General features: G+C 48.0%; 1 long non-coding RNA gene across 3 annotated transcripts; it reads right to left on the bottom strand.

The window, feature by feature from the left end:
• Nucleotides 1-14,773: 14,773 nt before the first annotated feature.
• Nucleotides 14,774-57,126, bottom strand: LOC144127843 (uncharacterized). 3 transcript variants are annotated; one of them, XR_013313583.1, is made up of 4 exons: nt 57,026-57,126; nt 33,689-33,852; nt 24,644-24,713; nt 14,774-15,177 (listed from the first exon to the last, which is right to left on the bottom strand). It is a non-coding gene; the product is annotated as an uncharacterized LOC144127843 (long non-coding RNA). The 3 variants fall into 3 exon arrangements; XR_013313582.1 differs by lacking the exons at nt 33,689-33,852; nt 57,026-57,126 and adding an exon at nt 26,840-27,849 and having other exon boundaries at nt 24,652-24,713; XR_013313584.1 differs by lacking the exons at nt 33,689-33,852; nt 57,026-57,126 and adding an exon at nt 26,840-27,849.
• Between the last annotated feature and the right edge of the window lie 14,963 nt (nt 57,127-72,089).

A 72,089-nucleotide genomic window follows, 5' to 3' on the forward strand; every position in this document is an offset into this window, starting at 1 on the left:
TGCGCTTTCGCTTAGTGAGTGTGTCATTTTTTCCACTTGTTTGTAACTACAACTCCAGTATTCTCATGGATGGTACCTCTTTGACGGATCGTCCATTGACATAGACGCTTTTTTGCCGGATGTGGGGGGGGGGGGGGTTGTAGTTCTCCTACCTATTTGTTCATGGCGGATCACGAAGAGCTGAATTTTTTCTCTGAACATGTAGTGCCTCAGTGTTGTCCACTGCTTCTTGGAGTGTGTCTTCTATGTAACGTTCGCATCCTTTGGTTTCCCAAAGCGTGATGTCATCTGCATAGAACGTGAAATGTAGGTCTGGTGTTTGTGCATGTTTGGGGGAATTTTTAAGAGGGGCAGGTTATAAAGAAAAGGACAGGACGGAGCCCTCTGGTGTTACTTTGGTTCCTAGTGTGACTGGGGCGGACTCTATTGTTCTGACCGTTATCACAGCTCTTCTGTTAGTGAGGAAGGATCGGATGTAGTTGTGTGTCCTTTTTCCGGGGTATATTTCTGACAAGTTTGTCAAAAAGGATTTGTGGCTCACGTTGTCGATAGCTCTAATAAGGTCTAAACCCAATATTGCTTTCGTTCCTGTTCCTTCGTCAGCTTCAATTATGACCTTGTTGAGCTTGAAGAGTATGTCCTGGATGGATAGTTGGGCCCTGAATCCTAACATTGTTTCAGGTTGGAGGTTCATGTCCTCCGCATAATTTTGGACCCTGCTGAGGACGACATGCTACATTAGTTTGCCTAGGCATGATGTAAATGAAATTGGGTGTAGATTATCAGTGCTGGGTTCCTTACCCGCATTAGGAATAAAATTGATTTTAGTGTGATTCCACTCTTGTGGTATGTTGCCTGCATGCCAGTATGTTGCCTGCTCATAAGGCCTGTAACCACCGCGATTGACGTTTTGTCTAGGTTCCTGAGAGTCTTATTTGTTACTTTGTTTGGTCCTCCCGCAGATATCGTCCGCCGTTTTCCAATTCCGTGCCAGACCTCTGCGTCTGTGATGTCCACGTCTAAATTTCGATTAGGAGACCCCCGGTAGTCTGGTAGTATGGTACCCTCATCCGTGTTTAGATAGCGTTCTGTTAGCTCTTTGATTAGAAATTTACTTGTGCCCTTACATTTACGTATGAGTCTGTACAGTTGACTTTGTTGCATGGGACGTGTTTGTACTGGGTCAAGCAGATGTCTCAGAAGATGGTATATCTTCTTATTTCCGAGCTCTCCGTTGATGCTTTCACATACTTGGTTGCATTGCTTTGTTTGGAGTGCAAGTGTATATTCCTCGATTCGCCTCTCGATTGCAGCGATCTATTTTTTAAAGGCGAAATTTATTGCTCCAGGGCATCAATTATGGGTGAAGGTGTGATGAATGAACTTAATGAATGGAAAAAGGTTAGCTGATTTGATGAGGTCCAGTAGAGAACGATGGTACGGTCCCTGCGTCCAGGCAATGTATGAAGAAGGGTTTCTTGGTGAAAGACCTGCTGCCATCAGGTGCCGGATCCTTGTAGGCTTGAGAGCTGGGCAGTCCCACAGTCAGTGATGAATGTCCGCCTCAATGTCCTCGTGTTTACATACCGCACACCCTGGCCGAGGAAACAATTCTCGGTACTGAGGCCACTTCCGAGTGATAGCTGGTGTGAGGGCAGCCTTGATCCGGATCCTCCTAAGCGCAACCTCCGCTGCACGGGTAAGACCGCGGGGGAGGGTTACCGCACACGGAGGGATGAGAGCACGTGTTCGGCGCCAGAGGAGTTCCTATCTTGATGAAAGGAGTGTAAAATTGTCCAAATGAAGGAGCCGAGGCGGTGATGAGTATGGATTCGCAAGGTGGGTCGCTAAATCTGCCTGCCTTTGATAGGTCAGAATCCCGTGGAACCCACTCAATACGTACTGGCTGCGGGATGCGTGCCGCGAGCCGGTGGATGTCCTGACATATCGTGGGACAGCGGCTAACACGTCGTAGCAACCGGACAACTTGAAGGGCGTCAGTGCGGATGACAGCGCGGGCCGCAGGGAGCATAGTTAAGTCGGCCACAGAGCAGAGTGCTTCTTGAACTGCAACGAGCTCAGCACGAAAGGACGAAGGGGGTTCCGTAAGCTGAAATCAAGAGGTTTGATTCAGGGCAGGTCTGCACGGGCAGTAGATAGCTGTTGTTGCTTTGTAGTCTTGTATGCTTGCGTCTACGTAGACAACAATAGATCCTTCAGGCAGGCAAGCATCTTGTTACTCAAATTTCTGGCGAAACAATGATGCCGAAGGAGCAGATGTTGGCCGGCGATTATCTGTTGGCTTGTTGTCGCTGAGCTGTACAAACTTCCATGGGGGAAGAACTGGCGTTGGCGGCTGAAGAATGGAGTGTGACGTTGCATAAGTCCTCAGTGCATGCGTGGAGTGCGATAGACTGGACTTAAGGCTGCGCGCTTCACGGCGCTGCTGCACCAGCTCATCAATGGTATTGAGCTGCGCATTCTCTTGCAAAGCTATGACCGGTGTGATGCGTGGAAGGCACGTAATGGTCCTCATAGCCTCTCGAATCACGGCTTCAAGGCGATCTCATTGGGCTCTTGTAAGATGTTGAAACGTGGCTGCAGAATTGCAGAAATACGTGGCTGCAGAATTGCCCTCACCAATTGCCGTGCAACGAACGAGCCTGCTCCACCAGTTTTACGGGCAATACTTCTAATCAAACCCAAAGTCTGAATAGCTTGCCTTTTTGCCTGAGAAAGCCATGCAGTCGCTGATCCTGATTGGTGAATCATTAAGCCAAGAATTTTTACACTCAGACTTTCCTGTAGTGGGGTTCCTGATAGACAAAGACGGATTGGACTTGCAGCAAGTTTACGGCGTCCCCAGCGGTTGGCGACTGACGTGTATGTTGTTTTATGCATGGATAGCAGAAGTCCGATGGATGATGCGTAATTACAGGTAACATCCAAGGCAGATTGAAGGGCAGCCTCCTGAGTACGGAGATCTTGGTGAGTACTCCACACCGTGATGTCGTCAGCGTAGTGAAGAAAGTTCATGTCACGGATGTCATGTAAGCGCCAAGACAGCGGCAAGAAAGCAAAATTAAATAACGTCGGCGACAATACTGATCCCTGGGGCACGCCGCAGAGAGGAACAAATGATCCTACCGCTTCGTCGCTGAGGCGTATTGCAAATTTTCTGCCTTCCAAAAATGATTGTACAAAACTACGCACTCTCAGAGGGAGATGAAGCATGTCATTGGAGTTCAGAATGGCTGCATGACTGATGTTATCATATGCCTTTTCAACGTCCATTGCTAAAACAGTACGCACATTGCGGCTGCGGGTAGATGACAAAACTGCAAATGCTAAGACAGCCAACCCGTCCTCTGGACCAATATATGGACGAAAACCTAATTGTGCTGGGTCATAAAGACCGTGCTGCTCTAGCCACCATGACAGTCATGTGGCTAGAATTTTCTCCGCCAGCTTTCACAGCGTAGGAGTTAAGGAGATAGGTCGCAAGTTGGCGAGGTCCGTCGGAGGCTTTCCTGGTTTCGGGATAGGAATCACGACAGCGGATTTCCAGCTCTCGGGCACTACGCCATCCAACCATACTTTGTTTATGGTGTCAAGTAGTTGAGGGAGTGCATCGCTACTCTGGTTCTTGTACGCCTCGTACTGAATATTATCCGGGCCAGGCGCTGTTTTCCGTTTCGCATCATCTATCGCAGCCAGCAACTCAGGCATAGAGAATGGACACGCAATTCCATCTACGTCGACATCAGACGGCATTTGATATATATGCGCTGGGATGCCTGCCATATTTAAACTAGCGGATGAAGAAGGCGCAGCATCGTATTTCGGGAAAAGCTTTCGCGCTGCTTCTTTGGCGAAATCATTTGGCGACAAGTTAGCCGCGAAGCATGCGGTTGCCGCTGCGTCAGTCGTACGGCGACCGCGTTCCATTGTACGGAATGTTCGCCAGAGAAAGGCATTCGAGAATTTTGCAGAAAATTGTTCGCACCACGCATGCCACTGCCGCCGAAAGAGGACGCGTTCATATTTGCGTGCCTTAGCTGTAAGATACTGCAATCTCATACGTGCCTGCGACGAAGTATGGTCTCTCGTAGCAGCCAGCTCGGCTTGACGGCGTGCCGCCCACAAGTTAAGAACGCCGAGGTCTGGTGCCGGTCGACCAACATCAGTCCAGGTGGTAGTAGTAGCACTGTTGAGCGCTGTTTGTATGCGCTCAGCAAGGATTGGCGAAGAATCTGAGGAGAGATTGTCCATACAGGAGCGGAAACTGTCCCCGTTGATCACAGAACATTTGTAGCGTAAAGGTCGGAAATGTGAGGTGTGAAGACCGATGATGATAGGGTGATGATCACTTCCCCAGCAGTCTGGCTCCATGTGCCAGGAGGGAGTACCCGGTCCCGACCACCACGTCAAGTCTGGAGCATAGGAAGCACTGCGAGTTTGACGCACTGGCCGTGTTGCTGTCCCAGGATGGTTGAACAGCACAAATTGGGCATCCGTGAAGGCGTCCCACACACGCCTGCCACGAGGGCTTGAAGTGGGGTACCGCCAATCCTGGTGAGGGACGTTAAAGTCGCCTCCGACTAAATTCGGACACCCGGGATACTGTCGACGAACACTTGTTAACCAGCCAAGATTAATACGGGAGGAAGCACTATCGGCTGGTCTAACGTAAAATGAAACGACCACAACGGTTCCCTTCTTAAGTTTCGCAGCCACTGCCACTACCTCTTGATACGGCGTGCACCAGTTTTCGAGAGCAAGACGTACATGCGGAAAACGTGAGTCCACATACACCGCCGCCTTTCCCGGGGTAGCAGCAGTTTTTACACGACGGTCTATCATTGAAGGAGACATGTAGGCACTGAAGCCTGCAATCGATGGCAAGGCGTTTGTTTCCTGTAGCAGCATGACCCATACCTGGAGCTTGTGAATTTGTAGTCGGGTCTTGAGCTCTGCAGTTCCACTGCAGCACACCAGCACGACTGGAACTTGCCATTTCTAGTTACTAGCCCAAGCGCTGTAGAATCACGGACGGCAGGTTGGACAACTGGTTGACCATAAACCGGAGCAAAGAAGTCGCAGAGTTGTCCAGTGGCTTTGCGGTAATCTGGGAAGAGGCAGCAGGAAATGACACTGGTGGGCGGCAGGAAGACAATGTTGTGCGCCATTGATAGATGCGGCAGATGATTCCGCTGCCCGTCTACACCGAGCGAGCAGTTCACGGTGTTGCCGGAGCTTGGTGACCTCCGCTAAAAGACGAGCGATTTGTTCCTCTACTGCGGCCACATCGTCCTGCGGGAGTTCAGACACACTGCGCTGCTTTGATGGCTGTTTTCGGATGCGTTCTTTTCGCACAGTACCGTTAGAAGACTGCTGAGCTGTAGGATAATGCGAGGTGTGCTCAGGGAGCTCCGGTCACTCGTCGTCATCCCACTGGAGAGCTGCGAACCGATTGGATGTCTGCAAGGAAGTTATACAGTCTTGTATTGGCCATTAGTCATTCGACGACGAGCCTGTTGTGTTGCCTTTTGCTTTGTCGGACAGCTTGGAGATGTTATCTCGTGGTCGTCGGATTTACAAAGGCCGCATCGATAAGCCACTTTCCCTTCCGATGTACTTTCACCGGCAGCAGTGAAGGGGCAGGATTTGCGCATACGTTCAGCACGGAAGCAGTTATAGCAATATATCGCAGTCGGTTTACATGGCCGAGGCCGTAAAATACAGCCATAATAGTACAGACGTGCTGGTAGTGTCAGAGGGCCTTGCAAGGTGACTATGCAAGAGCGCCCCTTTCCCATGCGTCGGGCCTGGATGACACGGTACGTGGGACAGTACAGCTCACGCTGGAGGGCAGTTTGATCCTCAGTGATATCGACGTTGTAGATGACGCAGCGCTGCAAGCCGGAGCCTTCAACTAAATACACTTGTACTGGCACTGAGATTTCTCTTGTCAGTGAAATACTGGTGAGCGTTTGCAGCCGTTCTACGGTAGTCAGAGTCGGAAGCCACACTGCAATGGTGTTTGTCCTGGCTGTGAAGCCCCGAAAACCTTTGGTACCGAGGCACGCGTCCAATTTAGCTTGTAAAATCTTGTTCTATATATCCGTGAGGCTTTTGTTGGCCAGTGATTTAATGGTCACTTTGTAAGAAGACGATCCGGGTGTAGGCTCCACCGAGTTCTCGATCGTAAGACAAGTGCGCCTACCTTGGCAGCCATCACTTGCTGAAGGTGGAATCGGTTGGCTGTCGTTCGAGGGATGCTTGTGATTTGCGCGAGGGCACTTTTGCACGGGTAGAGGTGCCGATAAGTCCATTGGAATGCCCTGTTCATTATGCCGTGTGGTTTGAGGCCCATCCGGTGGTGCAGAGTTGATGGCCATGTGCTCTGGTGGCAGATCACTCACGAGCAGTCCGGCATTTCGGGAAGGCAGGAGGGGTGCATCTGCCGATGAACCGGGAGCACAAAGCTGGACCTGGCGCCGCGGATCAGGTGTCGACTGCGTGGCAGGTCATGCCACGAGAGACGCCGGCATAGCTACCTCCGCCAGCGTGGCAGCGGAGGCACTAAGCCTAGCGTCAGTGCCCAGCTCCGTTGCACTCATGCATGGTTCCCAGCGATCTTTTTGCGGAGTCGCTTGTTGTATTTTTGCTTCTTCTAGCGTTTGTGGAGGCCTTTTTGTGCCTGCCACAGGTGCAACAGCTTTGAGTTTACAATATGCTCCGCTTTCTCAACTGGCACCACAACGGTGTGGTGCTGACATCCTCATTCAGCGAGATAACCTAGTCGCTAAGGTTAGGGATCACCTTTGCAGCTGTTTTGTAGCGAAGTTGCTTGAACTTATCCGCATCCGTCGTTCGTATTTCTTTAGCTTTGTTTTTGAGTTTTGTCGTGGGGAAGGTGATGCAAAGGATGAAGTGATCACTACCAAAATTTTTCCCGGTGTTGACCCACTTTGCGTCCTTGACGTTTTTCCACCAACAGGGGAATCCCCTAAACATTTCGGGTGTTCAAACTTGGCGCCACGCGTTGGCTCCGCCCACACTTACAGGTACGAGGTCCCACACTTCAAGCGTTTTAAAATTTGGCGCCGCTTGTGCTCTGTCCCCGCTCACTTTTTGGACACTTTTAGCTCTCATTAATTTACTATTCATCCGATTTCAAAAATCATTCTTTGCGCAGCATCCTCACATCATCCTCTTTCGATCCTTTCACATTCTCCTCTTCACATCTCCTTTCACAGCATTCTTTCACATCATCCTCTTATCATCCTAGTAATTCCTGCTTCTGTTCCTGTAAATATCTGCCTGGTCTATAGAAATAACATAATTCCTCAAGTTCTGACGGTGAAGTATCTCGCGGCAATATACGGCTCTACTCTATCCTGGCGGCCACACATTGAACAAGTTTCTGCAGAAGGAGTTCGGGCCATTGACCTCCTGCGCAGGCTTTGCAGTGCTATGTCAGGCATGAGAAGGCATACACTTCTGATAATTTTTAAAATGTACGTCCTCTCAATTTTGGAGTTCTGCTCCGTTTAATTCTCAGGAGCTCCTGCCTATAAACTTCGTCCTTTTGTGCTCCTGGAGCGTGATGCGCTGCGCCTCTGTCTGGGGCTTCCAAAATATGTCGCCAATGCTTTTCTGCACCTTGAGGCACGAACCCCATCGTTATCAGCTAGGTTTCGCCTTTTAACAGTTCAAACATTTTTAAAATTGTGCGAGTCACCTCTCCACGCCTCCAGTATAATATTTCTTAGTCAACCTTCCGCCTTTTTTAGTGCCGCCTGGTCTCGTTTTCATACTCGCAGATATGTTCCGTGCAGTCTTTTCTTGATCCCATAACCATTCATTTCACAGATGTTCGCCAAGTGTATAACTGCTCACATTCTGTCCAGATTTAATTCGGTGACATTTTCCCATCGAATGCAAAGCGGCAGCCCTTTCCTCTTCTTAACGGTTTGTTGCAGGACCACCTAGGGTCCTTTCCCTCTCATGTTCTTATTGCTACGGATGCCTCGCAGGATCGCGAAAAGGCAGGTGTGGAATTTTTTTCGCCTTCACTGGGCTGGTCTTTTTCTCTCTGTATTCCTGACCTCACTCCAATTTATCTGTCTGAATTATTAGCAGTAATCTTTGCCTTACGAAAATTAGAAACTACCGTTTCCCAGGTCGTGATTATGATGAACTCTCTGTCCATTTGCTCTTCGTTATCCTCACCCACTGAGTCTTGAGCATTACGCCTCTTTAATTTCCTGATACCGCTGCACCTAAATTAGGTAAGTTTGCTGTGGGTACCAGGTTACATGGGCTTTCACTTAAACGAGGTTGAAGATTCCTTAGCATGCGCCTCTGTCTGCAGCCCAATTATTGCTGTCCTGCCAACCGGTGCATATACAGCTGCGGTGAGGTTTCGCAGCTACACAATATTTGGGAATTTGCTGCTTCGGCTCTTACATCATCTCCCGAATATCAGCATCTTCTGCATCCTTGGAGTAGCAAAGACTGGCGCTCATGCAGACTAGAGGTCTCTTTCACGCGTTTGCGTTGCCGGGTTCCCCTTCTAAATTTCTACCTTCACAGATCTGGCCTGGCGGTTTACCCATTGTGCCCTTTTTGTGCCGAACCTGAGACAATAGATCAGTTCCTGCTGTTCTGCCATCGCTTCTCTCATTTGACGAAACGTCTTTTGCGAATTCCATTTCATCAACTGGGTTTGCCTGTGTCCTCTGCGGTTGTTTTTTCCATTGGCGCTTCCTTGCTTGGACGAAGCGACAGGAGTGTTCACTCTGCTGTGCAAAATTTCTTTCAAGAAACGCAGTGACTTCCATTCTAATTGTTTTTCGCTCTCGGTCAGAACGACACTGAAACATTACAGGCATTGTATACTATTATGCACATTAAGCCATTGTCCCGTCTTCGGTCTCCGAGTTAACAGGACCCCTGTCCTTGCGTCGTCCAATCTATCAGCCTACATGCTATTACCACTCATTTTCCCGTAAAAGCTTTCCTGTATTCAGCAATTAACCGCCTGTGTCTTGGCCACTCCCACGCAGTGGGTCTGTGCCAGCATTGTTTGAGGCCTACCTACCTACCAACCTACCTACCTTTCGAACCACTCGTTTGACGCCACCGCTACTGAGTTCCCTGCAACTGCTGCGGACACGTGTTTGCGGACACGACCTTGTCAACATAACTATAGCCATCGCGTCCAGGTGCCCAGCGTGAGTCAGTGGGTTAGATTCCTGCCGCGGTGGCAAGATTGGAGCTGAGATGAAATGCAAAATAGTAAGTGTTTGAAAACCTCGTGTGTGCTTCTCTTCGTTGCACGCTTCCCGAAAGCTGCTGTCGGCAGCGATGAAAAGATATTTTTGTACGAGAAGACTGATGGTACAATGTGACATTCATTGGAGGTCGTAAAGTGAAAACTGCATGGAACATCAGAATAATAGACAGGCGCATCAGTTGAACTTTCACCTATTCTACTCTGCCTGCTCACTTCAGTGGGATTGTTGCGGGACAAAAAATAAAACGGAAACAATCGCAGCTGCTCCTGGACGGGGTTTAACAGTCAACACTGGCGCGAGCATGACGGACGGCGGGTCGTAGTCGAGGAAATTCGGCGCTGGCGTCACCTAGCCGGTTTTCACGCTATGCCCGTCTCCTCAGCAGCGACAATGCAATCGTCGATAACTTGGCTCTTGAGAAAAATCGACACGAATCGCACAGAATCTTAAGCTTCGGCTGCAGGCACGTATTAACATCGCTTCTTGACTACTTGTGCGACCCCAGATGCTTCCAGATGGAATATATGTATGATGGTCCATCTACAACAGCCATTTATGTTTATTGTTATCAGCACAGTAGCCTCTCATGCAGGGCACATCATTTATCCAGGGGAGTGTAACGACATGCGTCACAAAGCCCAGAGCTGCAGGGAAGGAAGATACAAACTAGAGGCAATATTTCTATGAGAGTCAATTCTTAAATACAACCGCCCATAGCACAATGACCACGAGACCTTGGTATTGGCTCGCTTACTGCAGGAGTTTTACTGCAGGAGTCCTATTTATTTATCGAAAGTTAGGAGCGGCCTACACAGCAGTTTAACTAAAATCATGGTATTGCAGATAAGGAAAGTTAAAACGAGGCACGCGCTCGCATGTATTTCTTGAGGAAGTGCGTGCTGGAATAGACGACACTATGTATTTTTTGTTGGCAAAGTGTGAAGCTCCACTGAAGGCGTGAAATGTGGAAATGTGTTGAAGGCCATTCGCTGAAGCCGTTACTCTCGTTGGTGCAATGCCAGCCGACCCAAAAATACGTGTGTTTTGCGCGCGTCTCGCTCTCTGCCCTGTTACGTCACAGCAGTCTGCCGCTGGCACAGCCCGCTCAGACGGCGACGGAGATTGATCGCGAAACGACGGCGCACTGCCGTCTGCTGCCCGCCTCCAGCAGCCGGCCCAGGGAGAGGCCCCTAGGGGAGAGAAGGAAGCGAGTGCACTTCCCGACAGCTTTTTCACCCGCGACCACGGGCAGGCCACTATCTGTCAGAGTGACCACTGTACGCCTCGGACCAAGCTTGAGTACAAGCGCAATTATAAGTAGAGCACTGCAGTTGACTAAAAGTAAAGTGCGGTCAAGTATATGGCAAAGGCAACCGAAAATTTACGGACGCGTAGTTTCGAAGATGTCAATTCGTGGAAAAAAAACATTCAGTGGAACGAACGTTGGAAGAGAGCTCTGATGATATAAACACTGGAGTATACTGTGATCCCTTACGATAAGCAGTCGATTGGATGGAATTGGATAGGAGATAAATCTTTCCCCTTCATAACAGGTGGACGTTGCTGATTCTGCAGTTTTAAGGAAATGAATCACAACGAAACGACAGCACACGCTAAAAGGAACGGCGAGACATGCGGTAATTGCAATTCTTTGTTTCGTATGCGGTTGATTATCCCAGGTGTTTCAGGGAAGACTTAAAATTTTCAAAAATAGACTTTTTTGTGTAAACATGCGGGTTTCGCGGCAAAGTATTGCGGACACCGGAAAACCGGTGAACTGTCTTAAGTAGTAAGTTGGTTGACTAATTTCTGATGCCTAACTTTTTTACTATCACAGATAGGCAACTGGTTGCAATGATATGCTTGTAGCCGCTCGTTAGTACTAGTAATATCAGTTTCTATAATTTTGAACACGCTATTACCCTCGCCGCTGTGGCTCGACAAAATTTGGCTGAATCGTGCGCAAGTGCATACATGCGCTTTCGAAAGTACTCAGGCAAACTAACTCCTCCAGTGCACGTAACTAGTCGAAAATGGATGGTTGGAATAAACTTTAATGGACAACGAATAAGGTGCTCTACCCACCCCCCAACACTCAGGTCAGGAGGCGGGTGCGGCCGCCTCAGATGCAGGCTGGGAGGTCTTGGGTCCCAGCAGGCTCTTCAGCCAGCTGGACGAGCAGGAGCTGGAGCTCAGGGTCCGAGCTGCGCAGCAGTGTTTCCCGGGTGTCTCTGCTGTCTATATTGTGCGTCCCCACGGGAGAGTACGGGCATTCCCATATTATGTCGTCGAGGGTCCCTATCGCGGCACAAAGATTGCATTTATCGCTCCTGGCCTCGGGGAACATGTGGTTCTCAATAACCGGGTGCGGGTAGGTATAAGTTCGCAGTCGCCTCCACGTGACTGCTTGTCTGTTGTCTAATTTCGGGTCTGGCGGGGGTACCAGTCTAAGCTCCAATCTATAATGCTGCGTGATCTCCCCATATTTTAACGTGCGCTCTCCGCTCCCTCGGTCATCGAGTGGCCCTGTAGCGGCTCGCCGGTAGAGATCTCGAGCCAGCTCGTGGGCCGCCTCATTAATTGCCGGGGAGGGCTTCGTGCGCCGGAGTCCAAATTATTTGAATTTGCCTATCCAACTTTCTCTGGCCTAAAATTCTGGCCGCTAAGGGAGAGACCCTTCCCTTGCTAAAATTTTGTATGGCAGTTTTGCTGTCACTGATTGCAAACTTCGCTTCCACCAAACTTCTATGCAAACTTCTATGCTCCACCCGCGCAAAGTGGCAGCTGTCACGGGAATGCCCCGGCCGCTGACGACCATTGCCACCGTAAAACCACCACCAACTCCCGCCGCGTCTACATAGGCCACCTTATGTTCCGAAATTTTGCTGAATCTAATTTCTAATGCCTCCGCTCGTTGTTACCTCATGTGTTTGTTATATTCCGGGTGCATGTTTTTTTAGCAGGGGGGAATCATCAGATTTTGTCTGACTTCCCTATTTACGTCCACCTTTTGCGTGAGACCCCTATCCGGTTTTATTCCAACTTTTGTCAGAATGGCTCTTCCTGTCCACGTGGTAGAACTGGCAGAGGCGGTGCGAACCTCTAAAATTGAGACTTAACTAGTCGAAAAGCCAAATTTTGTCGAACCACAGCGCAAAGGGTAATCGAGTTTTCGAAATTCTAAAAACATATATTGCTGTTACTAACTACCGGCAACAAATTTCTATTTGCAACTGGGCGCCTAACTCTTGTAGTTAAAAAGTTAATTATCAAAAATTAGTTAACCAGCCTACTACCAAGACGAATCACCATTTTTCTGGTGTCCGCCAACACTGGTAACAATGCGCCGCAAAAGCCATATTTGAAGCCCAAAAAGCTTGTTTTTGAAAATATTTGAAACTGTTCGCTGAAACACCCGCTATAGCCATGGCGCTAGTGGAGGGGAGAGGGGAGGAGAAAAACAACCATATGAGTAAGCCCACGAAGAACACGAAAAATGCATAGCAAGTTATACATGTGAGTAAACAATTTCTAGAACTGATCAAGGAATGCACTTTAATTTCTATGAACTATCAGTGATGGGATGCTAGCACAAGCACTTCCATTTTTTTTCTAATGTGGCACGCCTCTCACCTCACTCAGTTTAACCGCAAGCGTGTCTTTGCTTCTCATCAGAATGCCAGTTTTTTTCAAGCCTGGCTAAAGATAGTTTTTTCATTTCATTTCAGACGTATCTTATAGGCGACCCCCGTTCTACAGAGGCACGAAGCAGGTATCGTGCTTCTTCTTGCAAGTGACAATTAATGCTAGCCTTTTGCCCGTTTACCTTAAGGCATAGCCGCAAAAACTTTTCAGGAGCAGAGAACACGACTGGGACGTCGCACTTCCCTGCAACAATGCAGGAAACCCCTCTGTTGCGCTGGTCAATCTTTTTGCCAGCACCTCATTTCGTGCGAAGGTGTGCTCGTTCGCCCTAAACAACCGACTGGTTACGCTCAAAGTTCAAGTGGTCTTTACCCCGTTCCTTACTTCCGCAACAGATGCCAGGACAGTGGCGAAGATCCTCCAGTCTGAGCTGTGGCGCCGTGCCTACGTGTGTTTGCTTCTCTGCAAGCGGAGTGCCAGCCTACCAAGAAGAATGTGTATCGCATGTTCACTCGTGAAGCCGCCAACATGACGGAAGTTCTCTGGATGAAGGGTTTTCATTTAATCTCACTTTATTCGTTTCACTCTGGTGAAACGGCAAGAAGCCTGACAAAGGCCTGTGGACTCTGCGCAGTTCGTCACAGGAATTACGCCCTGCAGTGGGCGTAATGAAAACCACGGCTGTGAACACAGAACACTTGTGCTCACACAATGTCAAACGCCGATGCTGCGCATTTGAAAAGTCCTTTGCTTCAAGGCATCTAGATTGAAAACCCTGAAAGAATGCATATCCAGAAACATTCTCAGAGAACCGAAACATGAAAAAGTGCCTCACATAAACCATAATTTTCACTGGTTACGCCATTGTAAATCTGCACGGTCATGCATCGAAGGTATTATACAGGTGACAAGTTCTGTTCTATTTTTTGTAACGATAAACGGGCTAAAAGAAGCAACAAAAAGACGCTATATATGCAAGCAAAACAATAAAAAAAGAAATCACACCAACTCAGCATTTACTTCCAATACTATATTCTTCAGAAAACTTCGTGAATTGGCGTGTTGAAATCTAGTAGTTTCTCAGTGCGATTTAGTACAGACCGCATTTTAAACTGTACGCGTTGCTTTCCGTAACTTGCGCTAATTATAGATTTTTTTGCTTTAATGCACGGAAGCAATATTCGGCGAGGAGTTTGCTATGCTGTAGTTAGTTGTTTTGGACATGTTGCAAGAGCTTATAGCAGTTATAGTTGGTTACGCTTCAGCAATGAATATTTTTTGAAGAGTGGATCTGCCGGTAAATGTTGTGGATGCCGATGACTGTTCTGAAATATATGCAATACTAGCGTCTGTAAGTTATCAGCTCATAAAAATTGTTATGCGTACACTGTAAAAAATAACACACCTTTAAAGGAGTATTCAGGTGTCTATAACTCGCATCCAGCCCTGAAGGGACTCTTGGTATTTTCATACACCTTGCACGCAGAATGTTTCGCGAATTAACCAGCCTGACAATGAAAAAAGTGGCCTAAAGGTGTTGGGGCGACTTGCGCGCTATTGCTGCTTAGCCATTCGCGTTTTACTGCCTCTTACACCCCTACACCCTTCAGGAAAAATACAGGCAATGGGTTCATATTTGGTACCCACTTTTATTGCTTTTCTTAAAAGTTCTTTAAATTTACCATTATAATCCTTTCATAATGTAATATACCTGTATTACTGGAGCTCTTCATAGCAGTGCACAGGCTGTGCGCCAACAAAAATACATTTATTGACTCGGAAAACATAATACTGTAGAAATGTGGAAAATTTTTATTGTCAGAACGAAGACATCCATAAAGTGCAAGAAGCTTCGGCAATGAATTCCATACTGCTATGCAAGGAACGACTGCACCATGCCTGATTTATTGGTTTTGTGGTGCTGCAAAAACAAGATTCAAGTGCAGTTACATCGACCTCCTAATTTTTTTAGAGGAAACAATCAAAAATCCATGCCCGTGCCTCATTATAAAACAACTTGAGGAAGGCTTGGACAGTGACACTAACTCCAAGGAATAGCTTGTACACAAACATAAGGCAGCTTATGCTGAACATCCATAATCTTGACAGTATGGCAGTAGTAGAGTGAACCACAGTGGTGAGCCTGCTGAGTAGTCATCCTCCCTCGACGAACAGGTTCTCAGCCACCTCAGGATTTCCTTCTCAGAACGGCATGCATGGTGCGAGTCTGCATTTTACACGAAAAAAGTACATTTCACTCCCTTCCTTATCCCTTCCCTTACGGCGCGGTTCAGGTGTCCAAAGATATATGAGACAGATACTGCGCCATTTCCTTTTCCCAAAAAACCAATTATTATTGTTATTATTATTATTATCAGTTTACAGTGCTGAATGGTCCTTATAAAATGCCAACATACTTCTCATTAATGATGTGTGACACTATGCATGCTAACGTTAACAGAGAGAATAAAATCTGCCCATATGGCGAGCAAGCTTCACCTCTTATTCCCTGAACCATTCCAATGAGGCCATTGTGGTTTCAGAGAAAATAGCTCTATACGGCATTATAAAAACAATGTTTGAGCTATAAAGCTACCTGTTAGGAAATGGAGTGAAAGTGGTCAGGCGATGAAATTAATTCTGCATGAATTGCTACAAGCTAGTGCAAACCAATGGCCATGCTAGAGAGTAAACTGGCTGTAAAAGTCCCAAAACACAACGACAACAAACGAAAATATAGCGCACTTCCTAATGCTTTAAAATCACACCAAAGTCAAGTCAGGTGCATCATTCACTGTGACAGAAGAAAATATAGAATCTGTGTCAAAGTCAGTGATGCAACCCCTTCCATAACAGTGTCCGCTTCAACTTAACACAAAGCATGCATTCATTATTATACCAAGTACGTGACATCTTGAAAGGCCGGCAACAGTGTAAAGTTAGCATATCTACTGTGTCTGCAGCCAGTAAACTCAAAAGCCATTAAGAAAAAATTGCACGAGGTCACTAAACTGCTTCACAGAAAGCCGCCAGACCAGTTGGTGTATGATTCTTAGAAAAACCGCGCAAGGTAACATGACACCGACAAGATGACACAGATACAGTGCTGACTAAGAACTAAGAAATTTATTGATTTGCTCGCAATAAATACACTAAGCATCATCAAAAATACCGAGAACGAAGGTCATAGAATCAATATTTTGCGGATATAATCACGAATTATATCCGTGATTGGATTATATATCCAGTAAATTTCTTTTTTCATTAACATTCGGGGTGATGTGCTTACGCAGGTTGAACAATTCGCATATATGATGAACACCTCATATACCTTGCACATGAGCTATCGATTATATTTCCTCGAAGTTTTAAAACATCGAAAGTGCGGAATGCATCCACTGTACCACACGTGTATTGCTTTCTTGCTGCCATATCCTGTCTGTGTTGGGGAAATGCTCCATTAGACTAATGTTGACACGCCGGCCTTTTTTCCCAACATATTATTCTCTGCACGACAAAGGAATTTTGTAAATCAAGTCACTGTCGCATGCTGTGAATTTGCCTCTTTCCTTCGTCTTACACGGGTGTCTTTGAAGCACCTTAGCTGGATGCGTTGCATACTAAATTCACAGCAGCCCGCCCGACCACTTTCTTTGGTGCGTGCCTGATGGCGTGCAAATGTGGCATGACAGCTAACTTCTGTCTTCTTTTTAAAGCCTGGTTGGGGTAGATCGGCAAATTTCTTTCATTACCTTGAAGCCAATGCTGCAGATGAGGTCAAGTGCGAAATTAGATTTACGTAACCGTGCCAGTTGGGCCTCGACACATTCCTGCTGACAGTCAATACACAATCTGTTTCCGGCATTTTTCAGCGCGTCTGTAGCCACAGCAATGTTCTCGACTGCGGAATACAACACAAGCAGATATGGGCCTCTCCGATATACAGTCATAGATCTAGAAACTAAAACCGTACCTCTACTGGCATTTCTTTGGTCAGCTCCAAGTTGGCAAGAACTTCGGAGGTCTGAAAGATGTCAACAATGTCCTTGTGTTACTCTTGGTTTGCTTAAATGGACACTGAGGAGAACTCTATCGGATTTTTTTCGTTAGCAAACTCTTATAGTTCAGCATTTCATGGTTTCATTGCCGCTTGTCTAGGAGCGAAAGATGCATTTATTTCAAAGAAATTTGGATTCGAAGTTGAAAAAGTTTTTCCCGTCGCGCCGATTCAAACTCGAGAACTCTTATGACGTCAAGGAGAACTCTTATGACGTCGTAGGACGGAGTGACGTGAAAGTGACGTAAACGCAGACTCCGTGATTTCTGGTGGCTAGCGGTGCGGTCTACCAGCTGCCGAAATGAAAGCTACCGCTGCTGCACGTTGAATGCATCTATCGGTGGTTGCTGCCGTCACTTCGTTTACGTTTGCACCGGCGTCTTGCCAGCGTTACGATGGATCCCGTTCCCGAACACGACGACGTAGTTCTCGCAAAAACTCCGGCCTGCATTTAAGCCACCTCAGCCCCACAAAGCGTGCGATGCTTTTGAGGGAGCACGGTTAGGCTAGGCGCCGGTGGTCGTTGCTCCCTTCCTCAGTGAACAGCCGCTGCAAACTGAATATCATAGCCCCAGTTCGGGGAGTCGCGAGGGGCCAGGACAAGGTCGGCGCGTTGCACCCATCGGAGGCTCGCCGAGACTTTGAGGCCAACGGTTTGTGATTCCTTGTACGTCGCGGAAGGGCCAAGTTATTTAGTTTTTGCGACAAAAAACTGGTGGGTGCTCAAGTACGGTCGCGTTTGAAGTTGACGGCTTGAAACTAAAGCCGGCGCACGAAGCTTCAACGGCTTCCGCTAGATCCAATGGGTCCATTGTATCGGTCTCTCTCGTCCACTTGCATGTGCCTTCAGATGTGTACTGTGAGTGGATTAAATTAGCCTAGAGCTCGAAAAGAACAGCTCCGCCCAACTGTCGAAGCTATTGAATTACGTCACAACGCGCACCTCGCCGCGGAGCCGAATCAGTCTGGCCGGGCCGGCAGCGGTTGGCGAACTCGGCGCGAAATAGACATGCTCCAATCTCCGTGAGTGCGGTCCGAGAGCGCTGAAGCCGCCGAACGCGTCGGCGGTCAAGCGCAGTTGTAGTATAGAGGGTCTCGCTTTGGCTGACGTGACGTCGCCGTGCAGCGCGCACGCGCGCGTTACGCCGGAGCATAAACGCGCCTTAACAGAGCATGCGCTTAACCGCTAACCAACGTATTCGGAGGCGGCATCTATGGGAGCCACTGAAACCCCCCGTCCACTCACTGAATAAAAAAAAACCCTGCGCCGAGGCTCGGAATCGAACCAGAACTTTGCCTGTTTAAGTCGGATACACTACCACTCCGCCACGACGTGTCAGGGTAAAATGATCAATAAATACGCATCTAGTGAATGCACTCTCCCGATGCAGAAATCTCCGCGCTTTCGCAACGTATATCCTGGCCTAACAGAGCTAGGTCATCAGCAATTTTTCTTAACTGCCTTGTACCCTGGCTCCCGTCCCTAATAAAGGATTTCCGTTAAGTAATTTGAAGTTGACTGGCACAGCCGAGAATGTTTCGCCGGGTGAGCGTGCGAAAACACAAGTGCTCTTTATACTGCGAACTGCCTTGTACAATTGCCCACCGCCGTGCCATCATAGTTTTTCATTGACCGTGGCGATCATCTGACCAGCCTTAACAGGCTCCTTCAAATGTTAACTAGCACTTGAAACGGCACTTGGAGTTTCTCTGCTGTTCGGCGCTTGTAAATCGAGGCGCGTCAAAAACAATACCACGGGGCACCCAAAGCTGACAGACGCAAAGCGCCATAACAAATCGAAACTCTCCTGGCCGCCTGTGGCGCCGCCAAGCATCGGTTTTCTTTTCTTCCAACATTCAGGTTGTCTTTTGTCGGTCTTTCTTGTGTGATAAAAGTGCACAATAGGTTTTAAAAGAAAACTTACTTCAATATTGAACCGCGCAACCTTTCTTTGTCAGCCTCAGAGATTCGCGAAATTTATGTAGAAAGGAAAATTCCTCCAAGGTGGCCTCTCTTGTCGTATGACGTTGCCACGCTTGTACTTGCGAGATTGGCCTGTGGTGACGATACCTGTATTTTGGTTCTTCCTATTTTCTACCTTACAGGAGCTTATTTTTCAGTAAGAGCGATGTTTTTGTGATCAGAAGCTGGTATTCTAGCGATGCAAGCCAACTTCAATTTCGCCTTAGTGTCCCTACGAAGTTGTACACAAATCGGAAGGCCGTTGTCATATTTGTGCCACGAACAGTTTCTATTAGTTGACGATCTTGACAGGCTGGTCAGCAGAAGGTCACTGAGAATTGGTGAAACACAGGAACCGGTGCATACTCCTTTCCACTGAATGTACAGATTATCATTAAACATTCCATAGGTAGAAGACAAATAGATGGTTAACAACTCCAGGAATCCATCCGCTTTAGTTCTCGAATCGTACTGCTCACAAGGAATCAATGCCTTTTCTTACCATCTCAAACAAGGCGGTATGTGGCAGCGTGTAATGCACCTAAGTTCTTTATTACAATGGAGTAGAACCTTCTTCTGGACAGCTGTTCGAGAGGAATGCAGACATTTCTGGCTTCTTTGCCATGAAGAGGTCTTCCACGGTGAGCAAGGAGAGCAGTTCTTGCAGATACCACCCTTAGGGTTGCTCCCACGATCCTTGTTCAGAGACAATTATACCAAAAGGCCAGTTATCCTTTTGTATTTCTGCCGTAAAGAAGCCACAGGTCCTCACCCTTCTTCACAGCAGGCCCTAGTTTGGTCAAGTTGATGCCTTCACAAAAGTTTTTGGGCTTTGTTCTTCAATGTTTGGCACTTGAGTTTCTTTGCAGCGTGTAGAATTTCTTTGCAATGGCTTCAATTGTTTTCACAGAAGGTGGCCACAATTAGTATGAAACACGCCCAGCAAAGGTGATTGATTCAAAGACAGCCCCGTGTAAGACGAAGCACAGAGACAATTTAACAGTATGCGGCAGTGGCGTAGTGTACAAATCCCTCTGTCGTGAGGAGCGTCATATGTTGGGAAATAAGGTCGGTGTGTCAACAAACATCTAATGGAACATGTCCGCAACACAAACAGGATATGGCAGCATGGTAGCATGACACTTATCGGACTATAGGTGCATTCCACAATTTAGAGAATGTAAAATTCTGAAAAATATAATCGATAGTTCATGCGCGAGGTATACCAGACGTATATCATACATCATATCATACATATCATACATAGCAGTCAGTGCCTACCACAGTATCTGCCACGAGTTGTACACACGATGTATCCAACATTCAAGTCAATCTTGACGACCTGGAAAATCGTTCCCGCCGGTCTAACATTCTTTTTTATGGTGTTCAGGACACTGATGAGTCTGAAACTTGGGAAGACTCTGAGCGTTATGTGAACGAATTCTGTTCTAGCAAACTTGGTATCACGTTGTCTTCCTTAGCCCGTGTTCACCGCATAGGCCGTTTTTCTCAGGAAAAAAAGAGACCCATTATTGCAAAGCTGTTCAACGAAAAAGATGTCGAAACGCTTATGAGTAAGGGCTATAAACTCAAAAATACCGATTTCAGCATTTCGCGAGATTACTCGAAAACGGTTTGTGAGAAATGCAGCCAACTGTGGAAGTATGCCAAATCAGTAAAAAAAGAAGGTGACAAGGTCCGTTTGTATTTTGATAAACTGCTTATCAATGGTGTCGCGTATTTCTGGCACGATCAAACCAGTAGCGCAGTGCGCGTGTCCCTTGCCTGACGCATCCCTTCCAGTTCCCGTACAGTGGCTGGCAAACTACCCGTGCGGTCAAACGCGCAGCGTTGCTCCAATTACGAGGTCAGTTTTCTGTACACTAACATAACGAGTGTTCTTTCTAAAAACGTAGCACTTTCTTCTTTAATTGATTCGTGCTGCTCCTCGGTCATCGCGCTTACCGAGACTTGGTTAAATGACATTGTTCCTGATGATTTTGTTTTCGCCTGTGACTCCGAATTCAACATATTTCGTTGTGACCACACGGGCCGTAGAGGTGGCGGTGTCCTTCTGGCTGTCAATAAAGTGCTCACTGCTGTGCCTATCGAGGTCACGTCGTACCTAGAATCGGTATGGGTCCAGTTGAGTTGTGGTCCCACGGTCGCCATCATTGCCGTCATTTACCGCCCTCCGGACATGAATTCTTCATTCGCAAGTCAGTTTTCTAATTTACTAAGCGATCTTACTTGTCGTTTCCCGAATTCAAGCTTACTTTAACTTGGTGACTTTAACTTTCCGGCTATTAACTGGTCGTCATTAACAGCTCCTTTCAATGATCCTGAAGCTCAGGCTTTCCTCCAGTCCTGTCTCGATTTTTCTTTGCAACAACTTTTTTTTGAACCTACGCGCCGTTTCGCCACTACAGCTAATATTCTCGATCTTATCTTGACAAGTGATCCTTACCTTTGCTCCAACATTGCGCTCTTAGAAGGCTTTTCCGACCATTCCATAATCACGGGTAACCTGAATTTTGTGCCCCATAAAAAGGTAACTCGCACTAAACAAATAAGGTGCTACAACCGAGCAAACCTCGGTGAAATAAACGCTCAGTTGTCAATCTTTGCCGATCATTTTCTTCACGATTTTTCGTGACGCTCCGTGGAAACGAACTGGAACCTTTTCAACGTGAAACTTGCTACTCTCATTCACAGATTCATACCAGTCATCAGTATCCCATGCACTAACACAGCGCCTTGGTTTAATAGGCATCTACGTCGCCTTAATAACAAGAAAAAGCGCCTTTACAGACAAGTCGACAAGAACAGACACTCCGAATCTTGGCAACGGTACAAACTATGTGATAAGCAATATCAGTCTGAGCTGATATCTGTACGTAGGCACTTCTTCACACACGATCTACCGGCAATGCTAACAAACAATCCACGGAAGTTCTGGCAGATAATAAACCCCGCTAATCATCCTGACATTACTCTTACCAACGCGGAAGGCAGCAGTGTTCCAGTGGCCGAATGCGCCGAACTTTTCAATAACGCATTCACATCCGTTTTTACCCGTGAAGATCTCCCTCTACCTCCTATTTCTGTCAGCACTTCTAATACGTCAATGTCCGAAATATGTATCAGTGAGACGTGTATCTTATCCTTACTAGAGAAGCTTAAAACAACATCAGCATCAGATCACCTTGGCTTGAATAACAAAATACTCAAAAATTCATCTGATGGCATTCATCGCATCTTGTCCGCTATTTTTCCACAATCTCTATCATCAGGCATGATTCCGCTAGACTGGCGCCTAGCTAAAGTTGTGCCAATTTTCAAGTCTGGTGATCGTTCCTCACCACAAAATTACCGACCCATTTCATTAACTAGCACTGTTTGCAAACTTCTTGGACACGTAATTCACTCGCAGGTAATTAACTATCTTGAAGAACATAACATTATCTTTAAATATCAACATGGGCTCCGTAAAGGCTACTCATGCGAAACGCAACTTGCCGGATTCATTCAAGGCATACATTCATCGATTGATGCTGGCATTCAAGTAGACTCCATATTTCTTGATTTTTCTAAAGCTTTCGACAGAGTACCTCACAACCGGTTATTAATGAAACTAGCACTGCTTAATATTCACCCTCTTGTCATTGCATGGGTTAAAGTTTTTCACTTTTCCAGGTCTCAATTTACAGCTGTCAATAACCACAATTCGTCTTTCAGTCAAGTACACTCTGGCGTCCCACAAGGAAGTGTGCTTGGCCCCTTACTTTTCCTAATATTTATCAACAATTTCCCGGATTACATTTCTTCCCATATCAGACTTTTTGCTGATGGTTGTGTAATTTATAGCAAAATTTATTCTAACACCGATTGCCAATCCCTTCAATTTGACCTGGATTCAGTAACAGCATGCTGCTCAACCTGGCTTATGCAACTTGATCATTCAAAAACTAAATTGATGTCTTTTACTAACCGAATGTCTCGAATTCAAACAGCATACTCCTTAAATATTAGCTCACTCGAACTAGTCACCACGTATAAGTACTTAGGACTTCACCTTCATTCAGACTTAGCATGGAACCATCATAATAACATTATGCTTGCATCTGCTAATCGGTCATTAGGTTTCTTAAAACATAACCTAAAGCATGCTCCTCCTCACCTCCATGCCCATGCCTATACCACTCTAATTCGACCTAAAATCGAATATGCCTCGGCTATTTGGGACCCTTACCAATCTTACCTAATAAATAACATTGAATCATTGCAGAACCGCGCCGTTGGTTTTATTTACTCCGATTATTCACATAACACCAGCATCACAGCCTTAATGAAACGCGCAGGTCTCCAGGATTTATGTCTCCGCAGCAAAATTGCACGACTATCACTTTTTCATAAACTTTATCATCATCCATCACTTCATAACGACTTTTTTTTCTTTGCCTCCTTCGATTTTTGACCGCCGCGATCACCCCTTAAAATTAAGCGTTTAACGTGCAGAACATTGAACTATGCGCATTCATTTTTACCACGCACAATATCTTACTGGAACACTCTGCCTTCACATATCGCAACCACCACTGATCCTGATAAATATTTTACTCTTATATCTTCAATAACTACTGCTTAACTCTTCGCATACATTGTTATTTTTTCATGGCTTCCTTTACAGGGTATGTTATTGCAGGGTATGTAATTAAATGATTCATTGCATTAGTGTTCTGTTTGTATAATTCTAATACTGCAGTAATCTTCGTTCTTTGCCGCGCTGCCATTCTTTTGATTCTTTTGCTTACTTATGTCATGCTAAGTGTCTTATTTTTGCTTTTGTTGTTTTATATTTGTGGTTTTGTTTTATTCTGTTCATTTGCCTGTGCCCCCTATGTAATACCCTCTCGAGGGCCTTTAGGGGTATTCTGTATAAATAAATAAATAAATAAATAAATAAATAAATAAATAAATAAATAAATAAATAAATAAATAAGAATTCTTCAACCTGTGTAAGCACATCTTCAGTGATATTAACGAAAAATAATTTGATTATCCGGTTAAATAATCACAACAAATGTGACAAAATGACGATTCCATGACTGCTCCTCTGCATTTTGTTTGATGCTTCGAGTATTTATTTCGATCAAAGCAATAAATTACTCTGTTGTTAGCGTTGTATCTGTGTCTTGCCTGTGTCCTGTTACCCTGTCTGCTGTTTTGCCGAGACTAAAATACTGTCGCACATTCTTAAGAGATGAAGTCTAGCTCTTGAAAACCACCACAAGGGGCTTCAAGCAGATGTTTGCTTTCTGCCCCCACTTTTGAAGAAATACATACCCATAAACGTGTGCATTTGGAGATCACAAAATGCTAGCTATGACATCACAATGTTCACAACAAACAAGTCAGGCAAATTTTTTACTCCCTGAGTTCTGGCTCCCTTTCTTTAAGGCAAACATGCACCATGTAGTGAACAAAAGTACAAAGTAGATAAATGGAATAAATCATTTTGCAAACATCGCTACTGTAAATGGTGTTAACAAATGGCTACATTCATCCTTAGGACAGACCAGCATTTATCTGCCGTTACATATGAAACATGATAATACCAAGCAGCCAGATGAATGAATAAAATTTTCTCGAAAATTTAGCAAAGGTACATACAGTCATACCTCTCCACTGGTCCAGTTGAGTGTACTCCTCTGGAGCAGCAATATCCATATGGGGCGAATGTCTGCACCAAAAATTAGTTACAAATCAATACAAATTTGCACACCAGAGGCAAAGTAAACGGCATGATATGGAACCATTACAATTATGCAAGCAGAAAAAATTGCAGTCTACCTACACACCAACATTAATCAATCTACAAAAATATCATAAAGGCTCCTTCAACCATCATACAGTTGGCATTTAAATGTCATTGGGTCATTCCACGCCAACTGATCCAGACTTAGTACTCAACCATCTTCGATTTCTTTAAAAAAATAAAGCCTTATTGCATTACTATGACAAGCATTAGCCCAGCTTCTTTTTCGCAGAACAAATTTTTTTTTGTGTCGTGGCCGTGGCGCCATGTCACGTCTGAAAGCGGTGGCAAAACCTAGCTCTGCAAAAACTTTGTAAAAAAAATTCTTACGCATGACTATGAAACTTCTTTTATATAAATAAAAAGTATTGCACTTCCATATGGAGTAAATTGAATTTATTTGGTTTTGAACAAAACATGGAAGAAGGTACGAAATATGAAAATTTGCAATCGTATATCAAATTTTATGTTCTTACAGCAGTTATTCCAACTATTTTTCTAAGCTGTCCAGAAGCCAAAAAGGCGATAAATATGTTTCATAAAGCAAAAAGCATAAGGCATGTCAGCAAAAGAATTCTAAAGTTGACAAAATTTTCTTTTCGAGACATTGAGCAGTCTATTCCATATTGAGGTGATCTTAATTAAATATGAAAGATAGGAAGTTGCACAATGCCATTTAATGGCGTTTATTTCTAGAAGTTTAATCGGAGCATTTTTGTTTCAAGTCAGAAAACAATTTTGCAAGCTTAGTCACTGCGGTCAATATCTGACATTGCTGCGTGCTTTCTCCTCAACGCGACACATTTTGCCGCCGGTTGCAAATATAGACAAAACCAGCACTCCACTGCTCGAATACAATGGTGTTCGTGGCTTCAATGCCACCAGGTTCGGCAATGCAGAAACCTGGTGAAGGGTACATTTACAAAAAGTAAAAATGAAGTGGCTGGATGGCAGAACTGCTTTTGTTCCTCAACACAAACAGTACTGAGCCGGCAAGCACATTTTGCGGTCTGACCAACCAGACTTAAAAACCTCTACTGCCTTGAAAATGATTTAAATTTTTCAGTAGAATGGACTTTTACACCTCGTCACATGCGAAGAGTGCTTGTGACTGAACTGGAGGAACTGTGAGGCCCTTGGCAGGATATACAAAGGTCCAGTACTGACCCCCTATGAGCTGTTTACATGAGTGAACAAAACTATCAAGTGTGTTGTAGCCCTCTGGGTGCTCCAACAAATCACTGACGAAAACGAACGCGAACTCACTAGGCGGTTTAAAAGAGCACTACCATTAAGAGGAATACGCAAGTTTCAGCATATCGAGCCTCTATCTCTCCCTCAATGGTGCATGCTGGACTTACATCATGCTCGAGTTGAAAGTGAAAAAATGGGAACTAACATGCCAGCGGACCTTTCAGAACCCAAATATGCAAATATGAGGAGCATGCACCTGGAGCACCGTGCAGCGAGCAATGCTGGGATTGAATGCAGGGACAAACTGCAAATTTATTTCTCGCTTAAAACAAAAATTGTTCCCAGTAAACTTTTCAAAATAAATCCCACTACCATTAGAAAACAAATGAGGATCATGTCACCTTGCAGCAGATCGCTGAATATGCCTCAAAAATATAATTGTTTGCTGACATGCGTTACATTTTTTTTCATCTCAGGAAATTTTATCAACTTCTTTGCCTTTTGCTATTGTGTTGGGTTTTATGACACATAGGCAACTGAGGCCATCATGCGCCAAACACAAGGTATTGGAAAAGTTTTTTGCTGAATATTATAGAAATGTAAAAAATCATCCACATATTTGCCACTTATTCGTTTAATGCAGGGTTTCAGAAAATTATGTTCAACAACACGCAAATTGGTTTGCAATAATCCTGTGCTGACTACGAGCTAGCAAGGATATACAATAAAAAAAAAGGAGGGCACGGTAGGCTATGTACCCTATTTCATGAAGCCGCTTGATGAAGAAAAGTGAAACAGGCCCAAAAGGGAACCTAACATACAACATAAAAAAAGCCCGCTGAAAAACTTCAACGCACCTTTGCTTCCATACTGCTCATGAATATTTCCCAGTGGCAACAAGGTGAAAGCTGTGGGCTCCCATTTGGATGTTTCCCCTGCAGACATCTATTTAATACCGTTATGATTAAAGACCGCCAAAATTTATTAATTAGCTCACTCTGGTCAATTATGAAGCTTTTAAAAACTTGAGAAAGCAAGCTAAATATACACAGCTTCAACAGCACAACAGTCCTTAATCTAGGTACCGTTCTTAAGACAACTAAAAACCAAAATAGATGGCAGCGTCAACAAATTTGAAACCGGCCTGATGCACGAAACGACCTGCGGTCAGCGCCTGTGGAGCAAACAAAATAAATCTTTATCTCAGACGTCACGCTTACGCAATGCATTTTACGCAGAGATACGGTACCGTCCCCACCCACACCTGCAAAATTTGCCACTCGCGAATAAATTGTAGGGCAAGAAATTTGACGAAATAGCGTTAAATGGCGTCAAATTTGACAGAACACACGTATTACAGCTCTTAAGCAGCATGCGGCAGTACTCTGCAACAATCGTCTCGTCAAAACAAAAACAGCTGTGTACACAATGATTCTCGGCGAACTCTGTTCAGCGCTGCTTCCCTTCATAGGATACCAGGAAAGAGCGGCCTGTCGCATTGCAGATCTTGGCACTTAGGTACTTAGAAACGGCAAGCCCTGAGACCGCTCTTCCAAACATATCCTTCTTAAAATGGGAACCAGCATGCATGAAGAAATAGGATTGCTTACCAGTCGAGGCAGGTGCGTGGTAGTGCTGAGCTGGGACAGAATTACGGATCGCTCTCAATCGAAACTGTCTCAAAAAGTGTCTCATTTGCCCCTCTCCTATTGGTCGGCCGTGGGCGGCGGCCATTTTGCTTTTTTGCGTCACTCACTGACGTTGTAGATGGCCCAGAAGTGTTGACGTTGGCCACCTAATTATGCGGGCAAATTGAGACGATTTTTTGAGACAGGGAAATGTAGTCTCAACGCGTTTGAGACGCAAAATGGCGGCGGCTTACTTCGCCATACGCGGCTGGCCGCGCGAGCAACGCCGTAGGAGAGTGCACGAAGACAGTTTTGACTTGCCAGACGAGCTGTTTCGTCGCCAATTTCGACTCAGGAAAGAGACAGCACAGTGGCTGTGCGACCAGCTCGCCGATGAACTGGGAGGTGCACGGCCGAGTGCGCTGTCAGTGCAGCGACAGGTGTTGTGCGCACTGCGCTTCTTCGGCACCGGCGGATTTCAAGGCGCCGTGGGCAATGAGGGCAACGTCGCTATAGCTCAGCCCACTGTCAGCAAGTGTGTGCGGCGGGTGTCAGCAGCAATTGTCAAAGTCGGGTCGCGGGACGGTTGGGTGCGGTTCCCGGCGAGCCCGGAAGAGAAGGCAGCGGCGAAGGAGGGCTTCCTTCGCCACGGCAGCATCCCCGGCGTCGTTGGGTGTGTGGATGGCACACTTAACGCCATCAAGGCGCCACGGGGCGATGCTGCACACAAGGCCGTCTTTTGGAGTCGTAAGGGCTACTACGCCCTCAACACAATGATAGCGAGTAGGCTTCGCTCTCCGTTTTTGACTGCATGTTCGGCTGCAAGCTCGGGCCTTGACGGCGGAAGTTCACAACTAAGCTTGTGGTGTGCTTTCTCTCAGGTGTGCGACTCCAACATGAAAATTATAGCTGTTGACCCCCGCTGCTCGGGATCGGACCACGACGCCTTTTCGTGGCGTTATTCGTGGCTGCGCCACGAGATAGAGCAAGGACTGCTGCAAGGTGGCGAGCTTCTTCTGGGTAAGCAATAAGAAATCCCCACATCGGTTACAAATTGCGTGGTGAGGCAAAAATGAAAACCGAAAGAGAGGTTATCGAGGCTTACATCACCTCCAAAAGGGGTGACAACTGTCTCGGTTTGTCTGAGTTATGTCTAGCAAAGAACCATCTCAAATCTTACATGGGTACATTGGGGCTTTCCATTCCTACTAATCACACATGGCCCCGTCGATAATATATTAGCACTGCACACGGTGTGTTTGCGTGTGTACCTTGTTTCCTCCTCCTTCATAAGTGTCCCTGTTTCCACAAAATAGTCAGTTGCAAGTTCTGCGCCTTGTGTGTGCGTATTTGTGTCTCTTGTTGACCGGTCGTCTTCGAGCATGTTTTTTTAACATTGCTATGAATCTGCTGCCATTGTATCAAGAGTGTTGAGATTGAGGATGACAGAGGCCACGCTTAACTGCACATCATTTCTGTTATGAAGGACACACTGGCTACCCTTTGGAGCCCTGGCTTTTAACACCTGTACCAGGGCATCCAATTCTGGCGTCTCCAGAGGGGTTATACAACTCAGCGCATAGCTCCATGCGATCCGTCGTGGAGCGCGCCATCGGCGTGTTGAAGAACCGCTTCCAGTGCCTGCAAAGGTACCGGAGGCTTCAATACGAGCCGGAGCGAGCGGCCTTCATAATCGGAGCATGTGCTGCGCTGCACAACCTGTTTGGATGACCCCCTGCCAGAAGAAGGAGACGTGGATGCCACTGACCTGGACGACAACGAGCCACCTCTGGCTGCAGTCCACACGCAAGGCGCTGCAGGCCGCCTTACCTACTTGCGGGGGAGAGCCGTGCGCAACGGTATTGTTGAGCTTTTTCGAAGAACCCGTCTCCAGAGGCTGACATACCTGCGCACGGTGCGTCGTCAGTTACGGCGGCAACTCCAGCGTCGCTAGCACTGAGCCCATCGACACCACCTCGCAGGGTAGCTGGCCAAGGTGTTCATTTGTGCAACACAGCAGCCACGGTTACTGTTGGTAGCGTCATCCCCTCGTGTCAGTGTACACTTGTGTGTGAGCAACTCTGCATTGTCGCTGTGCCCTTAGCCGCCGTCCGAAAAGGGCCGACTTTTATTTTTTTTTTGTTTCCTGTGTGTGCCTACAAGCTGCCAGCGCTGAAGAGGCGCAGCGTGCAAAACACCTGTTGGTGCACTGACAGCGCACCCGCTTGCGCACCTCCCTGTTCATTGGCGAGTTGGTCGCACAGACACTGTGCAGTCTCCTGCCTGAGTCGAAATTGGCATCGAAACAGCTCGTCTGGCAAGTCAAAACCGTCTTCGTGCACCCTCCTACGCCGTGTGTGTGCGTGTGCGTTCGTGTGTGTGTGTGTGTGTGTGTGTGTGTGTGTGTGTGTGTGTGTGTGTGTGTGTGTGTGTGTGTGTGTGTGTGTGTGTGTGTGTGTGTGTGTGTGTGTGTGTGTGTGTGTGTGTGTGTGTGTGTGTGTGTGTGTGTGTGTGTGTGTGTGTGTGTGTGTGTGTGTGTGTGTGTGTGTGTGTGTGTGTGTGTGTGTGTGTGTGTGTGTGTGTGTGTGTGTGTGTGTGTGTGTGTGTGTGTGAATAAAGAGTGTATTGTTAAAACAAAGCACCGAATGTTTGTGATGCTCACTGAAATGAGGAAGTCAATTTTTTTTTGCTCGATATGCATTCAAGGGCTGGAATGATTTCGATGGACATATTGTACTGTCAGGTGCTCTTTGTCGGTATTTCAGTTAAATTTCAAAGGTGTGCTTGCACCCTGTAATTTAGAATAAATAAAAAAGACACAACCAAAGAGGTCAACACACCTCATAGCACATCCTCTGCCGTGACGACATCACTGGGGAGAAGGGCCATCCTTGAAACTCACCCGGTCTGCCCACTAGCGTCATCGAGTTAGGGGACGCGCGGTGAGGTGTTTTGTCCTCTTTGGTTATGTCCTACGTTGAGGAGGGTTTTTATTTATTCCTAAATTACAGGGTGCAAGCACACCTTCCAAATTTAACTGAAATACCAACAAAGAGCACCTGTACACATCTCTTACACTAAAATATGCCCATACAGCTCATTTCAGGGTTCCTTTCATTATGCATTTTTTTAGCAGCATTTATCACAAGTGTTTTTATTTGAACAGATTGGTGCAAAATGCACTGCTTGCAATACCATGAATAAGTAACACCTTCACGTGTGGTACACAAATTGCAACACACAAACATGATAAACAAACATGACAAGACTAGTGGCCTATGTGTTAGCACAGCTTCTACGTCAGTTATGCAAACAGAAAACGCACTTCAGCACACGTCTTAAATCATGGTACACATCTAAAGCAATGCTCTATAAGTGTGTAATACATTTCGCCTGACTACAAAATGTTTATCACCCACAAAATACATGAATATCAATACGACGACGTGTGATGAAGTTCTGCGCAATGGCAAACCCTAGCAATTCTGAGAAGATCGACGCACAACGGAACGCATCATGAATATGGCTAGTTGTACTGTCAGAATGACTTTAACATGATAAAATTCTCATTCATCATCATCATCAGCCTGACTACACCTATTACAGGGCAAAGGCGTCTTCCATGTCTCTCTAATTAACCCTGTCCTTTGCCAGCTGCGTCCACAGTGTGCCCGCAAACTTCTCTCATCCGCCCCCCTAGCTTTGTTCCACCCCCCTGCTATGCTTGCCTTCTCTTGGAATACACTCCCTTACCCTTAAGGAGCAGCAGTTATCTTGCCTTCCAATTACATGCCCTGCCCAAGGGATATTGGTAAACTGCCATTCATGATCTGAGAGAACCGGCCATATCCGCTCCACCCCATTCTTATCCTCCGCCTAGTTTTTTCCGTCTCATGATCCGGATCAGGTGTCACTGCCAATTGTGAACTGCTGTTCCCTTGCTAGAACATTACTTTGGCTTGCTGCACGTTAATTTTTAGACCCATAGTTCTGCTCTCCCTAACTCGTTCATCACTTGAGTGACTCAGCAAGGCAATGTCATCAGCGAATCGAACACTATTTAGGTATTCTTCATTTATTCTTATTCCCAACTGTTCCCTATTAAGGCCTCGGAATACCTCCTGTAAACAGGCGGTGAATAGCATTGGCGAGATCGTGTTTCCTTGCTTGACGCCCTTCCTTATTGGAATTTTATTGCTGGCTTTGTGGAGGGCTATGGTAGCTGTGCAGTTCCTATATATATCTTCCAATATTTTGGCATCAGGTATGCTAAGCCCCATCGTGGCACCTCAGTGTTTGAAATATTCTGCTACCGATCTGGAGCAGGTTAACTGTCAGCCATGACGGTCACATTGCGATGGACAAGCAGTGCGCGTGTGCTGTGCAATGTGTAGACACGTTCAAGAACCCCGTTGTGTAAATTAACCCGGAGCCCTCCAAAAAACATTGACCCTATAAGCACGTGTGTCACATCGGGTCGTTAAAGCACACAATTAAGTGAATGCGCGAATGACGAAAATTAATGAACATATGAAAAACCGAACACTGACTAGATATAGCATACCTTGTGTGCCTTGCAGAAGGTAAAAGAGGTAACATCTAAAAACGAAATCAAAGTAAATAGTGCATATCACTCAGCTTGTGCGTCTTGCAAAAGGTTGCAAGGTACCATCACAAAAAATTGACACAACACTTCAGACTGATTATGTGCGGGAATGCGAAAGCACGTGCGTATGACATTACCTGGAACGCTGCAGCAGAGAAATGGTTGGTTGCAATTTTGACACGAATGTAGCAGGGAAAAGTTGCGCCATATTGAACTCAGGCAGTGGGGGTTGTATAAACTGTAGAAGAACTAAGGATTGGGCGAGTTGGTTGTGGTCCATCGCATTAAGTTGTAAGCTCAGCGCCTTCGTGTGTCTCGTCTCGTCCTCTGTGTGTGTTTTTAGCGCTGGTTCTTAATACGAGGGGTTGTATAAGGCGAATGTCATGTATAAGACCGTCAGGAAAGGCGGTCCTCAACTTACTTGCTGTGTGCGCCATGCGACCAGTTGATGACAGCAAAATTATCCTGACATGACTGGGATTTTCTATACCGTCTGCGAGTGCTCATAAATGCCGTCCAGGTTTCTCGTAATTGGACTAGCAATGCTTCCACATTGAAACACGAAACCAAAGTGGACAACGAATATTGCACAGCCTGTACACTTCACACAAGTTAAAAAGTACAATATGAAAAAAAACATTCATATATAAGCCCCCTGCACCTGGCAGGGATTTAAAAAAATATTGTGCACCTTGCAGAAGGGAAACAAATATATACATAACACCTGCACCTGGTAGGGGATTAAAAAGATATTCTGCACTTTGCAGAAGGGAAACAAATATATACATAAAACCTGCACCTGGCAGGGAATTAAAAAAAATATTGTGCACCTTGCAGAAAGGAAACAAATATATACATAAAGCCTGCACCTGGCAGGGAATTAAGAAAATATATTGTGCACCTTGCAGAAGGGAAACAAATATATACATAACGCTTGCACCTGGTAGGGAATTAAAAAATATTCTGCACCTTGCAAAAGGGAAAAAACAGAAAAAAAAAACAGGTAGAGAAGGACAAAAAAAGTCCCACCGAACAAGTTACTGCTGTGGCTGTAGCTGGTTTTGAAGGATACGCATTATCAAAGCCACCGCAAGCACGGCTTGTTCGGTGAGGCGCACAGAATCGGCCCTGGCTGCCTCTGCTGCCCGCGCCATCGCTGCACCAGTTTTTCTCAGGGCACCAGTGAGGTCCATCACCGCAGCAGTGATGCTGCGGACATCTCCTGCTGTCTGGCTGTGGTGCTGCACATAAAAGGAGCTTCATTTGAAACTTAACGGACATGGAGGGCTCGTGTCACATTAAAGATCACCTACTGAAATATGGACTATGTCCCTCAACACGCTGTCATATAAAGGCTAGGCAGTGGTTTCGAACTGTGAATGTAGATATAATGAATGTGACTGTGTAGATATAACAAGCTGCATGCAGCTGCTTCTACTTCACTAAATGTGGTGGGTGCTGTCTGCACATACCTTCAGAAGGCATGCGTGAAACACAGTGTCCTCAACATTGCGAGCTTCAAGAAGGTCATTGTTTCGCCGGGTCTCCACCAGCAGCTGGCGCACCTCCTCCGTCCGCGTGCTCCCATGCTGCTGATTCGGACGGCCCGGCACCACAGCTAGCTGCTCCTGTGTAGCTGTCAAAAGGAGAGTGTGACTGAATGTAGCACATTTGTCATATAGTGGTGCACGATGTGCAGTAACCTGACTGTCTGGTGCAATATCTCAGAAGGCTGTTGACATGCATACTGGGGAGCAGTACATAAAAGCATTCATAATCAGCGGTATGACAAAAACAGCATTGGCTCAATGTGCACATTTGTGTAACCATCGCAGACACCACAGTTTCCGTTGTAAGAGGAAAAAAGCTTGCACAAGGTACCAGTGGTGCATATGAAAGACACTTCTGTGGGTGGCCGCCGCGGTGGCTGAGGGGTTATGGCGCTCGGCTGCTGGCCCGAAAGACGCGGGTTCGATCCCGGCCGCGGCGGTCGAATTTCGATGGAGGCGAAATTCTAGAGGCCCGTGTACTGTGCTATGTCAGTGCACGTTAAAGAACCCCAGGAGGTAGAAACTCCCGGAGCCCTTCACTACGGCGTCTCTCATAGACTGAGTCGCTTTGGGACGTTAAACCCCCTTAAACCATAAACCAAACCCTCCTTTACCCCTTCCCTTAATGCGCGGTCGTCATGCGCTTCAGCTTGTTCGCGTCTCTTTTGCTTGTATGTTTGTTTTTTTGCATTTGCACCCTCGAGGCCGCGTCGCTAAAGCCCCAACTCGATGCACACATCCTAGGCGTACGGCGGAGCGCCTACGCGCCCAGCGCCGCGCCATGCCAAGCGTCGAAAAAAGTCATACACCTCCATGCACCCTGTGCTGGGGCGTTCTCCCTCTCGAGCCGACCAAAAGAATTTCAAGCGTGAAGTAAGGGGATTTGGGGGGGCGCTGAAAGGACAACTTAAACCGCGAAGAAACGTTCCAGGAACCTGGGATAGGTTCAAGCCATAAAGAAAAGAGTCCCCGAGAGCCCCCGCCGTCCTCCTATTGTTGTAAACCGGACCCCACTTCCGACGCGCGCGCAAGCGCGCGCGCTCAGGCGCGGATATCTGACATGGACAGATATCTGCCCCTGCTCGCGCCTGCGTGCGCGTCGCGCTTTGCGCATGCGCAGACAGGATCCAGCGTACGCCCGTGCGCGTAGGCGCTCCGCTGGTACTCGTAGGATGTGTCCATCGAGTTGGGGCTTAAGACGCCAGGCGTCTTGGGGGGAAACTTTTGTTTGCCTTTGGTTCGTGGTTCGCAGTCCCGTTCTGTAGAGTTGCACCCCCGAGCAGTCGTGGCCGAGAGGCCGCGCGCCTGCGCGGGGAGACTTCAATTTGTCTTTTGTTTGTCGGTCCGAGCGGAGGCCGGGTAAGGGCGCTTTCATACTTGTCCAAAAATCCGGCGAGCGAAGCGGATTCGCTCGCCGGGAAAACTTGGACCTGTTCTCATCTGTTGACGCCCGGGCGAGGCGGAACCGCCGCGCCGCTGCTGTTTCTCGCTTTTCCACACACTTCCCGGCCACCACGTCACCGCTCGCGGCGTACACAGATATGGTTAGAAAAGAGCATAAATCGATGCTGTCTGTGTACCATAACCGTATGCACGCTTGCGTTTGTAAACGCAAGCACATTCCCATTTTTAGTTGAGCGTATGCAGACTCGCAACGAAAAGCCCAGCCTAGTGGCGCCATCTGCTTGTCAGGACGGGAACTAGTACTGCCAACGAAACAGGCGCTCCTCGTAAGCCTAGTGGCGGCAGAATCGTCACTCAAAATATAAAAATAAAGCAAATTTATCACTTATACTTTTGTTTATAGGTGATGTGAGACGAAGCGATGTACCGGTGTCCGAATTATGGCCAGTGAAAGCGCTGAAAAAGGCCGCAATAACGACGAATTCATTCCGAGGCGAGGGGCCCTGCGTCGAAGGGCGCCGCCATGTTTCTCGCCGCGGCGGCGAACGCGGAAAATTTGTGTCCAGCCCGATCGCCCTCGCCGCGCTGCTTTCCGCCTGGCTCAGCGTCAAAAGCGGCCGAATCCGCTTCGCTCATCGGATTTTTGGACAAGTGTGAACGGGCCCTTAGGCGACACGGTGCGCGCGTTCATCACCCTGATTTCGATGTGTTTGTTAACGCGGGTCAACTCCGAGTTTGCGTCGAGAGAGCATGAGTGTTCCGGCTCTTGTTCTCGCACTGACATGGGATGCATCATGTGTCCTCATAGACGGCTCTTCGCATCATTTAGGGCACGGGTCTCCGAACGCCTTCGGCGAACCACACACCACGGGTTAGTTAGGTGGCTGGGTTTGCGCTTTTCTTTGCTGAACCTCGGAGCCACTGGTCGTAAATTTGCGCTTCTCCGCGGGAAAGGGTTTCCTGACATGGAGGACCGAGACCCAGACGCGTCGGCGTCCCAGCCCCGCCTGCGATACATCCATTCCCAGAAATCTGGGGGAAAGTGACGTTGAGAATGTGGGAGTGCCGAAAGAATGATTTCTTTTGGGAAGAAACCCTGTGACAGCCGCGAGCTCTGAGCGAGGCGGCAGTGGAGGCCGGAGCTCGGTAGGAGACGGACTTCCTCCCGCATGCTCGCTTTGGACGACGGACTGTCCTAAGTCCAAGGGCGGCCCAGCTCAGTTATTCTGTATCTATGCTGCTGTCATCATTTTAACTGGACTGTACTTTTTTATTGTTCTCATCAAGTGTGTAATTAAATCAGTTTTCTCAGTTAATCCGGCCAATTCGAGAGGTTTATTTGGCGAAGCAAGGGAAACGGGACCTACGAAGAAGAAGAGAGAGAAGAAAGCGAAGGAGAGCAAGAAAGAAGAAAAATCTTTACTGGCGCCGCCTACGACAGGATCACCGTTTTCTGTCAGACTTCGGTGACCTTCAAACCTTTCGAGAACGAAGACGACCGGGCCGATGGACCGTGCCTGAGAAACGTCTCCGCCGGAAGAGGACAGCACCAAAAGTCGTCCAGCATTGCGGCCAACGAACCTAGCCAGCGGTGCTGAACGCGTCAACGGAAAGGCAGATCAGTGCCTAGCGACCTACTTCGCAGCAGCTGGTCGACTCTTAGAGCAGCGGTCGACGGACGGAACAACCGGCTCTTTGTGTGTCAACGGATTGACACATCAGCGCTGACGGACTAGCGTTAAAGCAGCCGCAGAGTTTCAGCTCAACGGATCGAGCAGCGGTGCCATCATACCACAAGAGGAACATTGGCCGCTGACGGACTAGCGGTGCACTTTCACGGTTGCCGAGCCTCACATCAAGCGGCGGCAACGGAAAGCAACGAGAGCTACGGACGGCAAAGGACGGGGACTGTGCCTAAAATCGACCTGAGAGCGAGACGCAAGCGCATCAGACGCGGGTGTCGGGGACGACAGGGCATGCTACTCCTGTAGTAAGGTGGGTGGTTTTTCTGCTGGTCCTCGGAACCCACTGACGCGGAATTAAGGCGTCATGGCGAGTCACGGGCCTTTTGCATGATACTGCGTAGCGGTGCAGTTGTGGCAAAAATGAGTACGGACGAGACTGAGAGTCACACCACAGATTCGAGTATGGATCAAGTGCCGGGAACAGAAAATGCGACGGGAGCAGCGAAGGGGGCAGGTGATGCCGCAGATTTAAATGCGGCCATGCGGCGGCTGGAGATGGAGCTGGAGTTGAGTAAAACCACGCTACTTATCATGCGAGAAAGAACCCGGCAGTTGGAGCTGCAAGCCGGTTCACTACAGGGCTCGCAGGCGGGTGGGCGGCAGATGCGCAAAGAAACGTTAGCGTATTTCGCTAAACGTCTAAAGAGCTTGCTGACTCCCAATCCGACGGAACCAGAAGTGCCGGTATGGCTTGAGGGAGTCGAGGGCATTTTTCGCTCCTATGAGGTGCCGGACGAGGTTAACAGCCATTTACTTTTGCCTCAAGTAAGCGCAAGAATCCCGCACCTTTTCTCAAAAGTCGCTACCGAAGAGCTCGACAGCTACGATCGGGTCAAACAGACCATTGTGTCCGAGCTCCGACTGTCCCCAGGCGACTACCTCAGGCAGTTCCGTAGTGCCCCGTTAGGGCGAAACGAGACCTGGCTACACTTCGCGTCGCGCATTGAGAGCTACCATGCTTTTTACATGTCGGCGCGGGGAATTAAGACGCTCGAGGACCGAGTTTCCCTGAACGTGGCAGATCAGATGAAGCAGGCGTTGAGCTCCGAGGCATACAAATATGTCAAGCGAGAGGAAGGAGACAGCTGGGTGAAGCCTCACGAAATAGCGAAGCTAGTGGAGGCGTTCGAGGACGGTGGGGGTAAAGGCTCGGGAAAGAAGCAAATTTTGGCGGTCAAAAGCCTCTTTGCGGCCCACCAACCAGCACCTTTTCAAAAGTCGGTCCCAGCTTCCGGGAAAAGCCGCATGTTTCGAGGCCCTCGGCATGCTTTATTTGCAATGGCCCACATTTCGCCCGGCTGTGCCCTAAAAACCAGGGAAATGGGAACACGCCGAAGAAAAGCGTAAACAGGGTAGCTGAAGGCAAAGATAGCGCCGCTGACAGCTACGGAGACGTAGGTATAGATACACCCGGGCAGAGGGCTACCGTGGACGTTCAGTCCAGTGCGGGGCCCATGAATACGGAAGGACTGGCCTCTGTGGAGTACGTCGACTTGAGATGCGGCGAGGTGGTTCTCAGGGCGCTAATTGACACCGGCGCAAAAATAACGGTGATTAAAGAGGGCGCTATACCCAGTAACTTAGTGGGGGAGATCGGAAACGCCACGCTTGTTGCCGCATTTGGTGCTAGAGTGGTGGCGAGACAAGCTCGGGGGCCACTCAGCATAGCCGCAGGCCGGGATCGGCACGTTAGAGAGAGCGCGTCACTGCTGTGCGCCGTGACGAAGGAGCTGGCGTCCAAAGAAGCTGACTGCTTGCTCTCCGCCGAGGCTTGGCACATGCTAGAACAGGCGCGCAGCAACTCTTACGAGATCCCCGGCGAGAGAATGGAGGTGGCCGACGCACGGGCCGCAGCTAGCGGGGGGGAGGAGGAACCTCAGTCACCGGCAAACGCCGAGGCTGACCAGACGACGGAGGAGGTACTCGTGGCCGCGAGCGAGATGTGTCCCTAGGAAACAAGAGCGCATGAGAATGAGGTATTCCGCGATGCGCAGCGGTCGGACGAGAGTCTGACCGATGCCTGGCGACAGGGCAAAGCGGCCAGTCACAGGATGTTCGTGCGGGACGGGCTGCTCTATCACAAAGACAAAATCGCAGGCATACTCTATGAGCAGCTAGTGCTGCCGAGGGACAGGAGAAGGGAAGTAATAATTCTGGCGAATGAGTCCCCGTGGGGAAGGCACCTCGGGAAGAGGAAAACGGCAAACAGAATTAAGATGAGCTTCTACTGGCCAGGAGTCAATGCGGATGTCGACGAGCATTGTCGGTTTTGTCATGGGTGCCAAATGAGGTCCGACCGCCGAACAACAGACCGAGTCCCTATCGCACCACTCACGCGGCCTAGTTACTCCTTTCAGGTAGTGAACGTCGATGTGGTCGGACCTCCATCAGCAAGGGGGCACAAATACGCACTTTGCATCACTGACCTGCACACACGATGGCCAGAGGTCGTGTGCCTAACGGCGCTTACAATACGCAAAATGTGTGACGCGCTCCTCGAGATTTTCTCACGCACTGGCGTACCAGAGACGATATGCAGTGACCAGGGCACTAATTTTGCGGCGCAGATGACGCAATTGTTCTGTGAGAAAATCGGCAGCTCGCCGCGGTTCTCTACGGCGGAGCACCCCGAGAACAACGGTTCCATAGAAAACCGGAACCGCGTTTTCAAAAACATCCTGTATCATGTAATCGACAATGACAGGCGCAACTGGGACAAATGCATACGTTTCCTGCTCTGGGCATACCGGCAGGTGCCGCATGACACGACGGGAGTTTCTCCATTCCAAATGCTATACGGGAGACGCCCAACCGGACACCTGTCTATACTAAACAAAACATGAGCAGTAGAGGTAGATATTCCCAACACGCTGAGAGAACCGGCAGCTCGATACTTGGAGAAACTGCGGGGGCAGTTGCAATCGGCGGCTGAAGTGGCGGGTCTGACCGCCACCGAGAAGCAGGGGGCATACGCCACGCACTACAACCGCCGTGCGCGAGGAAAAACTTTCAACATCGGCGATGAGGTGATTTTGTTTCGCACGGACAGCCATGGAAAGCTCGACGCGAGATAGTGCGGCACCTATAAGGTCAGCTCGAAACACCGCCAAAATTCCTACGAAATAATAGTAGAAGGCGGCAAAAAGAGTGTTGTGCATGGCAACCATCTTCGACCCTATCATGCAAGAGTAGGCCACACAAGCGTTATTTTTGGTGAGGATACTGAGTTCGGAGAAATTGAGTGAGCTCCGCGGCCTGTAGAGCAGCTTAGTGGAGGTCTGCCCGCCAGCGCGACGCAGCATTTGACTGCAGCCAGAGATTGGCAGATACGCGAGCTGTTTGATTCATTTCCGTCTCATGCTCATACCATATATCCATAGAATTTCCCACAATTGAAAAAGATAGGCCATAGATACGACGTAAAGGTTCTTTTTTCCGCCCCCAGTAAGCTTTCTAGTATTTGTAATGTCCTGTTTAAGAAGCGAGAGTCATGTGAAAAGAAGCATGATTATCATTACGTCCAATGCGCCACCAACGTCGTGTATCGAATTCCGTTAACCTGTGGTTGCGTATATATCGGACAAACGGGAAAGTGCGTCAACGAGAGACTGCGGGAGCATGAGAGGACAATAAAAAAAATGAAAGACGCCGCCTACCAGAGCATACTGTGGATCATGGTTGCAAGCCGATATTTACCAATACCACGATTCTGGCCCATGCTAAGACCAAACTTCGGAGAGAAATAATTGAGGCTGTTCATATTGCTAACACCGGTGACGAATGCTTTAGTACTGCTTCAGTTCTGCTCGACAAAGAGATAACATTCTTAGATGGACATGCGTAACTTCGATGCCCTCTAGGTTGCTTTACTTCGGTAAAACTCGGTGCTGTTATCTCTGTGACTTAATGTGTTTAGCGTTTCACACTCGCTTTTTTGACACTGCTTTTGCAACGAGGATAGTTACCCGTTGACATGTATCACTTTTGTGTGACTGCTTTTGTTATGGCTTTTTTGACACTGCTTTGCTAAGATATCTCATATTCCCCGCGTTCATTGTTCATCTCATGATTCTTCAGTTTCTCTTTTTTGGTTTTATGTTTTGATTGTTATGGAGTATCATATCAGTTTGACAGAATATCTGGTTGTACCCTTGGCGGCGGCTTGCTGGTATTAACAGCTTCCTCTGCCTTCTTGGTGAACACATTCTCTGGTGCGAGAACAAAGAATCTCTCTTTGTCCGAAAGGAGAGGCCTCAAGCCTTCAGCTGCCAAGTAGTTGATCAATCCCTTCATACGTCTTGACGCCTTTTTGCCCTTGTAGTTGCAGACGACTTCTGAGCACTCACTGACACACCTCTGTCTCCTTCGGGTACGCAGACACAGTCCGCGCGAGCGCTACGTTCTCGAGAGGTCGTAAGGCTGCCTCAAAGCAGAACTTGGGACGAAGCTCTAGAGTGCGTCGGTGACGATTTTCAATCTCACCGTTGCCAAGAAGACAAACCCTTCCTCTCGTTGTTGAAGCTTTCTTCCTAGTGGGTAACGTAGGCCGCACGGTGTTCTACAAAAACTCGGTTACGCAGTCCGCAGTCTTGGACCAGTCCGCGTAAAGCCGGAGTTGGTGTTGCTCATTCCTTGCATGCCCGCGGTGGACGCGAAGGCAAACCCTGTAGAAACGGGCCTGTCTCCACCACTCAGAGCAAAGGATACGGCACAACCGTCTTGTGTGCCCAGGGAGGGCTACAGCCAACCGCACGAAATTTGGACGTCGGAAGGGATGTGGAGGATCTATTTTACTCCCTACCCCACGCTCATTTGTTGAAGAACGTCAAGGAATGTATTGTCAACGATAACGACGAAACGAGCTTCATTGCCAACTGTGGCACTTCCGTGGAATGTTTTCTTGAACCTTTGTCCTTTTACTTACATTCGACCTTCGTTGGATGGGGTGAAAAAGTTTTCGTCCAACGGTCTGGTGTGTGTATTCGGTCTCGAGTCGCCCCTGTGTTGAGTGACATTTTCCTCAGCAGGTTGGACATAAGACTGAAAGAAGATCTTAAGGCCTTCGCTGTGAAAGTGTTTCGCTATGTAGATGATTTTTTAGTGTTTCTGAACGATGGGTCGCCAAGGAGTGATACCAATATCATTAAGATTTTCAAAGAGAGGATCTAGGGTCTGGGTTTCACGTTTGAATTACCAGACTCGGGTTTTATTCGGTTTCTTGACTTCAAAGTCATCAGCCATGAAACAGGAACGTGTTGGGAATATAACCCTAGAACAGCTAAGCCGCACCTAAGTTACAATTCAGAGCACTCAAAATTAGTCAAGGCGGGGATAGCGACTTCGTGTCTCAAGGCTTCATTGCGTAAATCGTGCTCCCACAGGGTTGAGACTAGCTTCCAGGGCCAGGTTCAGAGGCTTAGGGACGCTGGTTTTCCTTATGTGGCTCTAGCTCAAATATCAGAAAGAATATTGACTAGGGGCGATAGTCTCGCAAAATAAAAAGGAAAGGCGGCGCGCTAACAAGATTAGTCGGGATTCCGTACCTACAAGGACTGTCACACCGGTTGAAGAAGGTAGGGGCAAGATACGGGGTAAAAGTAGTTTTCACAGCTACGAATAAGCTGAGCAGAGTCTGCAGTGCAGTAAGAAAGAAGCTTGAGGGCCGGGATGACCGATGGAAGATCAGATGCACAGTTACACATAAAAAACCGCTCGTCGACTGCGACACTGGAGTGGTTTATTCTATCCCGCTTTCCTGTGGCAAGATGCACATCGGCCACACAGGCCGCTGTATAAACGAGCGGCTGTTTGAACATCGAAGGTCAGTAAAAAGGGCAGTTTCGTCGAACCTTGCTGTGCACTGCCGAAAACGTAAAGACTGTTTCCCCCATTTGGGCAGGACAAATATCTTGTTTAAACAGTCACCCAGACCAGACCTGCAGGGAGTTAGTAGAAGCATTTCTGATAAGGCAGGAGTCTGAATCTTGTGTCGCTTCGCCATTCATCAATCTGGTGGAAAATGAGAATCACGCTCTAGGGGAATGTGTGGCGACAGGGTGATAGCTGGGTGCATGTCATGGGTTAAGGTTGCTGTTGTGCTTCGTTAAAATGAGGCGATTAACATCCCACTGCGTGCACGTACGGTTGACGGACTATCGCAATTTTTTGTTCTGGATTTTTTGTTTTTTCGGTTATTATTTTGGTGCCTATATATCTAACCTTTCTAAAATAAAAGTTCAGTTGTTAGAAAAGCGCTCGTGTCGTCTCATGTTTCTTCCTCTTGTCCTGTGTTTCGCGCTGCTTAAAGATGAATGGTCTTGTTTGTTCCGGTGCAGGGCTGGGTTGATGTCGAAAGTGGGCGAGATCTCTTGGTCAGGCGAATCTGCTGCGGAGGGGTCCGACAGGGCGAAGGAGTCTCGTACGTCGGATATTTCGTCGAAGAAAGCAATCGCCGTTCCTGTGTTAATGGTCCGGTATTCTTCGCTGAAGTTAGCCAGCAGTACTTCGGCCTGGCCATTGCGGAAATGTGTGATGCTGATTCCTCGGTCTAGAAGCAACTGTGTGTTGCCCTCGATGATGACTTCAGCGTTAATGGCTTTCGTGGCGCCTACGGTCACGATAACGCTAGAACGTGGTGGGACGCTCACTTCTTCCTCCAGGATACTCAGGGCAACGTGATTTTCCCGAGATTTCATCGAAGCGATGGCTTCGTCCGTCGAAAGCGTGATCAGCTTGGGTCGCAGGTCTATGATCGCCTGATGCTCCTTAAGGAAATCCATACCCAAGATCACTTTGCGTGAGCATTGCGGTAGCACAAAACAAAGGTCGCAGGATAGGTATGTCCTTTGACAGTCACTCGCGCTGTGCATCGTCCTGGTGGCGCAATGAGGTGGCCCCCTGTGGTGCGAATTTGTGGGCCGTCCCAAGCCGTTGTGACTTTTCTTAGCTGCGCAGCGAACGTTCCATTCATCACCAAGTAATCGGCTCCTGTATAGAAGAGCGGTAACTTTCCGGCCGTCGATAGTGACTTCTAAGTCGGATGTCCTGGCTCCTGCATTGCATGGCGCTCTCGACGTCGGGTCACGGCTTCGTCGCGTATGCGAGTCGCCGGTGGGGCGTGTGGTCGAGGCTCTTTTGGGTGGCGGCGTCGTTTTCAAGGCAGCCTGCGTCGTGGTCGGGGTTCTCATTGTGTGCGGCGTCGGTGCAGCGAGTGTCGGTTCTTCATGCGGTGTCGCGGGTGCAGCGTCTTCATGAGGCGTGGTCGGTGGAGGATCTTCGGCGTTTCGCTCGTGAGCATCCTCACCTCCAGAGGTTGCTGCCTTTAGCTTCCCCTACGGGGGCTGGGAGACCCCTCGTACCGCGGCTGCGTAGCTGCGGCGTGGCGACGCAAAGCGCGAGTTTGACGGCGATGGTGAGCGCGAAAAACGGTTCGGCATGTACTCCTCTCGACGAAGGTACTCGGCGATTTCCAGCGGACGTTATCCGAAGCGTGGTCGTGGGGCGTTAACGGCAAATCCTCGAAGACGGTCGGTATGGGCAATGACGAAGAATATGGCCGGCCTCACCCCAATGGAAGCACAACGGCCGGTTGTCGGAATTCCTCCAGGTGTCGCATTTCTTGGGGTTTGAGCGTCGGCCATAGGCTGGGCGGTCGGGGGCTGGGAGGCGGCGTTGTGGAACAAGTGGCTCATCTCGAGGAGGACGTAGGGGTTGTCGGTGGGGCTGAGCAGTCCTTACTGCAGCGGTGTAGGTCATGGCCTGGGGTTCTGTGGCCGTCGGGGTGCCAAGTGCCTGTTGCACTTCTTCCCGTACCACATCCATCAGAGTTTCTGCTTGTGGCTGTGGAGAGGATGGCTGTAATCGGCGTAGCTCCTCTCGGACGATTTCGCGGATAACTTCCCGCAAGCTGTCGTTGGTGGTGGCCGTCGTGTCCGAACGGATTGCACAGACAGAGGAAGGGCGATTGTACTGCCGAGCTCGGACGTCGAGGGTCTTCTCAATCGTGCAGGCTTCTTGCATGAATTCTTCGACTGTTTTTGGCGGCTGGCGGACGAGGCTGCCAAAGAGTTGTTCTTTTACGCCGCGCAATAAAAACTAAACTTTCTTTTCCTCGGTCATCTCGGTGTCGGCGCGGCGAAATAGGCGCTTCATCTCCTCGATGTAACCGCGGACGGGCTCATTCGGAAGCTGGATCCTGGACTCGAGGAGTCGTTCGGCTCTTTCTTTCCTCACGACACTGGTGAATACCTTGAATAGTTCTCTCTTGAATAGCTCCCATGTCGTAAGGGACGACTCGTGGTTTTCGTACCACGTGCGTGCGGAGCCATCCAGTGAGAAGAACACGTGTTCAATTTTTGCCACATCATCCCACTTGTTGAATGACGCCACGCGCTCAAATTGATCCAACCATTCTTCAGGGTCTTCGCCTAGGGATCCATTGAAAGTTGGCGGCACCCGTGGCTGCTATAGTATGATCGGTGTCGACATCTTCGGCGAGGTTGCGGTGCTCGTAGAAGCGTCTTTTCGCTGTATGGTGCGGTCCGGCAGTTTCCCGAACTCAGGCTCCTCTCCCTGGAGACGTCGGCTGGCTCGCTAAGCTGCTGGCTCGTCCTCGGGTGCGAATCGCAGAGGGCTGGCTTCACGACTTGAAGGAGGCGTCCGGAACATGGAAGGCTACCCCGCACCTCCGCCAGATGTCACGTAGTGGTGACGGCAGTCGAAGCAGCGATGAAGACGGACGAAAGGGTCTTCTAAAAGAACTGTTTATTGGCTGACTTGCACCCAAAATGGACTGAATCACTCGGCGGTGGCGAAGCGACAAGCGTGCTCGGCAGTCGTCGAACAGAATGCCGGCCGCTCAAGGCAGATTTAAAGTGGTGGCGAAGGCTGGGCCGAAAAGTGGTTTAGCGCGACTGCAGCACAACCAGAGGATGGGGGGCAAAACACTCATATAAAGAAATGATAAAGCTACAAAATTGGAATGTAATCTGCCAATAGAAAAGAAAAAAATATATTAGCACCTTGTATTATGAAAGAGGTAAGTCATTTTATTAAAACCTGGCAAATTTTGTATTTTTTCAACACTCTTGACCTGCCCCCTATTCATGAGCGTGCGGTGCATTACAGTGCGTCTTTGCAGGCCTTGTTTCGATACCCGGCTAACCCGGCCACAGTGGCGATTTCTTATCGCCAGCTGTCTGCGGTGGCGCGCCTGGTAAAGCGTATAAATTTAGCTCGCCGGTCTCAAAATGCTCCTTTTGCGAAGTTTTCGTCGTCCTTGCACGTCGCTTCTTTGCCACCGTTCGGTAAGATTTGCACCCCGCTGCACCGCTGCGGCAGTTTTCTCGGTTTTGTCGTTTCCTTCGGCGTGCGGCCAGTGCGAAGTCTTTTTCTGTCTTTGCACGCTTCGCGCTCTTCTTTTGAAGCGCTTAGCGCTTCATTTCAAGATGAGCTTGCGGCATGTGAAGAAACGATGCTCCGTGGTACACCAAGGCGGTACACTGCGACAGCGTGGATAGTACCATTGGTGTCACGCTACACCGATTCCCGCTGGACTTTCACAGGTGTGTCGTCTGCTCTAGGTATGCGCGATAGCTTCGATATGGTTTCGCCGGGCTGTTCGCTCGTGTTTCATAGCTGTAACCCGTTCGTGCGTACTTGGCTTCATGTCTTTTTCAATGTATGGTATTTGCTCCTACGTTGAGCACGTTTGAGGGTGCTAAAGCTGGGTTTAACATTGCCTTGCAGATGTAAACGCACCTGCTATATTCTTTCAGCTGAAGAAATTAAATGTGAAGAATACTCCCAGTGTGCTCTATGGTCTGTGTTGATGCGCCTACTTATGTCATGTTATGTTTGCTTCAATTGAAGCTGTCGTAGCATTGTTTTCTATACTTTTCAATTTCCTAACTGACAACGTTAGTGGCACTTCAGGGCTTTTTCCTATCTGCACTGTGACTATTGAGATGATTAGCCAACTTAAACAATACTGCTTGTGCTGCCTGTGACATATATTTTTTGTTTGTGTGCCAAGGGTGTGCTTTGTGACTGTATTTGTTTGGTTGCTGCAATAAACACTGAATATGAAACTGTGAAAACCATACTTGCCGTACACTCTATTGCGAACTGTGCACTTGAGCCAGTGCTTTGTGCATCATACCTTGCATTATACCTTGCTGTACTCAAAAGCTCTCAAAAGTACTAGCACCAGTATTTGCACTACGAATCATGCATGCTTCGCCAGTGTCTGGAAGTGTTGCTGCCTTTCTATGCTGCCCCTCCTTTACCAGTCACTTTCATTGCGTTCCCAATTGCACATTAACAAGGCCATAACTAGCAGGAACTCGAGCACATTTGACTGGCAAAGGTTGGGGCGCGCTGAAAGGCAGCAACCTTCGAGAGGTACAGGCTCGAAAACGCGGATTCTACAGAAAGACCGCTTTATAATTCGCGCCAAAAACATACGTATGCGTGACGTCATTCTACGTCACGTTTGCGTAGTTTGCCCCTCAAAATCCAGGGGGCGCTGGAGTGCCCACGAGCCGCCATTTTTTGGACCAATGGGCGTCTATGGAGCCTTCGCTACCAGTGTACATCTACCTTGGGCCGCTGTCGGCCGTGCTCGATTTAAAGCTGATAGCGAACTTTCGAGATAAAGAGCGCAAAGTTACTAGAACATTCCGGAACAACGTAGAATCAGCTCTGCCTGGCTGCGATCAATCGAGAAAAATCTAGCCGCGTCTTGCGTCGCAAACAAAGCGATAAAGTGGCGTGGCGGCCGATTTGAAAAACGAACAAACACTGCAAATATTCGCGGCATCATGGTCATGGCTTATTGGGTCGAAAGCCTTATGAATATCCATGACCAGTATGGCTCGAGTAGCGGCTGTACGGCTCTTAGTGTAAAAGAGAGACTCTTTATTGGCGAGAAGTACGTCTTGCGCCGAGATGTTTGGACGGAAGCCAAACGGAACGTGGGAGATAAAGCCGGTTGTTTCTAGCAACGGTTGCAGATGATTAAGAATGACCTGCTCGAAGAGCTTGCCGACGCAGCTCGTTAAGGAGATATGGCGCCAATTTTGAAGGGTGAGGGGTTTGCCCGGTTTGGGTATAAATTGCATGCTGGCATTAGTCCAGTCTGATGGGAGCGTCCAATCGTGCCAGTGGATATTAAAGAGCTCCATGAGTTCCTGGAGGGAGACTTCGTCCAGATTGAGAGTACCTTGTGCGTTATGCCGTCCGGCGCCGGCGCTGTACAGCGGCGAATAGTAAAGAGTGCTTGGCAGTCTTCATTTAGGGTGATGTCGGCATCCACTTCCGGGTTCGGTGGAGGTAGATTGGGTGGATCTGATGACTGAAGGGATGTGAGCATATAGATGTAACGTAGTTGGCCAGTTAGGTCGATGCCCTTTTGGAGCTGTACTTGTATTAGACGTTGTGTTCGCATGTGTCTGAGACTTAGAGGGTTTTGGATCTGAGAGAGCGCGTAGGAGGGCCCACGTGCGTTTAGTGCTTAATGTACCCTTGCGGTCGTTATGAAAGGTTGCTCAGTTTGCGCGGGCTAGCGCGTTTGCGTATTCTGCCTCACAAGTGAGAGGGGCTATGCGGAGTCTCAATTTACGATGGTGTCGCTGGTGACTCCAGCGCTTCAGAAATTCCTTTCGGGCTTCCCATTAATGAGCCAGATGCAGATTAACCTGCGGTGCTGTAGGGGTATTTTTAATGCGTTTGCTGTTCGCCTGAATGGCCTGCACTAGGCGGTCTTTCTAGTCAGTGACTGTACGGGGTTCAGTAGGATCAGCTGCCAATTATGAGCGCAATTTATCCCACTCATTGAGAAGCTGAGAACGAGGGTTCACAAACTTTGAATCGTAAGCTATAGTAGGGGAGACTGGAATGTAGTCACTTCCAACGCTGTCTTGCAGCACCATGTGAAATTTAGTGATTATATTTGGTGTGGCCCATGTGAGGTCGGGTGTGGTGTCGCGTGTTACACTTGTCCCAATGGGAGTGGGTACGGTGTGGTTTGTGTTCAGGCCATGGTTTTAATCAGCCATTGCGGTAGAAATGAGGTTACCTTTGGGGATATCCGAAGTGTATCCCCAGTGCGTGTAACGTGCGTTAAAACCACCCACCACAAAGAGCTTTGAGAAGCGAAAGGATCCCAGCATGCCCGGAATAGCTCTGCCTTTATCTTTGCGATTGCTGTACATGCTAAGAACAGTGAGGCTATATGTGTGCCCGGGTCAGCTGAGATCTATAGCGGTATACTGAGTGCCTTTGCTGTCTGGCGTGCTTGTCGGTGGGCGGTCTAAGAGCGGCTTTGATGCGAGTGTTAGTATTGCCGTACGTGGTGCAAGTGCGGCCGTTTGATGACCGCGGATATGAATGCGATTTGTTTTCCGTGTCTTGTAGAGCGATTAAGTGGAGGGATTAGAGGACTTTGCGGTATATGCTGATAGCTGTGCTTGTTTTTAGCGTATGCTGCGGCAGTTCCAACGCCATGTACTTGTTTCTGTTGGTTTAGTGGATTGGCGTCGCCACCGACCTTTTCGCATGCTGTTGTTCTGTATCTTTTTGCTGGTCAGGGGATATTGAATGAGGATAGGCAGCGAGTTGAACTACGCGCTGCTTGCGAGGCATGGGGTACAAGTTTGAAAGCTTGTTGAAGCGTGTGTCGATCGTGGTTTGTATACTGTCAGTCATGGTCTGTATGAGCTGCACCTGGGCTTGTATGAGCTGTTGCTACATCGCTTTGTTTTGTTCGGCAGCTACAGTGTTCATTATGCTAGTGATTTCTGAGCGAAATTCTGCGGAACGTATGTATTGCTTTATCGCCTCTTCAGGTGTAATAGAAGGCTCAGGGGTTGCATAAGCGGAAGTAGTGCAGCCTTCTTTTAGCAGGGCCCGCTCCTTTCTCGGGTGTACCGTTCCGGAGTGACTGCGTCTCCTGGATGCGAGCTGCGGAATCGCTGGCTTTCGTGGTAGAGGCCCGTCGCTCGGTGGCGTCCGTCTTGGTACCACTGGCCACCGAAGAGGTTGAAATTGTACGAAAACGCGTTCCAAAGTTTTATGTCCGGCGTTCACGGGGTTCACACTGTGTTTTTTCGTGTGGTTTTTGTTATCTTGTGTGTGCGACGGTTCCGGATTCCCGGTCTTCACGGCCTGCTCCTAAGGTGCCTGGGGGGCCGTGGTGTCCACCGGGTTCTCCTTCCTCAGCGGCGGGAGGGGAGGCCATTCTTCTGTGCGCCGATTCCAGGGTTTATTTGGATGGACGGTGAATGGCTTGCTTGGACCCTTGTTCTGATTCACTTTAAATTTCATTTCATTTCATTTATTTTTTCCCTTAAAGGCCTGAAGGCATTACATAAGAGAGAGCAAAATCAATATTTTTGTGACAATAACAACATATCAGAACAGAGAAAGTATAATTGGATAATAGAAAACAATGACGAAAATAACAGTATGCAAAAGTTAAACGATTTTGTGACGGGTGTACAATGATAAGTGGAATGCACGGGATAGAAACAAGAACTCAATTTAAATATGCACCACTCGATCAATACTAGAGAAAAACACATTGCAAAAGGCATGACATCAAAAAGAAAAGTGACAACAAACAGCTGTTCGAAGTGCCGAGGGGAATATGATAAACTTTTTGTCCTCATGAAAAATAGTTGTTTAGTTTTTCACGCAACGATTTTTGCTTAGGATATGATGTGATGGAATTTGGTAGGCCATTTTATAGAGCTATCGCGCACATAAAAAATGAAGACTTTAGTGCTAAGACACGACAGTTGAAGAGTGCAATGCATGGTCATGACTTAGGTGGCTAGACGTCCTGAGCGGGGTTGTAGATTTTCGTGTCTCGTGCGTGGGTGATAATAGAAATGATGAAGACAGAGGCGAGATATGACCCGTCGTGACTCGAGTGATGGAATGGCAAGGGACTCTTTCAGTGCGGTGATACTGGTTTTTCTTGAATAGCAAGATGTTATAAATCGTATGGCGCGGTTCTGTACGGCTTCAAGGTCAGCGGCGAGGTACGCTTGTGATGGGTGCCAAATGGATGACACATATTCTAGTTTTGGGCGAATGAATGTTATATATGCTAGCTATTTTATGTCAGGAGATGCAGCCTTCAAGTTACGACGCAGGTATCCGAGTGTGCGTGAGGCTTCAGCGCAGATGTTTTGAACATGAGTTACCCATGATAGCGATGGTGTTAGATGGTAGCCAAGATATTTGTAGGATAATGCGGGGTCAATGGAAAATGAGCCAATACTGTATTGATGCTGATTCATGGTGCATTTTCTGGTGAGTGACATGGATTTGCATTTTTTAATGTTTAAGGGGAGGAGAGATTTATCACACTAAGAGGCGAGTGTGTCAAGATCGGACTGAAGCAAGGATGAATAGTTGGTTGCCCATATTACTCTATATATATGACGAAATCATCCGCAAAAAGCCGTAATTCAGATTTTGTATTGCAAGAAAGGTCATTAATGCAAATTAGGAATAGTAGTGGTGGCAGTCCGGTGCCCTGAGGGACTCCTGATGTTACACTAGAAAAAAGATAGTGGCTATCAATTGTAGAAGTGAACTGCTTGTGGCCTGAAAGAAAATTTTCTATCCAATCCATGTATTAGGTTAACGGGAATTCCTAGTGATGAAAGCTTTTTAAATAAACGATTCTAGGAGACCCGGTCAAATGCTTTGGAGTAATCGAGGAAAATAGCATCTATTTGAAGGTTGTCATCCATTGATTCGAGAAAATCGTTCATGAACTCGGAAAACTGGGTTTCACATGAAATGTGTTTCTTAAAACCATGCTGGTGAGGGTAAAAGAAGTCTTTAGATTCAAGATGTGTCATTAGGTTCGTGGATATAATGCGTTCGAGTAGTTTTGATGGGACACTGGTTAGAGAAACAGGACGGTAGTTAGCGACTGATTTGCGGTGACCGGATTTAATGACTAGGATGATTTGGGCAGTTTTCCAATCATCCGGAACTTCCTCCGATTGTAAAACACCGGGTAAATATTAATTATAGTATCAGGGCCGAGCTCGCTGATGTGTTTTTAGTAGTTTACTATTGATATGGTTCAGCCTGCTGACGAAGGAAATTTTTGTGAAGCAATGAGGTTACTGATACCGTTGACATCAACCCACATCATAGGCATCGTAACTGCTGAGGATTGTGGTAACGTTTTGGCGGTAGAGTTCTTTGCGGGAGAAAACGCCGAGACTACATAGCGGTTCAAAACGCTGGTACACTGATCTGGTTCGACTGGTTCACCATCAGTTCCCATAAGCGCTGTTTGGTTCGGACGAGACCTAGGGGATAGGATGCGCCAGAATTTTTCGGGGTTCGATTGTAGGATTATAAGTAGATGGATGGAAAATAATTTTTTTTGGAGCAGCAGCAGCTAGGCTTTCAATATTGTTTTTGTGCACTGATAATATCTGTCCCATGCAGTAGGGGAGTTAGACGCATTTGCTTATCGATAGAGGCGTTTTTTTCTGTATAGGAGACGTTTCAGGCTTACGGTAAACCACTCGTTGATATGATCGGACCTAATATTTATTTTTAGGGTATATTTGTTTCTCAGGTTTATTATTGTTGTTTTGTATAATTCGAAGTTATGATTAACAGTTCGTGATAGATAAGACTCACAGAAATGCTCATAAAACCGTGTATGTTCCGCGTTGATGGCATCGAAGTTCGCTTTATTGTAATTGAAGATCATCTTTTCAGCGGTTGATTTAACTTTCAGCAGTAGTGATATGGAAATGTGTAGAAGTGCATGGTCACTGAGTCACGCCTTTTGTGTCTTCAGAACTGCACGTCACCTAGATATCAAGTATGCTATTCCCTCTCGTCGGAAGTGTTATGGCTTGATGGAGACTAAAATCAAAGGTTAGGTCGAGAATTTGCTGGGGCTCAATGACTTGGGATACAATTTACCATGTACGCTAAGTAGACGCAAGTTAATTGTGGGGGAAATTAAAATCGCCAAATGGAAAAATAGGTGAGTTGAAGAAGTTATCCCTAATATATTATAAACTAAGGTAGAGTAGGTTGCTGAAAGATGGACCATATAATTGGGTGGCCGGTAACAATTGCCAAATATAGCTTTCACAGTTGAGATATGAACACAAACCCATCGTAATTCGAGTACGTCGTCGTGGTACACTAAATATTTTATTTATTTATTTATTTATTTATTTGTTTATTTATTTATTTATTTATTTATTTATTTATTTATTCATTTATTTATTTATTTATTTATTTATTAGAACCTCAAGGGTGCCTGGCAAGAACGCAAGAACGGCGGTTAACAATGAATGTTACGTCGGAATCATGACGATGACATGGCTTCCTCGATGGCAGTCCAGAAATTTGCAGAATAAGGGATTAACGCAAGGAAAGTGATTCCAGTCGCGAGCTGTGTGCCCAAAAATGACTTCTGGAATGTAGTAGTGCGAGCACGATGCTGGATGGCCTGAGCTCGGGATGGCCTGGGCGGAGTGATTGACGTACTAGTAGAATGAGCTTGCTGTCACGGGGTGAACAATAGAAAAACCTGTGATAAAGGCAGAGACGTGAAATTCGTTGACGGGAAGCGAGAGAAGGAAGGATTCTGAATAGATTCAAGGGCTGAGATAAGGTCAGACTAATAGAAGTCAAATATTGTGCAAGCGTATTCAAGTTTAGGTTGCACAAATATTTTATAAGTTAGTATTTTGAAGGAAGAAGGTGTCATGCGCAGGTTACGACGGAGAAAGCCAACTGCTCTGTTAGATTAATTCATTATGTGGTTAATGTGGCAAGGCCATGATAAGTCACTAGCGAGGTTAATACCAAAATACTTAAAAGAGTCAGTGCAAATAATGGCAGTATCGTTAACTTGATAAGTAGGCGGAGTATAATTTCGGCGGCGGTGAAAAGAGATTCGTACAGTCGTTGCAGTATTCAGGGACATTAGCCACGTAGTGCACTAATGCTGTATGTTATCCAGGTCATTTTGCAGGATGTAAGCATCTTCGAATTTAGTTATGGGGCGGTAGAGTACGCAGTCATCCGTGAAAAGGCGGATGCTAGATGTTACTGTGGAAGGCAAATCATTAATGTGTATTAGGAAGAGCAAGGGGCCAAGAACTGTGCCTTGGGGTACTCCTGAAAGAACGTGTGAGTAAGATGATGAGAAGCCATTAGCGGAAATAAATTGCATGCGGTCGGTTAGAAAGCTTCGAATCCAGTTCAAGAAACTAGGATGAAGGTTTAACAGAAACATTTTAAGTAAAAGGCGGGAATGGGGAATCGAAAGCTCTCTCGAAGTCTAGAAATTGCGCGTCAGTTGGGATATTGCGGTAAAGATAGGAATGAATGTCATGCAGGAACAAAGGTAATTGGGTTTCACATGAGTGATCTTTCCGGAATCCGTGTTGGCTTGGATGAAAAAAGTTGACCGATGTTGGAAATGTGGCAAGAGTAGATAGAGTTCCATGGTCTTAGAGCGTACAGTGAGTAGCTAAATGGGTCGGTAATTACCTGGGGATGATCTGTCACCTTTCTTGAAAACTAAAATGACCTTCCCAATTCGCCATACATAAGGAACGGAGCGAATATCAAGCGACTGTTGAAAAATGAGGGAAAGAATAAGACTGCAAACATATTTAGTATTCTTTAAGACTTTGGAATTAATTCCGTCGATACCGCAGGAAGATGAAAATTTTAGCGAGCCTATAATATTAACAATAGCATGTGCGTCGAAGGTGATGCCGTCCATTCGTGGATGCGGCACTGGCGGAGGATCAGGAACATCATGAGTTGTTTTATTAGTAAAAACTGAAGAGAATGCATGGTTCAAGGCATGGGGTACGTCGGATACGCGTACTGGTGAGCCAGTACTGTCAATGAGAGAAATAGTATTATCTGCATCAGGGATGATTGTTTTACAGAAGCGCTTAGGGTTGCTTTGTAACATTTCAGGAGGATAATAAAAAGATCGGCGTTTAGTTTGGGTAGCGAGATCGGAATATTACTCAGCAGTTGTGTCGTATTTGTTCCAAGCGCATTTGGTGTTAATAACTTGGCATAACGAAAAAGGCGCTTTTTCTTGTTATTTAAACAATGTAGTGTCATGTTAAACCATGGACAACGTTTTCGCTCAGTTATACCGATGGTAGGGATGTTAAGTCGAATCAAACGCAGTAATTCTGATTTGAAGAGAGACCAGTTCGACTCAGAATAACGTAAGTGCTAGGTAGAAGCAAAATCAATATGGAGAGCAAGAAGTACATGATTCATGCTAATGTAGTCTCCTTTGTCGTAAAGCGTTAGTACTTTTTTGGATTTAGGACTTTTGGCAACGCTGGTAGAAAAGCCAGTGTGAAGTAGAACCTGGTCACTAAGGCCCGTAATGTATGAAGGAGCACAGAATTCGTCAGGGTGAATAGTAAAAATAAGGTCAAGAATGTTTGATCAATGGTCAGTCGTGCGGGTGGGCTCAGAAACAATTTGAGACAGGCCGACAGTAAAGCATGTATTTAGGAATTCACTAGAGGCCTGACTTTTTGTCACGTGTGCAACATATCATTCGAATCTATGGACGGAAAGTTGAAATCGCCGAAAAGCAAAATGGGGGTGCGGGGGTAAGAGGAGATAAGCGAATCGAGCGTGCCATGGAAGACCGTTTTAAATGAACTGTCCATATCAGGCGGTCGATAGCATATAAAGGTGAGTACGCGAGGGGATGAAGCATTACAGCACACCCAAATCATTTGCAACGAGGTTACTACGTTAACAATGAACAATTTAGAAGGCGCTTGGCAGCGATAAGAACGCCGCCGCCACGGCAGCCATCAGGTCTGTCTTTCCGGAATATATCAAAGTCAGGAAGTTTGACACGATTTCGGAATCTAAGATTTCAGATTCTAGGATGATGACAATGTATTTCTTATAGCTATTAGAACCCCACACCCTCTACGGTTACTGCGATCACGACGGTACATGATGAAGTTAAGATTAGCGGTAAGTACTTAGTTATCGAGGATATCTTCACTTAACCAGGATTCAATTAGAATGATACTGTGCGCGTCTATGCCGTCGATGAAGCTAAGAAGCTGGTAACACTTTGGAATTAGGCTCCTTAAGTTGGTGAATGCGATATTGATGTCGAGGTATGAAGGAGGACGTCTGTTGTGAGCATGATTTGTTGCGCGTCATTCGCTACCATCGGCGTTAGGGACACGTGCAGTAGATTCCATGTCAATGGTGCCGTTGTAGTTAAAGCACTTTTTTCCAAGGTGCAGTTTATCTAGCCGTAGTTTGAAGGCACATTTTTGCTGGCGGATGAACTGCAGAAGTTTGGAATGAGCAAGACGAGTTTCAGGGGCAAAATATTATCTGATTGCGTAGTCAGTGTCTCAGTTTGGGCCCGCACGAAAGACTGTTTCCTATTAGCTTACAATGGGATATTTTAAAAATGATTGGGCGCTTTTTATCTGTACAGTATTTTCTTAGTCGATGTGCACGCTCACTACTGCCTGTGTCTAGTTGCACACCGAGCTTAGTAGAGCCAAGGGTCTTGCCTAGTTTTCAGATTCTTCTTAAGTTTCTTTTTCGAAGTTTTTAAGGCTAAAAAAGTCACTTGTTTCTTCGCATACGATTGCTTGCGTCAAAATTGGTGGCATGAAAGACTGCAAGTTCACGTTTCATTTCTTTAGTTTCATCTAGTACGAATCACCTGGTTCTTCTTGCGAGCAAATTCGAACAAAGGAATGTGGTTGTTTAGATCGGATATTAGCTTTTCGTGGCTGTCTTGCGTAGCCTTAAGTTTATTTAGCTCAATAGATATGATGACTTCTGCGTCCTCAAAACGTTTGAGTGTGTCTTGAATGGATGAATTGTCAAATAATGTCGGTGGCGCTGGGTTGAGCTCAACGTCACCTGACAGGTATAACATCAGTTAGGATAACAGATGGGATAATATACAGTAGCAGCACATTTGCATAGCGTTACGCCACTTGAACACACAGGGGCAAGACACCGCTACAATGCAGCGGTTGCTAGTTTTACATTCATTGGAATTGTTCATGTAACCAACCTGTAATGTCAGCAGCGGGTTGAGCATGGTGCAGCGTGCGATGTCGGGCCCCGGGTGATCTGCGGTGGGTCGCGGTATATATTCCTCGCGGGCGGGTCCACTGATTGATTGCGTCGATGAAGGGCTGAGTTGCCAGGCGAGCAGCAGTATCCGGGCTAGGTTCGGAGCGTCACTGAGTACGGTCGTTTACTCCGCACTCCTCACTGCGAACGGTTGACGGGACTTGAGGGAAGGGGCATTCAGGAGCAGGCAGCCAGAACAGCAGAACCTGTAATGTCAGCAGCGGGTTGAGTGTGGTGCAGCGTGCGGTGTCGGCGCCAGGGGATCTCCAGCGGGTATTACAGGGGCACGCAACTACTCCCAGCGTTACACCTAGGGCCTTCATCGCCAGTGCCAGCACCCCGCTATGTAGCAGGAGGACGCTACCCCTCTCAGCGTTACCCGTCCTGGGAGCAAACCTAGTACTCCACAGCCTCGCTTAGAGACTTAGTTTGTCCAGGTAGCCAACCCTCCGGTCGACAGGCGACAACTGTGCACCAGACAATCCAGCCAATCATCAGTGAAACTGCTAATCTTCTAGTTGAGACCGCGGTTCACCATTTCCAAACAACCGTCGCACAGAGGTGCCATACCCTCCTTTAGGGAGCACACATTAGCCCTATTTTCAATAGAGTCGCCTCGGGTGAGAGCTCACCCGTGTTCTTAGGAACCCAATATCAGCCAGGTTTTGGCTTACTTTACAGGCTCACGCCAACCGTGCCCGGCTGAAGAGATAAAGAACTTATGCAACACAATCTCCATCTCGGAGAAGTATTCCGTCTGCCAAACAGTATCCCCCAGCCACTCACGGAATAGGCCAGGGCCAGACCACTTCCCAAGAGTTAGTCCCATCAGTAAGAGACCGAAGCTCAATAACTGCTGGACCCCCACACCAGAGACTGATCTTGTACCACTTCAGGTTTGGTCATCCTCGGCCTCGAAAGCCGTCCCAGCGAGCTTGGCGAACCGGTCGGCTACTGCCATCTCGTTGGCCGTGTGTGGGTCCAATCCACAAACTTCGGACAGGCAGGGTCTCTACTCCCCTTAGTGTGCTTCCGTGCTGCGCACCCCTGCCAGACGCCGAACAGCAGAACCTGTAATGTCAGCAGCGGTTGAGTATGGTGCACCGTTTGGTGTCGTGCCCCAGGTGAGTTGCGGCGGGACGCGGTATATATGCCACGCGGGCGGGTCCGGTGATTGAAGACGTCGATGAAGCGCTGGGTTGCCAGACGAGCAGCGGTATGCGGGCTAAGTTCGGAGCGTGGGCAGTGTTGTGTTGCTGCTATATCTATGCGGTTCTCCCACCCGGTCGACTTGAGTTTGGTTCAGTTTGGACTGATGCTCAGTCCTGGGTAAATGTTCAGTCTTGTGCTCCAGCTTAGTCTTTTGCTCCAGCTCAGTCTCCATAAGGACGGGTTTGGGCTGCGGCCTCATCAGTTCTGCCTGTCTTTTTCCCTCTTTTCGTGTAATTCTTCTGTTTTGCCGGACAGGTCGTGTCAATGGTGGAGTGGTTGGATGTGTCGCAGACGATGCAGTGCTTTTTGCAATCGACATGTCCTGGTGGAGGATTGCGTATTGAGCAATTTTAGCATCTTTTCTCGTGCGGAGTGGGACAAATATCACCACGTTGTCCTGCTTTTAGGCAGCACCCGCAGACCTACATTACAGGTCGGAATGATTTGCACCTGCATTCTATGCCGCTGAGGTAGACAACCATGGTACTGCTTTGCCTTCAAAGATATATAGACATGCTCCCTTTGTGCCGAAAAGCCTCGCTTGAAATATGCTTATTTTTGGTTGAGTAAAGGTACTGCGTAAAATAATACAAACATGGACGAGAAGGGCACAAGGACGGACGCAGACTCGCGACTGAGTTTATTCAGAACAACAACTCATACTTACAACTTCCACACCACCATGTCAGTCACTAAGCGCAAGCCAGAAATCTGCGTTCTGTCTGATGAAATCTTATCAAGGTATCACTCACGCAATCATCTTAATTGTTCCTAATGAAAAAAGCCTCAGCAAGTTTACACGCCATCTGGTCACGGCTACGCCTCAAAATCCTCGTTTTCGGCAGCAAAGGCAGGCATGGGTTATCACGCGTAGCCGAAGGGCATGCGCTACAGTGTAAGGGCAGATTAGATCCTTTTCCGGTCTTTCATTCTGTCTTTCTTTCTTTATTGTTTCCTTAGACACTGTCTAAGAGGGGCTCGAGGCTAAAGGCGTCGACGCACCTGACAAAGGCCTCGGCCCCCTTATACAATGTGAACAAAAAAGATAATAATGTTCGGACAGGCAGTCGATGTTGCAATTGTAAGGGACTAGTCTTTGCGAGAATAGCATGTCATCACAAACACTTTTGTTAGCAATACAATAATAAGTATAAAACAATGCAATAATTCAATGGTAAATAGCAACATGTCTGCAACAGGAACATAAAGCACAACAAATTGGTTTCAAACCAACAGTCACCGCACAATCACGCGCAACCATGACATTGATTGGGCAGCCGAGATACTATGGCAGTCTTTTAGACAGTCAAGAAAATTGCGGGTAATGACAGGGACATGGCAAGAGAGAATACGAGAACGCATGTACAAACTTTTTCAGTAATTTACGTTAATGAAAATTTATTATCACTGTTCACAAGAAGCTTCCTGCAGTATTTTTTAAAAGCCTGGAGACCTGTATCGAAGTTCAACTGTAAATCTTTGCTGTTCAACGCATTAGTTATTTGAAAACCCAATGTTTGCCTTCCGTAGTTAGTTCTAACTTGTGACATTTTCCGTTTTGGGTTACGAATGTTGTAAGAACTGGAACTATATACTGGGTAACTATGTAGCTTGTGTCTATGAATCCATTGAAATAGTTTGAAGAGGTTCACTTGGTCAGCCTTTAACATATTATATTTGATAAATAGGGTTGTGTTCTCAAAGACTGCTTATGACCTTTGTAATTTTCCAGTATGCGTAACATTCGTTTTTGTAATAGGTTAAGTTTGTAGTAGTTAGTACTTTTTGTCGTCGTACCCCAAATTAAGACGCCATAGCTCATTTTGGAGTATAACAGGGAATAGTATAAGGTTTGTTTTAAGCGTCTGGGTATCAGATGTTGTACTCTATCTATACATCCAATGGTGCGAGACAGGGTTAATTTAAGATGATTAACATGGGTATTCCATGAGAGGTCGTGGCTGAACCAGACACCAAGAAATTTTTGTTCAGTAACTTGCTCCAGCGAGCGTCCTTCAAATCTAATGCTGACTGAGTTGCAGTCTGGTTTATTTATTGGTTTAAATATTAAGGACTTAGTTTTATTTATATTTAGACTCAAGCGGTTACTTTGAAGCCATTTTGATAACTGTTTTAAATAATCATTAGCAGAGTTCTGCAGATCCTGAGCATTCTCTCCGGTGAAAAAAACATTAGTATCGTCTGCATACACAAATATTTGTAGGGATCCAGGTATTACTGCAATATCATTTATATAAATAAGGAAAAGGAGGGGTCCCAAAATGGAGCCCTGCGGAACGCCATGTTGCACTTCAAGTTTGTTTGAGGACCAGTTATGGATGCACACATATTGATAACGTTTCTCCAGATAGCTGCGAATCAGTTCTAGCGCCACTCCTCTAATGCCATATATTTCTAGTTTTCTTAGCAGAATATTGACACGAGGATTGGAAGTAGAAGAAGAAAGAGATCGCGGCCTCTAGAAGTAGACGACGCTGAAGTGTAGGTCCGTTTCTCTGGTGCTCTCGTTCAACCGCTGCAGTTCCTTTTCAGTGTAACAACTGTTACAATATTGTGTTGAACAGTATCAAAGGTTTTCCTTAGATCAAGAAATAGGCCAAGAGTGAGCAATTTTGTTTCCATATTTTAAATTATCTTATCCTTGATGTCAATTAGCGCTTGCTCTGCTGATTAGTTTGATTGAAATCAGTATTGGGATTCTGTTATCACGCGATGTTTCTTGAAAAAATCGCTTAACCTGTGGTTGACGACGTTTTCAAATGCCTTCGAAAAAACTGTTAGAACTGAAATTGGTCTATAATTACCTAAATTGGTCTCACTACTTCACTCAAAATTGGTCTCTCTTAATTGAAAGCTAGTGTTCCCTTAGCCGGTCGTTTGCGCATCCGCCCGTTTGACCGATGTAAGCTATTCCACTTGTCAGAGGGATCTCGTAAACAACCCCCTCCGAGCTGAGTAAACGACCGAGTAAACGACCAGCTGAGGGAATAACAGCTTTCAATTAAGACCGGAAAAGGATCTAATCTGCCCTTACACTGTAGCGCATATCCTTCGGCTACGCGTGATAACCCATGCCTGCTTTTGCTGCCGAAAACGAGGATTTTGAGTCACATTCATGGTATTCCAGCGCAACGGCACATAGCCAAAGAAAGCAAGACGGAAAAGAAGAGGACGAACACAGCGCTGACTGAAAACTGTTTAATCAGAGACGCACACACAGCTTAAATACTCTTAGACCAGCGCAAGCGCACGCCGTAAAGGAACCAAAAAAGGAAAAAATAGTAAAACAGAATCTGATAACATCTTTATCGCAAAAGCTTTGAAAGGAACGCCTTTTCTGCATTATACAAAATGACTGAGGTATCGCTGACACATCCTGACCCAGCTTTTTTTAGTATAGTAGGCCTCTATCGTTTCACGGGTTGTTTTTAATTTGCTTCTGCTCAGAATCCTTACTCCCGAAAACATCGGTGTGCAATCCTTGCAAGTTGCGCAGTGCTCGACAAGGTTAGCACCTTCTCTATTCCTTAGGTCTCTGGTGTGTTCCGTTAGGCGGTCGTTGACGCAGTGCCCCGTTTACCCTATGTACGACCTGCCACACGTCAAGGGGATTTCGTACACAACGCCTGTGGCGCATTCCGCAAAGCGGTTCCCGTGCCTCTTATTACACCCAGGTTTTTGGTTTTCACCTGTGACGCGTCAGGCCAGCTGGCCAAGCTTCCGACTGGCTGAAAAGACCGACGACACATTGTGCCGGTTTGCCACCTTTTTGAGGCCATAGGATAATTTGTGCACGTAGGGCATCACTTCAGGCTTTACTTTAGCCTGCGGAGGCTATTGCCTCCTTCCGAGTTCCGGGCTTCAACTTCTTCAATAGCGCTTCTGCAACAGTGACAACAACCGAGTCAGGGAAACCGGCTGCCTGAAGCCTAGCCAATTAATTCTCAAAACTATCTTGCATATCATGCACACGAGATTTTCGGAGTGCAGACTCTAAGCAGAGTTTTGCGATCCCTCTCTTCACAATTTTTGAGTGGGCTGAATAAGGCAATAGCTCTTTTTGTGCTCTGGGCAAGCAAGACCAACACACATGGTTATTCATGAACCTAATTTTACATCCAAGGACTGCAGGCTGTCTTCAACTGGGAGTTCATACGTGAAAGTGAGCCCCCTTCCATGCTTTTTGAAAAGATGAAGTACACTCATAAGTGTACCCTCATTGGGAATGGCACAATGTTTGTCTAAAACAGCTAAAAAGTCATCTACGTAACGAAACACTTTTCGAACACAGTCAATCTTAGATTGCTTAAAATTATTGCTCAAATGGTGATCAATGCATGCTAAAAAGATATCGTATAAGTATCACATATATATAACATATATATCACATAAACCTGATGCCCCGCTTCGTACAATTGTAAGGGATTGGGGAACTTGGCAGAATAATGTCAGCAGATTCCTACCAAAAGTGCTGAGTGGCCTGATAATAAATGATTCCTTTTTGGCGAGGAGTTCTATGGACCTCCTTCACCCCGCGACGTCACGAAGATGCGGTGGCGCTGATGTTAGCAGCGACTTTCGCATGGTAGGCAAAACAGGTTCCGCTTGCCCATGCCTACCGCAGCTGCCGCAGCTACCGGCGGCTGCTTCAAGCCTGTGCACTGCAGAAGCAACATGTATTGACCAGCTGCGTCACTGCTGGATCCGCGTAATAGCATAAAAAATATTAAATTAGCCTCGATAGGTTTCTCGCGCATAAATGCCGCATTCGGAAACTGGCTAACAGGCATTGGGCCACGGTAGTAAAGCGCGAAGTCTGGGAGTCCATAGGCACTGCCACTCAATGCACTTAATAGCATGCAAGTTACTGCGTTCATTCACCTGAACTTGAGGATAGTAGGCTGATAATTGCTCAAGGAAAAAAAAGACATATGCAGCTGCACACGTACTTATCACCTTGAGCCGGAGTGCACGGGGCGCCGACAGGTTCACTCGCCCCCAAGTAATGCGTTTTTTTGTTAATAGCGCACCATGTTTTAATGGCGCGTTTTATGACATTCAATATTTACTTGAAACTGTTTCTTGATATGATGACGTAATTATTTCATTCGAGTAGAAAGAAGTCTGGTAAGTTGTGTCAATCTTGCGCCGTCACGTTGGTGTGCTTAGAATAGCGTACGACACGTGGCGAGATTGAGAGGGGACGCGGCAATGAAAAGTGTTTTCGTTATTCATGCATGCGATGTGTAACTAAACTTGGTGCAAATATGAAATTCCTACGCTAGTTTCACTAATTCCCTTTATTTATAGCTATACCTGGTGCAGTCATGAGTAATTATAATTAACACCGTCGTCAAGTCCCCCCAAGGTCTCAAATAATTTAGTAGATAGTGCGGTTTTTTTATGCCAGCATGAACATAAAGCCATGTTCATAACGATGACGTGATTAGTTCTTTTTCTATATGATCAATACTTATGCATGCATAGTTACATGAAAACGTTTCTTACAAGAAATAACTAACACAGTACTGCACGTGTAGGGAAAAAAATAGAGAGATTTATTACGCTCCTCAACGTCTCAGGAATAGTTTGCGACAAATGGAATCATTTGATTTTAATGCGAGTTACGAAGGGGAGTGATCCAGTCGCAGAAAATGTGAGAGGTCACAAAACGAATATTAAAGTTTATTCCCTCGTTTATGGCATCTTCGCTTTCGCTTTGGTCAAAGAAATGCGGCACTGATATCAAAGAAATTACCTCACAATTTTTGACGACCACACTTCTAAAGAGCGTGATTTATAAATTTGTGCTCAATAATTTGCTATAATTTTTCGTCACGAAACTAGACTTCAGAGCTTGGAAAGAAAATAATTCTAGAAATCAAAAATTTTCACCTAATCGACCAGCTTATTAAGAGGACAAGTCGGTCTGGCTGGTGCGTGGTCATGCGACTAAGAACAGCGCTAAGCGAGACAGGATATCAGGGACATGACGCTGTCCCCACTTTTCGGACAGCGCGACACGTGCGCATGTCAGCAGACGATGAGCGCATGTCAGCTCCGACGAAACAAGGCCAGCACTTCCCCTCACTATTGTCCCGAAGTAAAATCATTCCGGCTAGTGCAGAGTGTCAAAACTTGTTTTATTCAATGCCTTGCGCATAAATGGCATGAACGCTTTCTACATGTTTACTACTAACCATATATACAATACAGTGGCAAACTATTTCTCTTTATGGCCGCACGTGGCCAACGTGAGCTCGTGTACTTCAACAAATTACAAAGTTGGAAGCATCGACCATTGCTGTGATTCGCAGAAACTGGAAACGCGCCTACAAGCCTTGAAAACCCGCGCTCAACACCTATCCGCGACGCCACTCCCCGACCTTTTTCCTACCACGAGCTCGCTAGCGACTACAGCGCCACCTCGTTTGTTTACAAACATGCAGGAGGTCTATAGATGTAATTCAGTTCCTAAAGGACAACCAAGATGTAAGATATGCCTTTTCGGTTGATGTTGACGACCTTTTTTGTTCCGTTCCGCACCAAGAACTGTTTGCTGCTGTCAAAGAATGTATTGACGATAACGGACCCGTTTAGTTTTAAAATACGTCGGGGATGACCGTAGAAAACGTTTTAGCGCTTTTAGAATTTTATTTGTGTAGTACGTTTATCGTCTTTGAGAAGGAGTTTTATCTGCAAAAGAAGAGGATATGCATTGGGTCTTGTGTCGCACCGGTTTTATGCGATATATTTTTAGCATGCATTGATCGCCATTTGAGCGATCATTTTAAGCAATCTAAGATTGACTATGTTCGAAAAGAGTTTCGCTACTTCGATGACTTTTTACTTGTTTTAGACAAACATTGTGCCATGCCCAATGAGGGTACACTTATGAGTGTACTTCATCTTTTCAAAAAGCATGGAAGGGGGCTCACTTTCGCGTATGAGCTCCCGGTTGAAGACAGCCCGCAGTTCATGGATGTAAGAATTAGGTTCATGAATAAGCATGTGTGTTGGTCTTACTTGCCCAGAGCTCAAAAACGGCTATTGCCTTATAATTCAGCCCACTCAAAAATTGTGAACAGAGGGATCGCAAAACTCTGCTTGGAGTCTGCACTCCGAAAATCTTGTGTGCATGATATGCAAGATAGTTTTGAGAATCAATTAGCTAGGCTTCAGGCAGCCGGTTTCCCTGACTCGGTTGTTGTCGCTGTTGCAGAAGCGCTATTGAAGAAGTTGAAGCCGGAACTCGGAAGGAGGCAATAACCCCTCCGCAGGCTAAATTAAAGCCTGAAGTGATGCCCTACGCGCACACATTATCCCATGGCCTCAAAAAGGTGGCAAACCGGCACAATGTGCCGTTGGGCTTTTCAGCCCCTCGGAAGCTTGCCCAGTTTGCCCGACGGATCACAGGTCAAAACCAAAAACCTGGGTGTAATAAGAGGCACGGGAACCGCTTTGCGGAATGCGCCACAGGCGTTGTGTACGAAATCCCCTTGACGTGTGGCAGGTCGTACATAGGGCAAACGGGGCGCTGCGTCAACGACCGCCTTAGGGAACACGCAAGAGACCTAAGGAATAGGGAAGGTGCTAACCTTGTCGAGCACTGCGCAGGTAGGTAGGTAGGAAAAACTTTATTGAAAATGCCGGCAACCGACGGTTTGACGCGTCGTGACGTTGGCCAAGCGTCGACCCGGGGTTATGCCCTCCTCTGCACTACCCCCGTTCGGCCCGTTTGTGGTGGGTCGTGAGGCTTGTGCTTTTCGAGCGCACCCCGGGCCTGCTGGACGGCCCATAGTTGAATGTCCTTGTCTGCAGACTGCACTGCACTTTGAAGTTCGGGCGGGTATATCCTGGAGGTAGCCTCGGTCGGGAACCTGGCACAGTCCCACATGATGTGCCATTGGTCCGCCGGACCAGCTGCACAAACATTGCACACATCGCTCGGATAGAGTTCTGGGTGAAGTACGTGTAGCACTGCCGGGGCGAGGAGTGACCCGGTCTGTATCTGTCTTAGGATGACGGCCTCCTCCCGACTGAGTGCCGGGTGGGGAGGCGGCATTGTCCGTCGAGCTAGGCGGTAACACATGGTAACTTCGCCATAACTGGTTACGCGGTCCTTGGTTTCGAACCACCACACGGAACGGTCACTCTCGGGGGCGCGGAGGGTAAGCGCTCGCGCCGCCGAATGGGCCGTCTCGTTGTGGTTCGGCGAGGATGCACACTCGCCCGCGTGCGCCGGGAACCACTTGATACGGATGGTGCTGCGGCGGTCTTGGGGCTGGAGCTTGCCGATGATGGCGGCCGCCGGCGCGCTCACTCGCCCCTTGGCAAAGTTGCGCACGGCGTTCCTCGAGTCACTGAGCACGGTGTGACACTCGGCCTCGGAGATCGCCAGAGCGATGGCAACCTCCTCGGCGTCTGTGGCGTCCGTGCACCGCACGCTCGCTGCCGTTGTCGTGGTGCCGGTAGCCGCCGCAACGACCACTGCCGCGAAGCCTTCTCGTTTGTATTCCGCTGCGTCCACGTACCGGGCGTGCGGGTCTTGGGCGTGTTTCTCGATGAGGGCCTGGGCCCGTGCCTGCCGCCGTTCTTGGTTGTATTCGGGGTGCACGTTCTTCGGGATGGGGTCCACATGGATGTGAGCCCGCGCCTCCTCGCTGATCTCGCATGGTTGCCGGCTGGGGGTTCGGGGGTTGTAACCCAGGGATGTCAGTATTCTGCGCCCCGTCTTGGTGGTAGAGAGGCGCTCCATTTGCGCGGTGAGCTGCGCCTCGGCTATTTCTTCTAGGGTGTTATGGACGCCGAGCTGCAGGAGCCGAGCCGTACTCGTGGTCTCCGTTAAGCCCAGCGCCGTCTTGTAAGCCCGTCTGATCAGCGTGTTGATCTTGTTCCTGTCAGTGACCTGCCAGTTGAGGTAGGCCGCAACGTAGGCGATGTGACTGATCACGAATGACTGGACGAGGCGCACGAGACTGTCTTCACGCATGCCCGCCCGTCGTGTCGAGACTCGGTGTATGAGCCGGATGGCGTCCATTGCCTTGGTGGTAAGTTTGTTGATGGTCTCGTCGTTGCGTCCGCTCTTGTTTAGCAGCAGGCCCAGGACTCTGATCTTGGGAACTTCGGGGATGCGTTGCCCCGATGCGGTCATGATCTTGATGTGATCGCACTCCCGAGGGGGAGCGCGTTTCCGTCCCGGTCGTAATGGTGTGAGGACGAACAGCTCGGATTTGGCGGGCGAGCACTCTAGGCCGGTGCCGTCAAGGTGCTGCTCGATGGCGGTAACCGCGGCTTGTAGCTGTTGCTCGATGCTGGCGTCGGTGCCGCCGGCCGCCCACAGGGTAATGTCGTCGGCGTAGATCGTATGCCGGACGCCGGTCCCCGCTACTGCCCTCGCTACCCCGATCATAACGAGGTTGAAGAGCAACGGCGAGATGACCGAACCCTGCGGGGTACCCGTGCTACCGAGCTTGCGTTCGGGGAGTCTGAGGTCTCCGGCGTGCAGTTCCACCGTGCGGTTGGTCAAGAAGTCTTGGATGTAATTGTAGCTCGTTACCCCCATGTTGAGTCGTGATACTTGTGCTAATATGGCTGAGTGTTTGACTTTGTCGAATGCGCTTTGTAGATCGAGCCCCAGAATTACTTTGCTGTCTTGTGTCTTGTTGTCGATGATTTCTTGTTTTTGTTGTAGCATGGCGTCTTGTGTGCTGAGTCTGTGTCGGAAGCCGATCATCGTGTCCGGATAGAGGCCTTCCTTCTCCAGGTATTCCTGCCACCGGTTGGCCACCACGTGCTCCAGCACCTTGCCCACGCAGGATGTAAGCGAGATGGGACGCAGGTTGCCGATGTCCGGTGGTTTGCCCGGTTTCGAGATCAGGATTGTTCTTGCCGTTTTCCACTGTCCAGGGAGCTTGCCCGAACGCCAGCATTCGTTGAAGTAACGGGTTAGTGCCTCGATCGATGCATTGTCGAGGTTTCGTAGCATCTTGTTGGTAACGAGATCGGGGCCGGCTGCTGAGCGGGTGTTGAGCTCGTGCAGCGCTACTCGTACCTCTGACACGGTAATGTCTCGGTGGAGCCACGCGTTGGGCAGCCCCCCGTACGGCGGGTGGATTTCCGTTAGCGTGTCCGGCAGATACTTGGCTTCCAGGCTCTTGATAACGGCGTCTTTTCCTTGTTGTTGTGTGGTGGTGTGCAGGAGGCGGGCGAGGCGGTCGCACTGGTGTGACTTGGTCTTGGTTTCGTTTAGGAGGTGGCGAAATAGATTCCAGGTGCAACCGCGATGCAGTTGCCTGTCAGCTCGGTTGCAGATTTCGTTCCATTGCTGACGGCACAGGACCTTGCAGTGGTGTTCAATGGCCCTCTTTAAGTCGGCTACCTTCTTTCTCAATTTGCGATTCCACCGTTGCCGCTTCCAGCGCGCCTGTATCGAACGTTTGGCCTCGAACAGATGGGCCAGGCGGCTATCCATGGCGATGACGTCCTCGTCCGTTTCGATGGTTTTGGTGGCCGAGTGCACAGCATCGCAAAGCTCTTCCGTCCAGGTTTCGATGTCTGTGATGTCTTGTGCTGTGGTGGGACGTCCCTTACGGAAGCCGTCCCAGTCCGTCCACTTGTGCATAATGGTGTTGCCCCGGAATTGGTTCGGTATCGTAATTTCGAGGATGTAGTGGTCGCTGCCCAGGTCGACGCCGGTGTTGTGCCACGTTACTTTGCCCGTGTGGTCGTTCTTGATGAACGTAAGGTCTGGTGTGGTGTCTCGTGCTACGGAGTTGCCGATGCGGGTGGGATGAGCGGGGTCCGTGATCAGGGCACAGTTGTGGTCCAGGATATCTTGTAATAGGTCCCGTCCCTTGGCCGTATCCTTCACGTAACCCCACGCTCGATGGGCGGCGTTGAAGTCCCCTTCGATCAGCAACGTGTTGTCTTTGGCTTGGGTGCTGGCTGTGTGTAGTAGGGTCTTGAATTTCTGTGTTTGGTGCTTGGGGTTACTGTAGATGTTGGCGATGAACAGGCTGCCTTTCCGTTGTTTGTTTGGGATGATTTCGGTGAAGGTATATTCCACCCTGCTGCGGCCGTGTTTGAGTTGGTGCTCGATGAACGTGAGCCCTTTGCGGACGAACGTGCAGACGCCCCGTCCCTCCGCCGGGCTAACATGAGCGCGATACCCAGGGAGGGTGGGGGTCACCGTCACCGTTTCTTGCAGCAGGATGATGTCGGGTTTCATGGTTACTGTGGTGATGTGTTGTTGCAGCACTGCTCTCTTGCTGTTGTAACTGTTGCAGTTCCACTGCCAGACCGTAAGGCCCGGTAGCGATCCTATTGTGGCTTGGGGCTGGGACATGATTGTGTCGGAGTTGGGGCTTGCGTCTCTTCTTGAAGGTATGGGTGGTTGGAATATTGCGCCACAAAGGTGGGGCTGCGTACTATGGGCTTAAGGGTCTGTTCAATGAAGGCGAAACGCTCTTGTATGGTGCAGAAGGACGTGGTGATCAGCTCCTCCAGCCGCGCCAGGCGTTGGTCGGTGACGGCAGCCGTGCTGGCGTAGGTGTTGGCGAACGCTTCGATTTTTGCTTCGAGCTGAGTTTCCAATTGGGTCAGGTCCTTGTACTGTCGTGATGAGGTGCGTGCTCGTTTCTTGGGGGTTGGGTCAGTGGTCTGCTCCGGCTGGGGCTCGTCTTGGGTTGTATCCATTGATTGTGTGCCTTGGTGTGATGGCGTGTCGGTTTTCTGCTCGGTGATAACGACGGGTGTACGTGTCTCGGATGACTGAGCTGGGACAGTGGCTGGCTGGGCTCGCTGTGCTTGGAGTTCTTTCTTGGCCTCGGCTAGTTCTTGGGCGAGCCGGCGCGTGGTTTCTACCAGCGTCGCGTTGGTTGCGCGGAGTTGTTCGAGTTCCTTGTAGTAGGGGCTGCTAATCCACGCCTGCCAGCTGCTCGGCGTGGTTCGGCCACTAGTGGCGCTGCTGGAGCTAGCGCTGCTGCTTTTAACTCCGCCCTTTGCGGCGTCGGCCCAGTTGACTCTGTCACGGGAGCGCGATCGCTGAACGCCGAAGCTGTTCCCGTCAGATGAGTCACGGCCGCGGGATGCGCTGCGCGAGGCATGACGGGAAGCGTGGCGTGAGGCATGGCGCGACGCGCTGCGCGACGTGCTGCGGGATCCACTACGGGACGCACTGCGCGAGCGGGAGCGTCCGAGGCGTGGACACGAGCTTGATTCGAGTGCTTGCTTTTGCTCTTCTTCGGCGTTACGGCGTTCCCATCGCCGTCGCCGTACGACGTATGGAACCTTGCATTTGGCTCTGCAGAGGCGATCCCCGGTGGGGTGTTCTTCGCCGCAGAGCTTGCACTTGGGGACACACTTGTGGCCCTCTCTTGGATTAGAAACACCGCAGGCAAGGCAAACGCGAACGTCCGGTGTGGGGCACAGGTCGCGCCTGTGGCCGACCTTGCCGCATACCTTGCAAACTTCTATTTGCTTCCTGTAGAGACTGCACGGGTAGAGCGTGGATCCGTAACGCACATACTTGGGAACCTTGATACCGTTGAACACTACGATTACTGTCGTCGTGTTTCCGATACGCTTCGCCCCCGCGGCGAGGGGGTTGTACTTGGTAACAATCTGCTGCATTATTTCGGCTTCGCTGTCCTCGACTGCTATGCCCCTGATCACGCGCTTGACTGTGTCGTGGGCGGTCGTTCCGTACGCGCGCACCTCGTATATTTTGCCTCGGACGTTGATAGCTTGAATTCGAGCATACTTCTCCGCTCGTTCCTCGCTCGGAGTGCTGAGCACCATAATGTTCTGCTGGGTATTGGGACACGCCATATCCTCAGCTCGGTCTGCCGTCTCAATTCCCGCTGCCGCCATGATGGCATTAGCCACGCATGCAGCTCCTGCCTTGAGAATATCGAGCCCATCGCGGGGCCGCACGACGATCTTAATTTCTTCTACAGGCATGGCGGGCATGCGAGCCGCCCGAATAACTGCGCTCCTAACGTTCTTGTTGAATTTAGGCTTCTGTCGAGAGCTCGGAGTATCGGCACGAGAAGTCGACTCACCCTGCGTTCCTTGCAAGCGTGTTCGGCTCGTGTGCCCGCCGATGTGCAGCCATCCGGGCGAACGTCGGAATTTCTCGGGCGTAATTTCTTCTCCTTCTACTTGCACGCACATTTGGGAAACCTGGGAACCGTGCGTCAAAGCGGCGGCGGAACCCTCCATGTTGTGGCTGAAGAACAGCTGGCTAGGCCTAGCGAGCCCTGGGTTCGCTTCGGCCTAGCGTCTCCTCTTGGCGGTGAACCAGGAAAAGTCCGATGAATCGATGAAAAACGCACCTTGGATGGAAAGTCGGGTATCGGATGATAGCGGATACCTTCACGAACACAGTGGTAATAAAATCTTCGTAATCCAAACTAATCAGCACTGCCAAAGCGGGCATTAACGACGGAGCCGATATGAGCACGTCTGCTCACCACGGCGAACGCAGCGCCCCCCTCGAGCACTGCGCAACTTGCAAGGATTGCACACCGATGTTTTCGGGAGTAAGGATTCTGAGCAGAAGCAAATTAAAAACAACCCGTGAAACGATAGAGGCCTACTATACTAAAAAAGCTGGGTCAGGACGTGTCAGCGATACCTCAGTCATTTTGTATAATGCAGAAAAGGCGTTCCTTTCAAAGTTTTTGCGATAAAAGATGTGATGAGATTCTGCTTTCCTATTTTTTCCTTTCTTGGTTCTTTTACGGTGTGCGCTTGCGCTGGTCTAA

Source organism: Amblyomma americanum, chromosome 4, assembly GCF_052857255.1.
Source record: "Amblyomma americanum isolate KBUSLIRL-KWMA chromosome 4, ASM5285725v1, whole genome shotgun sequence".
Taxonomy (NCBI): domain Eukaryota; kingdom Metazoa; phylum Arthropoda; class Arachnida; order Ixodida; family Ixodidae; genus Amblyomma; species Amblyomma americanum.